The sequence below is a fragment of the Benincasa hispida genome, chromosome 3, assembly GCF_009727055.1.
Source record: "Benincasa hispida cultivar B227 chromosome 3, ASM972705v1, whole genome shotgun sequence".
In the NCBI taxonomy this organism is placed as follows: Eukaryota; Viridiplantae; Streptophyta; class Magnoliopsida; order Cucurbitales; family Cucurbitaceae; genus Benincasa; species Benincasa hispida.
Window position 1 is genome coordinate 1517067 of NC_052351.1, and position 71357 is coordinate 1588423.

The window sequence follows — 71357 nt, forward strand, 5'->3', positions numbered from 1 at the left end:
TTGCATTAAAAGTCAAATTTGTTGACTAGGTAAAAAATGCAATGAAAGTCAAATTGTTGACTTTTGACTTTGAAAGTCAAAAAGTCAAATTGTTGACTTTTTACTTTGAAAGTCAAAAAGTCAAATTTATTGACTTTGGACTTTGAGCGTCAAACTTTGATCTTTGACCAAGTTAGTGGAAAGATCCAACATTTGTGACTAGGAAATGCAACTTTTGCATTGCTAAGTGTTGTCTTCATTTGAAGACACCTGCCACACAAAATCCCACTTTGAGTTAGTGGATTTTTTAGTGTCAAATTCATATCAAACTCAAAGTTTTATGTTTTGCATGTAATGGCCTTTAAAAAGAAGAGATTTATGTTGTTTAGAACTCTTGGCCAAGTGGAAATTTATGAGATTATGTGATAATCTCATAACTTTTTCTCTCAAATACTTAACCTTTTCCTCTCCAAATTAGTCACTCATTGGATCCCACCATCCCGTTCTAAGGCCAGAGAATAGTTGGGAAGACTTTCATGGTGGTCTACGAACTGTTCGTGAGGAGATTGGAGCTAATTTAAAGAAGGTTCAAGTCTACAAATGTTTTATTTCTTCTTCCTCTTTTATTTATTTTTAATTGCATGTTTATCCTTTGTAATTAACCTAATTAGAGTACTTTAGATCCATTTTTCTTCCGTTGTGCATGTGTTCGTTCCATTAATTTAAACATGTATGTAGAGCATACAGGCGGATCATGTTTAAATGATAACCTAAACGGTCTGTAGTAGATGGATAAGACTGGCTATCTTATCCTTGTGACACTACGAATACAACCCACTTTGTAGATGTTACGAGTGTTGTAAAGTGTTACAATGATCTAATCTTGATCATTCGTGTGGAGAAATGTGAGTAAGAGTATCCTATACAAAGAGTTTGTATAAGACCAGACCACGAAATGACTAGTCTCGTTATATAATGTCGTTAATAGTAGAGACTTATATTTCACCAGGATGACCATAGGTGATATGACCTAAATCTTGAGTGAGTTGTGAACTCCTGCCTATGAAGGTAGTCCTTTTATTTGCATGGGTGAGAGTGGTTAGATCGCTGACTCAATATGCCTACCATTTTGGAGATTCGTCTGATTGGGGAGTTGGGATTATACAAGACATACAAGACAAAATTCACTCATTCCCTAATGTCGGGGTAAGTAGATAAATTGTTCCCTTAAGAACTAATTCCGGGGCTTGAATAATGTGGCGTCACACCCTCTCCTGGCCCGAGAGGGGTTTGGTCATAGTTAGGTTATGATTAATTGTTCATTAGAGGGATCAATGGTACTTAAGGAGTTAGATGTAACTAAAGGGGCAACATGGTAATTTTGGCTTAGTTGTACTTATGAGAAAGGTGAAGGGTCATCGCACTATTGACTGTTTATATCCAATGAACACAGAAATATACATGTAGTGCGAAGAATGAAACTTTCGATCTTTGGTGGAGTGTCTAACAGTTAATAGATGTTGAATAATTTAATTAAAGAAGTTTAACTAATTATTCAAGTACCATTAGAGCTTCAATCTACAAGTCTATGAGGTCCCCTCTTGTAGCTCAATAAATGAGAATCAATTTTGGATTCATTTGAATTTTTCGAATTATTTGAGGGAATTAATTATATGTGATATAATTAATTCAATTTAATTATATATGATATAATTACTATAATGTATTTGATACATTATAATATAAATATTATTTGAGTGGAAATAAATATTTGAATATGATTCAAATACTGATTATGTGAATTATATTCATATAATTAAATTTAGTATAAATGGAATTTATATTAAATATCATACATTAATGAGAGAATGAAAACCATAGGTTATATTTTATTTGATTCAATATTAAACTATAGGTTATATGTTATATTTTATGTAGCATAAAGTTTAATATATATTATATGATAACGTGGTTATCATATAAATATATATTGATGTTTTTAAAATAAAATTTATTTTAATAAATTATCCTCCCCTTTTTCTCTCTATTGTGTGTCTGTGGGAAAAGTGTGAAGAGGGTTACAATCTTTTTCTTTCCTTGAGTTTAAGGATGAAGAAGACATAGAAAAATCTATGAGAAAAGTTCTCAAGATCTCACCCTCTCCTTCCTTTCAATCATTTTTCCTAAAATTCCAAAATACCAAGAGCCCGCAACTCCTTAGATTCTCATCCTAGAGAGTACAGATGAATCCTTCGTGGTAGTGGCTAACTAGGGTTTCGAGTTCGTTGTAATTTTGGAGAAGAGGATTAGATCGTCAAGGGTTAGTATTCTCCATCTTCTTTTTTCTCATTTTTAATATGCGTGCTGTAAATTTTGAATTGTTGATTAATGCATAATCTTTCTGTATTATTCTATAAAATTTAAGGTTCTGTAAAAATTGGGATTTGGGACCGATCCCCGCTTCCGCTTAAGGATCTTCACCGGTTCCCTTCATAGTCCTAGTTGGACTATGACTAATTGTTCATTGGAGAGATCAGATGGTACTTAAAGAGTTAGATGTAGTTACAGGGGTAAAACGATAATTTTGGCCCAACTGTATCAAATTGTGAAGGGTCTACGCATCGTTGATTGGTTATATCCAAAGGACACAAAAATATATCTATAGTGCGAAGAGTGTCTTTAGTTGAGTGATCGACAGTTAATGAAGATTGATTAAGTTAATTGAAGAGTTTAATTAGTTAATCAAGTATCATTGAAGCTTCATTCTACAGGTCCATAAGGTCCCATCGTTAGCTCAATAAGAACTAATGAGAATTAATTTTTTTCGTGTAATTTGAATTGTGAAATTAATTAAGGAAAATTAATTATACAAGATACAATTAAATAAGGTATATTTATATATTATAAAGTATAATGTATGGTGATACATGATATAATTTAATGAAAGAAATAAACATTTGAATGTGAATGCTTGTTATATGAATGTGATTCATATAAAAACTATATGTTAAAATTAACGTGAATGTGATTCATATTAAATATAGGTAGTTTTATGAGAGAAATAATTATTTAAATATGATTCAAATATTAATAATATGAATGTGATTCATATAAAAATCATAAGTTAAAATTAATATGAATATGATTCATATTAATACTATAGGTCTATATGAGAATATTATGAACTATAGGTCATATTATATGTGATATAATATAAACTATAGTATAGGTTATATACCAATGGTTTAATATTAATATATACTAAATTAGTTAATATATATTATTATATTAGTTTCTTTAGCCATGAATTGTTTCTGTAATTCTAAATAGCCTAACATGCTGTAGCAATAAACACACATTTCACTACTATATTTCATTTTTCATTTCATACTCTATATTAGTCTCTTTTTTCTTTTGAGGTTTTTGCAACTTTATTATTTAAGAAAATAATACTAAAAATATTGAAAAACCAAAAAAAACCTATAAACTAACATAAATGTATGCAATTAATGACGTCGATTTTTTTTTAAACCCATGTATGCAATGGATGGTTTCAAAACAAAATCTAAAAGTGAAGATATTGTAACAACAATAAATCAATAAAAAAAATTCTATGCCTTTTTTTTTTTTTTTTTTTTTGAAAAATGAAGGAAAAAAACATGTATGCCGAAGTTTTTATTTGTTTTAAAATAAAAAAATATTTAACAAAAAAATTGATGGTTTTGTAATTTTCCTATCAAAGGATAAAATATGAAAAGGAAATAATGTGTGGAAATTTTCAGATACTTTTTAAAAATATATATATATTATGGTATGATACTTCTCAAACCTACCAGATTCAAAATAAATTATGTAATAAAAACATTCAAAATTTTCAAATTAAAAATAATAAAAATCAATAATAACTAATTGTGATAAGGTTGGAAAGAAAACTACAAAAATTGATGAATAAAAAATAAAGTTGTTTGAGATATTTTTGAAAATATACCTTAAAAGTTAATTCATTTAACATCGAGTAAGTGCGAAAATTTATAGGAGGATAAAATAAGTTATTCAAGTCGTTGATATTATTCCAACTTTTTAGTACAATATTATTTTAATCTAGATTTAAAAAGGTTTGAAAATTGTTATTAGAGTAATAAACTTGAAAATTGTTTGTTTTAACACAAGGTCAACTTAATTCAAATTAATAAGGAGAATGGAACAATTATAGTTGGTTAATTAAGCATTAAGGACAAGTATTAAAATAGAAGTATGACGAAGAGAGAGGCAACCATCTTAGTAATTACGCCTACACGCAGCGAAAATAGAATTTTCTTGTCCCACCGATCCACAGCCGTCATCTCACACGAAATGGATAGGCCCTACAAATACTATTCTACTCAAACATTAGACCGCCACTTTTTTCTTTTTCTTAATATTACTTTAATTTTTATACTTTTTGTTTTGGCTCTCGTTTTTAAATGGTTCATTTTATTTCTTATATTTTTAATTTTAGATTATTTTAGTTTCTATATTTTAAAAATATTCATTTTAGTTCTTATACTTTTAATTTTTATTCATTTTGACTCTTATATTTTTAAGAAATTGGCATTTTGATCCCTTCATTTTCATTTTAAAATATAAAAATGGTCGTTTTTTTAAGTTCAAGGATCAAAGTAAACATTTTTAAACTATAGGGACCAAAATGAATTAAAGTTGAAAAGTTGAAAGTATAAGAACCAAAATGAACCTTTCGAAAGTAGAGTGACCAAAATGAACAAAAATCAAAAGTACAAGGACCAAAGTAGTATTTAAATATTTTTTTTTCTATGAGTTTCAAATATTAAATGCATTTTCTCATTTAGTTTTAAATTTTATTTTTTTAGTTTAAATTTTTAATAATAGTTGCATTTGGTGTCAAAGTAAGTTTAGCTCGATAGTATTTGCATGATTTTCATCTTAAGAGATCGGATGTTCACTTTTTGACCCCATAGTTATGTTGTACTAAAGAAAAATATATTTGAATCTTTCAAATTTTAAAATATATCTTAAGTATCTAAATTTGTGAGAATGGGTTTAAAAAGTCAAATAGAATATTTTTTTAATTTTATTAATTATATGACATTTTAAATTAGAAAATAAATTTTTTAAAAAATACATATTCTCACTGCCCTCTTTCACTCCTTTTTCCTCTTCACTTCTTTCTTCTTCTTCACTTGCTTTAGAAAAGAGATGAAAAAGTAATTAATTTTAGAACACTAATTATGCTTTCAATATGTTCAAAGATTGTTACTTTATTATATTTCTGTCAACTCTTTTTGCAAATCATGTCATTTAAAATTCAAATATCCTATTGAAATAGAGAAGTTATGATTTATTTTTTTTCATATTATTCTTCTTTTACTAACCCAACTAGGGAATGAGAATGGAGGGAGGAGAGAGATGAGAAAATGGATGTAGTTTTTTTAAGAAATTGTTTTTAATTTAAACTATAGTATCATTATCTAAGATAATAAAAAAAAAATACTTTACAGAAATTTTAATATAATTTCAAAAAAGTTATATTTAAAAAAAAAAACGAATACAACTACTCTTAAAATCGTATATAGATAATTCAAAGACCAAACATATCTAATTCTTCAAAATTCATGGACTAAAAGATAATTTTTCTTTATTGTTATTATTAAGTTCGACCATATTGTGTTCATGTTGGTTTGTATAAGCTCTGATTAAGATTACATAAGTGAGAGAAAATATCTCAATTAGTATGAATTTTTTTGATAAAGTCCATAGCAAAATAAAAAATGTTGATGCATAAAGTAGATAATATCAGAATATGTGTGGAGATATGTGGAGAGTGCTAGTTTTGTTTCTTATAGAATATTATCCATCGCCTATTGTGCAAGCAAGTATTATTTATTAAAAAAAACGAGAGCTCTACGAATCAAATTAAAGACAAAAATCTAACATAATAACTGATGTGTAAAAATCAAAAGACATTTTTACCATTGATTTGAACAAAGAAAGTAAATCATTTACCCAACAATTTAAAGGTTTAAATATTCTTTTGGTCCTTAAAGTCTGAATAATATTCTATTTTGGTTTCTACATTTTTAAAATGTTTGTTTTAGTCCCTTTGAATATTATTTTATTTTGGTCTCTAAACTTTTACAAATGACCGTATTAGTCCCTAAATTTTTAAAAAGTACTTATTTTGGTTCATGATATATTAAGATTTTGTTAATTTTTAACAAAATTTCGAGGTGACTTGTATTTTTGGTTGATTAGGCTACTAAATAAGTTAGGTATACTAAAAAATCTAAAGTTTCAATTTTGAATAAGATGGCAAAGCAGGAGAATTTAAAAGACACTTTTAATTCAAAATTTTGGTCGTTCAATGTTTTAGAGTGTTGGTTGTTGACATCTTACTTCACCTTCATATTGCTCAATACATGTAGAACCTAGTCATCCAAAAATACAAATTCCCTCCTATTTCTATTGAAAAGTTAACATTTTAATCGTATTAACCAAAATAAATAAATACTTTCAAAAAAGTTTAGAGACTAACATGAAAGTTCTTGAAAATTTATAGATCAAAATAGAACCCGATTCAAAATCTATGACCTATTTAATTTAAACCTAATTTAAACTTGATTGTTTTTAAATTCACCACAGAATTGTCTTTGTACAGTTTAACCAAACTTTATAACACCACTTCTACTTGAGAACCGAACGAGTGGAAGGAGTAAAACTTCTTGAGGGTGGAAATAACAATTTCTACACGTTTGACCAATCAAAACCGCGGAGACTAAAACGCAATAACGACTCGTCCAAACACGAAATTACTAAAATACCCTCGACAAATATCAGAAACCCTTCCAAATCTTCGCTCACCCAGTTATTTAGGCTTTTTTTTTTCCTTGAGAAAATAATTTAGGCGTCTTCCTTACCATTTTCCTTTTTCTTTTATATTGAACAACGCTTGAAATATTTAACTTGACTCGTAAGCCTCAAGCAAATGGCCGAACTCGCCCTTCCCTCCTCTGTATAAATAAACAACCGTATTCAAACCGAGTCGATACCGAGTCGAAGAAAGAGAAAAAAGAAAGGTTTTAGAGAGAGAAACAGAGCACTGATGGATGATGCAATTGACAGGAAGAAGACGAAGAAGAGGAGAGCATTCAGCTTCCAGAGGCTAAGAGATTCGTGGAAGTGGAAATTCCTTAGAGATTTCAAGTGGAAGAGATTGAATCTCCAGATCGGTTTCTTTGATGCTATAATCTTCCGAATCGTTTCTCTGTTTGAGGCCATTGCTTTGGTAGGCATCGCCGGTTTCTTCTTCCTTTGTTGTGGCGGTTGCCGCTTCTGATCGATTCTCGATCAATTTGTATGTGCTTCCCAATTAACCGAATTCTGTATGTATTTGTTAATTGTTATAAAACTTTTCTTCCTCTTCAGTATTCTTTTCAAGGATTCTTAATTCGTTCGTTAATTCCGACTCTGCAACCGAAAATAATGTCGATCGGCTTTCGAATTACGCTTCTCTGTGGTTTAGAATGAACTCGTTAATCGAGCAAAACTCTGGAGTTCGAGTTGAATTCAATTCATTATAAAATCGTATTGAAGATGTCTTTGTTGGTTTGGATATGAATTTGGAAAGAATTTAGGTCATATTGAATATAATTTTCACGAGAGTGGAGAGATGAATAAATTAGGTCAGAATATTGTTAGTGAGAACGAAGATGTCATCGACGGCGGCGAAGAAGGAAGAGTGATTATGATGGAAGGATTGAATAATCCTTTTTCCAACTGTCTTCAATTATTCGAATATTAGAGCCTTTCACGTTTGTGTCTTCTCTGGCAATATTCACTTCTCTTTTATCTTTTAATAGAATTTTACTTAAAGCTTTGGGAATTAGGATTCGGGCAGCCGATATTGACATAATGTCAAACAAAAATAGTAGTACATGTTGAGCATTTTCATAAATAATTACAAGGGATAAAATAAGAAATGAGAAAATTCTCAAATTTCTCTACTTTCTCCTATTTGTGTGGAATTTGTTCCATGTGTATTTTTAAGATGTGGCAATTAGGATGTGGATTTACATGGATATTAAACTTAAAAATTTACAAAGTACATGGACAACATAAAAAGTGACACATGGCTTTTGGAACACTAAGTAATGAGCATCTATTTATTATTATAATATTTATAATACTCCCTCTTAAATGCTCATATATATATATATATAATATGTCTCTTAAAACCTTACTAGGAAAAACTCAATGGGAAAAAACTTTAGTGAAGAAAAAAGAATACATATTTCATATAATATATACTCCTAAAAAAATATAATATATTTACTCCCCTTCATGAATACATCACTTTAAGATCTCTGAGTCGCTGCACTCTAATGTTGTGCACCATTTTTTCAAAAATTGTGGTTGGTAATGCCTTTGTAAATAAGTCTACCAGATTATCTTTCGAACAAATTTTTGTTGTAGAGTGATATTGTCATTTTCTTCAAGATCATGAGTGTGGAAAAGTTTCTATGAAATATATTTTGTTATATCTCCTTTAATATATCCTCATTTGATTTGGGCTATGTGAGTTGTATTGTCTTCGTATAAAATTGTTGGAAGATTTTTATTAGAAGACAGGTCATACGTTTCACGAATGTGTTGAGTCATTGAACTTAGTCATACACATTCTCGATTAGTCTCGTGAATTGCAAGAATTTCAGCATGATTTGAGGAAGTGACCGTTATAGTCTACTTCACCGATCATCATGATATAGCAGTTCCTCCACATGTGAACAAATAACCTGTTTGAGATCTAGCTTTGTATGGATCGGATAAATATCCAGAATCTGTATAACTAACTAGATCAAAATTTAATTTATTTGAATAAAACAAACCTATATCGATTGTTCATCGGAGATAACGAAGTATATGCTTACTTCTGGTCCAATGTCTTTTTATAGGAGAAGAATTATATCTAGCTAATAAATTTACTGAAAATGCAATATATGGTCTTGTATTATTAGCAAGATACATAAGTGCACTAATTGCACTAAGATATGGTACTTTAGGACCAAGAAATTCTTCGTTATCTTCTCAAGGTTGAAATACATATTTCTTTATATCCAATGAACGGATTTCCATTGAAATATTTAATGGATGTGCTTTGTCTATATAAAATCTTTTCAAAATATTTCCTGTATAAGTTGACTGATAGATAAATATTTCATCTGCTAAATTGCAAACCAATGCAAAAAAAAAAATTTTTTCAAGATCTTCCATCTCAAATTTTTTCTTAAGATATTCTATTGTCTTTGAAAACTCTTCGGGAGTTCCAATTATATTCAAGTCATTAAAATATGCAGTTATAATAACAAATCTTGATTGTGATTTCTTTATAAAAACACATGAATAAATTAGATTATTTTGATATCATTCTTTCAATAAATATCCACTCAGACGATTGTACCACATCCGTCCTGATTGTTTCAATCCATATAATGGTCTTTGTAACTTTTATAAATATCATTATCGGGAATTTGATGTATATGTTTTAGGTACCTTAAATCCTTATGGGATTCTCATATAAATATCATTATCAAGATATCCATATAAATATGTTGTGACTACATCCATAAGATGCATATCCAGACTTTTATACACAGTCAAGCCAATTGAATATCTTAATTGCATCAACAACCGGAGAGTACGTTTCCTCAAAATCAATATCAGGTATTTATGAAAAACCTTGTGCAACTAGTCTTACTTTATATCTTGTGACCTCATTATTTTCATTTCTTTTTCTCACAAATACCCATTGGTATCCCACAGGTTTAACATCTTCTGGTGTTCGGACTACTAATCCAAAAACCTAACATTTTAAAAGTGAGTTTAATTCTGCCTGGATTGCTTCTTTCCGCTGAAACCAATCTTTCGATATTCTTCAACAGATTTTGGTTTAGATCCTCATTTTCAGATATAATATCAAGAGCAATATTATACGCAAAAATGTTATCAATAATTACATTAGTTCGATTCCGTCTTTTTCCTATCATGAAATAGTTTATTGAAATCCCATTATTATCTTTAGGTATTTCACCTTCCTCACTAGTCACGTCGAGGATTTCTTCATGGATATTTACATCCCCAACCACGTCTTTTTCACTATTAATTATTTTTCATTTTCGAGGATTTTTATCTTTGGAACCTACTGGTCTACCACGCTTCTGGCATATTCCAGACTCATTACTGACAACTTGTTGTGTTGAGATATCAATTTTTGATGCAGCATTTGCATTTGGTATACGCAACTTAGTTATTTTCTTTGCATCTATAAATGCATCTAGTAATTGATTTGCTATATTTTGCAAATGAATTATTTTCTGAACTTCAAGTTCATAATGATCTATATGGGGATCTAAATGAGACGATAACAATGCATTGCATGTAATTTTTTTTTCCAACTTCTTAATTCCTCCTCCTAATATTGGAAAAATTGTCTCATTAAAATGATAATCAGCAAATCGTGCAGTAAAAAATCACCCATCAAAGGTTCAAGATATTTAATAATTGATGGGGAATCATATCCAACATGCATTCCTAACCTCCTTTGAGGACCCATCTTAGTGCGTTGGAGTGCAATTGGAACATATACTGCACACCCAAAAATTCTCAGATGGGAAATATTTGGCTCATGACCATGTCCATAAGCTAATTGTAATGGCGAGTACTTATGATAAGTTATTGGCCTAATGCGTACAAGTGATGCTGCATGCGAAATAACATGTCCCCATACAGATGAAGAAAGCTTAGCTCTCATAAGTAATGGTCTTGCAATTAATTGCAAATGTTTTATAAATGATTCTACTAAACCATGTTGTGTATAAACATGAGCTATAGGATGTTCAACACTTATCCCAATTGACATACGATAATTATCAAAAGCTGGAGATGTAAATTCACCATCATTATCAAGACGAATGGTCTTAGTTGTATAATCTGGAAATTGTGCACTTAACTTAATTATTTGAGCAAGTAATCTTATAAATGCAAGATTTCGACTTGATAATAAGCATTTGTGTGACCATCTACTTGATGCATCTATTAATACCATAAAATATCTAAATGGTCCACTTGGTGGGTTAATAGATCTACATATATCACCATGAATTCATTCTAAAAATGCAGGTTATTCGGTTCTCACTTTAGCTAGTGATGGTCTAATTATCAATTTTCCTTGAGAGCAAGCATCACATGATAATTCATTAAATTGAAGAATCTTCTGGCTTTTTAATGGATGCCCATTTGAATTCTCAATAATTCTTCTCATCATTATAGATCCTGGATGACCCAAACGGTCATGCCAAATTGTAAATATGTTTGGATTCATAAACTTTAGGCTCATTGTTGCATATGTTTCAATTACTCGTATATGAGTATAATATAATCCAGAAGATAAAACAGACAACTCTTTCAATATACGTTTTTCATTTGAGACAGTGGATATGATATATAAATATTCCACATTATTCTTACTATCAATGTCAATATGATAACCATTGCAATGTATATCTTTGAAATTTAGAAGAATTATCTTTGATTGACTTGTTGGGAATGGTGTCCTAAATCTTCTGGTAGTCCCGTAGTTTGTAAACTATGTAATCATATTGTTATTAATAAAATAAATGTTATTTTTATAAGCATTTACTCAATCCAATAAACTAAGATCTGAGGTTATTTTATGTAACTTAAGCATGTATGTGGAGACATATAAGTGGGTCGTGCCTTTAGTGATAACCTAAATGGTTTGTAGTATATGGATAAAGAAGAGATACTTTATCCTTGTAACACTACAAATACGACCCGCTTTGTAGATGTTACAAGTGTTGTAAAGTGCTACAAATGATATGATCCTGATCATTCATGTGGAGACATACAAGTGAGGGTATCCTATACAAAGAGTGTATAAGACCGGACCATGAAATGATTAGTCTCTTTATATAACGCGTTGATAATTGAAACTTACATTTCACTAGGATGACCATAGGTGACATGACTTGAATCCTGAGTGAGTCGGGAACTCCTGCCTATGAGAACGGTCATTTGATTTGTATGGGTGAGAGTGGCCAGATTGCCAATTTAACAAGCCTACCATTTTGGGGATTCATCTGATTGGGGAGTTAAGAACTCAACTATACAAGACAGAATTCACCCTTCCCTGAAGCATGAGTAAGTAGATAAATTGCTCCCTTAAGGGCTAATTCTGGGTTTTGAACATAGTGGTCACACCCTCTCTTGGGAAGAGAGGACTCAATCATAGTGGGACTATGAATTATTGTTCATTAGAGAAATCAGTGGTACTTAAGGAGTTAAATGTAACTATAGGGGCAAAATGGTAATTTGGCTCAGATGTATTTACGAGTGATTTGTGAAAGGTCATCGCACTGTTGATTGGTTATATCCAATGGACACACAAATATATCTGTAGTGCGAATAGTGCAACTGTCAGTCTTTAGTAGAGTGCCCGGATGGTGGATATCGTGATTAAAGAGTTTAATCAGTTATTCACATACCGTCGGAGCTTCAAGCTAAAGGTTCATAAGGTCCCCTCGGTAGCTCAATGGGTTCAAGTTGAGAATAAGATTTTAGGTTAATTTGAAGTGTTCAAATTAACAAGAAGAAATTTGATTATATATAATATAATTAAATTGATTCAATTATATATGATATAATTGATATGATGTATGTGATAAATTATTTAAGTGGAAGAATTAATATAAATATGATTTATATTAAATACCATAAAATAAAAAAGAACTATGGTTTATATGTTGCATATGATGCAATATTAAAACTATAGGTTATAAATATAATATGATAAGTTAGTTATTGTATTTATTTATAATTTATTAATTATATGATAATTAATCATTCTTTTTCTTAATAACCGACTTGAGTGGGAGGTTATTTGCGGTTTTATGGTAACTGTAAGCTAAAAGGAAAAATTGTTTTTCAAATCAGTCATTCGAATCATTCTCACAAAAACACTATCGAGTAAAAGGTGTTTTTACTAAACGATAGCTTTAGATCCTAAACGATCAAGTATCGAGTTTACTATACGATAGTCACTCGTTGCTACACGATCGAGTATCAAGTCTATACAATGAGCTTCTTCTTCTTCACGATCGTTTGATCGCATACTCGATCGTTTACCTTCTTCATTCCTCTATCCAAAATCATACAGAGCCTACAACTCCTAGATTCTCACACCGAGAATACCGAGGTAACCTTGTGGTGGTGTCGAGTTCTGTTCGAGGATCGAGGATCGAGTTCTACTCGTTGGTGATCGAGGATCTTCCAGTTATTCGTTGAGATCGAGTTCTGGTTGCGTTTGAGTTCTTGTTTGGACGTGTTAGTGACTGACCGAGGGAAATACGTGAAGAAAGAGTTCTTCAAAGGTATTATACCTGATCCCTTTATATTTACTTAAGAAGCATGTTGTAATTTATTCTTTATGCATAACTGTTTCTGTATGACTGTAAATGTATATGTTCTTTCTCAATGGAGTTTGGAACTATTCGCTTCCACTCACTGGTTCTATAGCTATAGAGTTCCTTCAATTGGTATCAGAGCCAGGTTGTTCTGATATTCCAAATTCCATTGTTGTATTGAATTTCATTTACAGTCTTGGTGGGTTTTAAGTATTCTACAATACATTTAAGTATTAAGTGTAGTTGTGGATGTTGTTGATGGATGTTTTCAGGATAATTGCCTCTGCTTAAAGCTTTCTTTACATTTTCAAAGTTAATTTGTAAGGACCTCAGTGTTTTTGGGCATAATTAACAAGCAATCAAGTTTGTATTCAAGTTTTTGTTTTGTTTGAGTCGTTCGTGATGAAGCTTCAGATGTATAGAGATGCTGTTTACTTCGAGAAAGAAGACCAAAGGTTGGTCGCATCGTGTAGCCCAGGCTAAATGATCATTTAGATTTAACTATGTGGTCGTGTAGAAAAGTTTAACTCGATCATGTAGTATTTGCTAAACGATCGCATGACTGATGCTACGTGATCGAGTAAAGAGTTTACTTGATCGTGTTGTGTTGGCTACTCGTTCGCGTAGACGTTCGGGGTAAATGATCACATAAAGTATATGATACTCGACGCATGGTGCGCGCACTAAATGATCGTGTAGGCCAGGACTAAATCATAAATTTTAAAAGCTCATATAACCAAATAATACAACTTTGAAAGCTAAGTTTATGGGGCAAAATAAAGATTTGAGTAGAAAATTAGTGAATATTGTTTTGATATAACTTTAGTAAACGATTCAATCATATAATGATAGAGACAATAAAATAGTTTTTGAATGTTGAATGAAACCATAAGATGTAAAATCAAATGCACAAAATTAAACATCTAAACATTTGGTTAGTGTCACTTCGACTTTTCCTAGGTTAGGTATACATTTAATGACATACCATTGCATTGAATGTCAAAACTTTCTCTATATTATTTTAAAAATTAGAATGTCACTGTTGATTTTATTTGTCACTAGTCGGTAAAGGTGTGTTTGGGGCAATAACTATCTTAAGACTATAATAACCATCTCTTACTGTAGTAAATATTATTTTATATTTCTCGATTAACTATAGTCAACACTATCTTAAAACTTTTATTTACTAACGTTTTTACTATTTTACATTCATTATTTTTTTTATTTTTTGCTACAGTGTTTACTATTTCCTTATCAAACTAAAATAGTTTATACTTCAGACATATATTATTATAACTCAAATTAAAATAATATACACCTCAAATACAAATTATTATAACACAATCATAATAACCTACGACTATAATAACTAATTCCTTGTCCCAAATACCCTTAAGTTTTTACAGATTATTTATAACAGTTTGAAGAAAGGTTAAATAAAATTTAATTGTACTAAAAAATATATAATATGATATAAATCTTGATCAAATGTGCGAAAAAAAAAATCTTCTTGATATAAGATATTCTTCAACAGTCAACATCTTGTAGTTTAATTTAGATATGTTACATATTTGAAACTTTTTCAGGTTTTTATTTTCTTGATAATGATAATTATTAAAATATTGAAGTGAAATTATATATATACAGATGTATATTGTTGTGTAGATGACGTTGACAAATAAATTAGTAGTGTATATTAGGAACAAAATGATATGTTTAGCTGAACTATAACAAATAAAAAAAAAGGTCCGATTTATTCAAAGTCAAACTCTTATTTGGTCTAAACTAATTATTGAAATATCTCAGAAATAAAGGATAACTTGCATTACAAGTTATTGTCAATTTGCAATGTATAATAAGTTTTTTTATTCAAGTTTGATGGCATATAGTTTTAAATTTCGAAGTACTAACTAGAGCTATATATTTAGGTGTGTAGTTTTGACAAATTTATGCAAATTAACTATCTTCATTAACGTATACGTTGCACAAATGTCACATTCTTTTTCCTTTTCTTTTTTAAAGTCACATTCTAATTGTTATTTAATGTAAAAAAAATTTATTGAAGCTTTAACAATATCACAAATCCAAAAGTCCACCTTTTCAATGATTATGGTAGGTTGGTACTATGGTACTACATATAAATCACTTGTAAAATTATTACAAGTTTAGTTTAATTTTTTATCCAAATATTTATTATTATCTTAAATGTTGATAGTTTGATTCCTCTTTCTTCAAAATGATTCAACTAAAAAAAATCATTTCAAGAATTTTTTTTAAGAAAAATAAAAGATAAATAAAACTATCAAATAATATAGAATATTACGATCAAGTAACTATTAATTTCAACACAAAATATATCATAAACATCTTGTACGACATTATTCACAAAATTAAATACTTATCAATATTTAAATTTTTATCACTCATTCACGAAAAAACCTATTCTAAATTTTGTTGGAACATATTGTTAGCTCAAAAATTGAGAATAAAAAGTTTCAAAATTAAAAGAATACAAGCCAAGAGTGACCATAATAATTAAAATATCATTATCTAATTTAACTGACATAAAATTTGTATTATCAACTTGATCTAATATATAAAATTCGCCTTCATTTTTATTTTTCTTTTGATTGAGTATTTTAAAAAATATTCACATTTTGACCGTCCAAGCTAATTTACAAACTACTCGACTTTTGTTTTGTTGGATTATTGTGATACTTATTCTCAAGATTGATAATTATCCCAATTAAGTTTCTATTGACTTCAATATCTCATATATATTCTTGTCTCTTTTTAGTTATGATAATTAGGAGATTTATACAAATTATCTTGTTAATTGTAATTCATCAATTACCTGATTTACGAACCATTTATAATCTTTTACTCGAAGAAAAGAGAACAACTAGCATATATTCTATTAAGTTAAATTGAGTTTAACTTAATGATGGTTGAGATGTTTTTTATCTTCTTGTTAAATATATATATATATATATATATTAAAAAAAAGTCGCGTGAGCATTTGGTTAAAATCGTCGAACTTCGATGCATAAATATCTTCTTCAGAGGAGGCTCTGTAGCAGAAGGATAACTGCCGGAGGCACCGTTTTCTTATCCATTCCCGCCCGCTTCTTCTTCTTCTTTAACCTCGCCTCTGAAACCCCATCTACAGAAAAGGATGCAGACCTCATTCTGCTCCGCATCTTCTTCTTCTTCCCTTGCCATTTTGAAGCTCAACCAAAACCCTCTTCTGGGCCATCTTGTTTCTACACCGCGTTTCTCCCTCAAAAGAAGACCCGCTTTGACCACTCGAGCACTTCTATCAGCTCATAGAGAATCAGTTCTGAAGGATTTTCATGAGCGACGAGCTCTCAAGGTAAACCTATTTTCAGGTTTCTTCTACTGATAATCTCTGTTTAGCCGAAGGAAGGAACACGTTCCCATTTGAGGATACCGCAATTGAGTTTGGAATTTGAGAAAGATTAGGTTTAATTTGGCTATTTTTAGTTTGTTTCTGTCACTTAACTACACACCATTGCAACCCATTAATAATAATCAAAATAATAAAAAAAACTCTCAAGTAAGATAGTGTTCGTGAGTAACCAAGAAAGGGGTGATTATAGCGAACATCTAGCTCTATTTTGAGTTTGATTACCTCTTTATCTATCTAAGTCTGTAATGCAATTGCATTGTGTGGATTTCAGATTATTTCAGGTCTGCAGAACTTGGACAGGGAAAATGTGGCTTCTGTAGTCACTGCAGCAGACAAGGTGAGTTATTTGGTGTAATTTATCAAACCATTTAGTTTTTTGTTTTTGGAATTAAACTTATAAACAGTAATCTACTTATGATTTTCTTTGTTTGTAAACATCTGTTTTCAAAATTCAAGCAATTTTTTTTTAACTTATTTTTGTTTCTATTATTGTCTAGAAACGATGAAAAATCAAGCACGATTTACAGAAACAAAGAAAACAAACAATTATCAAACCAGCCATATAGTCTTCATGGTTCATGGGTTGAATGTCAATAATTGAATTTATAGTTAAACTCACATGTAAAATGGTATATTAGGAATAAATGTAGTGATATCCACCCTATGAAGCACAGACATAGATACAAATACGATAGAATACGGCGATACGCCAATTTTAAAAAAAAAACTAGGATACCGATACGTTGTAGATACGTTTTATTTTTCTTAAAAAAAATCTAGAATATAGATCAATTTAGTATCATACAAGTTAATGACAATAATACAAAATACAATACAAACACTGAAATAAAACACAAAAAACAACCTCTAAGATATTGAAATAAAATAGACAATAAAAGGCAATAGAAAAGTAATTCATATTGATCAGAGAAGAAGAAGAAGATTAGAGAGAGAAGTATGAAGATAAACAAAAAACTTCTTTATTGAATTATTGAAGATATTCAAGTGAGTTATATTTTGGTGGATTGGGACTCAAATATGAAGATGAAGATTAGATGATTCTAGAGTTTAGTCTTTTTTTTTTTCCTTCTAATTTTAGATTCGAGTAGTGAGCTTTTTGAATAGGCTGCCTAGTTTTAGATTTGGAAAGATTAGATGAGTTGCTTATCTTTTTTCTTTAAAAAAAAAGTAAGCATAAAAATAGATACGTCAAATCGCGTGTCAGATATGTATCTGATACGGATTCTTTGTCTCACATGAAGTATCTGTGTTTCATATATAATCCACCTTAAAAGGTAACAATTTTAAGTTCTGGGGTACTGGTAATTTAACATACATCATTTATAAACCATCTATAAGCAATGAACTCAGGGTTGGAAAGGGAAGGAAAGTTGTCTTTGAAATGTATTGTTGTAGAACTGTCTCACTAAACCAAAGGCTATATCCAAAGTTACCATGTATAAACAAAATAGAAATCAAGAACTGCCCATGAAACCTATGATTATACAAGCCCTATGGTCGTTTTTTTTCCTTTCTTATCTCCATGATTGTCTTCTTGATTCTTCATTCTAGTGCTAAGCTATTATAGTTTTACAGTGAGTTCAACTATAATACTTTTCTCATCAGATATGGAAGTTCTTACTTCTATTTCAAGGTTTCTTCAACATGTTACTGTCGTTCATTTTCAGGGGGGAGCTACTCATGTCGATATAGCTTGCGATGCAGAGTTAGTGAAGCTTGCAATTAGCTTAACTTCTCTTCCAGTAAGTTAATGAACTTTAAATTCTAAAGAGTCTACGTCACACTCTTCTGAAAACGATTCATCCATCCTATCTCTGCATGTTACAGGTTTGTGTTTCATCTGTGGATCCAGCAGAATTCTTACCTGCTGTTGAAGCTGGAGCATTAATGGTTTGTCCCCAATTAATTGCTTTCAATTTTCTCTGAGTTATGCATACTTCACTTTAAAGAAGAATTTTCTCAAGCAGTAACAACCCTATCGAGAGTACATTCCTAACAATGAAACTAATTGAAAATTGCAGGTAGAAATTGGAAACTATGATTCATTTTACGAGGCGGGAATAGTTTTCTCTGCAGATCAGGTACAAGGCATTACGATAGCATTATGAACATGTTTATGTTTGAAGCATCTAAAAACTAATATTGCATTTCGTTGAAACAATTTCCAAGCAAGAAAAACTTAAATAATATGATGGCTAAGAGGCTAAAAGCTCAAATAGATTATAATCAAATTCAATTGATGTTTCGTTCGTGAATAAAACTACTCGATCCATACATTCTAATATTTGAATGATGTTTCTGTGATGTAGATATTAAATTTAACAAAAGAGACTAGGAGGTTACTACCGTCTGTGGCCTTATCAGTCACCGTGCCCCACACACTTGGACTTCCTGATCAGGTTAGAGCAGGGGCTGAATGCAAGTTAAGGAATTTTTCACCATTCTCATTGTAGTTGTACTAACTGAAACTTTGAGATATAAACAGGTCAAGCTGGCAGAGTTGCTGGAACAGGAAGGTGTTGACATTATACAAACTGAAGGAGGAAAATGTTCTCATCCTTCAAAATCTGGCATTCTCGGCTTGATCGAGAAGGTAGGATGCAGAATCTACTGGTCAAGAACTATACGATATTTATTTTACAGAGCCTAAATTAACACCATGTTTCAAGATGAGTGTGTGGCAATCTTTTCCCAAAACCAAAATAAAAGCTGAAGTTCAGAAAATCAATACAAGTTGGAGAAATGACTCTTTAATTGAAATATCTACCCTCTGCCAGGGCATATCAACATTAATTTGATAGGAAACTAGATGTTTAATGAAATGTAAACGACAAAAACTTACAAAATAGCCAGGTAATTCGAGGAACTTGGACCCTCTCTTGAGATCTCTCTCAAGTCCTAATTTACTAACCAAAATATTGACTAACTACTCCCTTCCTCTGCCTCTCTATTTATAACCAAATACCACAACAACTTCTCTAACTAATTACCTAATAACATGCTAATACCACTGTAATACCATTCCTATCAGAATTCTCTGCTTAATACGGCTCAAGTTTTCCCCTTAACAAAGGTCTTTTCTGATTTTTGATATTCAGACTCTTCTCTGCTAAACTATGAAAAAGCAAGGGTGAAGAGTCTCTCTTAGTCTTATATAACTTCATTAAATATGTCCTCTAGCAAAAGCCTAGTGAAGTACATATACCAGTCTTATATGACTGCAACTCTACCGTTTGAATTTCTCGTTGATGTAAATATTGTAACTTGCCTCTTTGGTTTTGATAATTACAGGCAGCGCCCACACTAGCAGCTGCATATTCAATCTCGAGGGCTGTTAAGATTCCCGTCATGTGTTCGTCTGGATTAAGTGCTGTCACAGCACCAATGGCTATCACTGCTGGAGCTGCAGGCGTGGTATGTTATTCTTTCCTGACCTCTCTCTCTATATAGTCTGCTCAGATTGCAATTCTGGGTTTGTGAGTTAATGTTTATAATAGAGAGAAATGATGTTGATATCTTTCTATAACACAGGGTGTGGGATCGGCAGTTAACAAGCTCAATGATGTCGTAGCGATGATTGCAGAGGTTAGGAGCATTGCTGATTCGATAGCGCCATCAGCTGCCCAGATTAGCAGGCCCAATAGCGTGATTTTCAATTTGTAGATTTGTTTCTCTTGTGCATTTGGGAATATTAGTTTCCCTTTGCCAGGGCACAATAGGAAACATTTGCCCTCTAAGTTGAGAGCCCCCCTTTATTTGGCTTTCCCCATGATATGCCTTTTTGTTAAGGCTTCAACTACTGATTCCTATTGCTTCCTCCTCCTATGTTATTACACAATAATTGCATACAACATTTTAGTTTCTGGAAGGACGAAGGATCGAACCGGAATTTATCACGTGTTTCAAAGATGATGATGATATTTCAGAGCAGTCAGCATTTTCGGGATAAGAATTGGATAAGAATTCAAATCTGCAAGTCACTCACATTGCAATATTCTGGTTGAGAAGCACTCAATCTACACCACACCACATGTTTCAAAGATGACTTTTCTGTAGCAGTAAGTATTTTCCTGCATAGAAGCATATTTTTCTGTAGCAGGCCGCATAGAAGCATATTTAGGAGTAAAATAGTTAAGATCAATTTTGTCATTTTCAACATTGAATTGATTTTGAGTGATTAAATGTGTATTTTGGAATAATTTTAAATATGATAAAAGTGATTTTAACTATTTTAAAATCACGTCAAAATGGGTATAGATAAAATGGTAGTGTCTACACTATTAACTTTGAAATCATATTTATATTTGATTCCCCCACCGTACATATTGTCAAACAAAAGAATAATAAAAGAGTCAGAAAGTAAAAATAAAAAATCATTCTCAAACATACACTCAAATCACATTGGCTAAAAAGCATTGTTGAAGGGATCCAAAAAAAATACTGTCAAAGAGAAACCTTGTATAATAAGACATTAAATCTAGAGTAGGGTACATAATATAGGCTTAGATTGGAATTACGCTAACTTAAACTCCATCCCGTTTAATAACCATTTTGTTTTTTATTTTTGGTTTTTAAAAATTAAGCTTATTTTGATCTCATTTCTTGCAATGATTTGCATTTTTATTAAGTACAGTGGTTAAATTTTTAGTCAAATTCTACAACTAAAAATAAAATTATAGAAGTTACTTTTTTAATTTTCAAATTTTAATTTGATTTTTTAAACCATTGATAAAGAATAGAAAATAAAGAAAGAAATTTGGATATAGGAGTAGAGTATATAAGCTTAATTAAAAAAAATAAAAATAAAAAAAATTAAATAATTATCAAACGAAACCTTAATAATTACGTTTTTAAAATAATTAGTTATACATGATTTTTTTTTATTTTTTTATTTTTTAAATAATAGCATTCGGATCGGTTTCAATTTTAAACCTAAAAATGTAGTACACAAATATTGGTTATTATTAGGGTAATCAAAAGTGGATCCGTGGCGCAATGGTAGCGCGTCTGACTCCAGATCAGAAGGTTGCGTGTTCGATTCACGTCGGGTTCAAATTTACCTTTTTATTTTTTATTTTTTATTTTTTATTTTTTATTTTTTATTTATTTTATTTTTTTTATAGTACATTTAATTTGAATTCGAAATGCGATTTTATATAAATTTACCAAGTTTTGATTCTCCAACAATAGCTTTTTCCTCTAACAGTAACAAACGCCATCCCGATCGGGGCATAGTCTTTTGGAGTTGGCATAAAGCAATTACAAACATTTGGTTAACAAATGAAGCGAGTTCTAACTTAAAAATAAACATTGAACTCTTTGATGGATATTGTAAGGCCCGATCTAAATCTAACTAATTATCTATAAATAAAAAAAGGCCATTTGCAGCAGAAATTAATACAGAAAATAAATTAGTTCTAAAAAGACACGAAAAGAAAAGGGGAAAATATTGTTGCCCTTGAACGAGCTCTTCCCCAGCTCTATTCATCAATCTCCCAATCTTCCTCAGATTCTTGATCTAATCCACTTTCCTGCATTGGGTTGTGTAAAAGCTCATTCTCTGTTTTTATCTTACAAAACATTGAATTAGTTTGCTGTTCAATGAGAAAATTAGCAAACCAAGACAGAGCTTACCTTCCTCTTCTTGTATTCTGCCATGGCTTTATCAAACTCTGCACGTTTCTGTGTGGCAATATCATAATATTGTACTTTTTCCTGGTATAAGAAACCAACCAAATACATGGAACGTTTAAGATATTGCTCTCTTTTGGAGGGAAAAAAAATTAACTTAACTTCTACGATGCCATCGACTTCCATAATGAAGATTTCAAGTCTTAATTAGAACTAATAACCTAAAAGACAAAGCCAGATTGAACGTAGCATACATTTAGTATTGTAATTAATATGTTAACAGATATACCATCATAGCGTCTAATTTTGATGAAGTGTTATCCAGCTGCATGATATATATTTTTTTTTCTTTTGACAGAGAAACAATAATCAGCTGCGTTATCCTTGCGACTTTTCAATACCCCCCAAGCAACAATAACAATGTAAAAACCCCATACTTATGCATATGTCATTGTCATCTGAAGAAAGCTTGAAGGTAGTTCAATACAAAGCAAATTGCTAAGATTCATAAAGATCTAAGTTTTGGGTAGGAAACCAAATTGAAGTATTCTATCAATCACTAAATTTGAGACAAAGTTAAGCATTGATAGAACATGAACCTCATACGTCATTGTTTTCCATTTCTCCCCACAAGCCTTGCCAACCTGATGTATGGAATCACAAAAAAGCATCAAGGTAACAATTGACTAAGTGTGAAAGGATAAACAGATGGGAGGAAACCCCACAAATCCTGAGGGACTAGCATTGAACTTTCCCAAACTTACATCACGCATTGTCTTGACATCTGGATTCTGTTCTTGAAATTCCTTGCGGAAGTCATCCCTTGAGAATGATAATACAATTTAGTTCTGTAAGCTATAAGTCCTAAATGGTGCCAGGTTTCATCAAATATAGTATTAAAACATGCGTGCTAAGAAGACTAATGGAAAGTTTCCCTAGCTATCCCATGCTGAATATGAACGTAAAAGTGAAAATCAACCTTGCAAGATTTAGAAATCAAGAGTCTGCTAAAGATGTCTGCTATCAACTCTAAAAAGAATGAAACTTTAGCTCAATATGCTACTTCATATACCTATCATTGAAACTTACAGCAGTTGCTGACGCAGTTCTTTATCTGTTCTTCCACTCAAGATACTACCAACATTTCAATTAGATTCTCAAAATTACGAGTTCCAAATCAGCATGAGTTCACCAAAGCATGTAAGTATCATTTCGTAGGTGTATACTTGAGCAGGATATCTTTAAAGATCTCAAAAGCTTTCGATGTAGTTGCAATATCAAACCATGTCTAAACTAATATATACATATGAGGCATGAAAAATACAGGCTACATCAAAATCAACAGCATTTAACGCACGTACCACTTAACCCCATTCAGTTTAAAGTTAAAGAAACACCGCTTCTTTTTTTTTTTTTTAAAGAAGCATTTGGCAAACATATTTAAGATGACAATCATGATGGTCAGAATAACAAAAAGATGAACGAGATGCATTATATATAAGCAGATGGGCGTTACGTTTGCAGATTGCAAGTACTTCATATTGAAGCCACTTACAAACCAAACAATCAACAACCAAACCAAGATTTTCATGATGTTTTACATCCCCACGTTAATATGTGTGCATAGGAACCATGAAACTTCCTACGTCTTTTAATATGTGCGCATTAGAACCATGAAAATGCCTACCACTTACACACTTCAAGTGCTAAACAAAATAAATTCATAAATGAGATGACAGTAAGAGAAGGGATCGTACAGAAAGTAAAAGAAAGCAGTAGGTGGTTTCTTTGGCTTATTGACGTCAAATTTATCATTTTTTTTCTTCTGCTTTGATTTTGGCTTCTTAATTGTCTTCGTTCTCTTATTATCCGTGTTAAATCTGCTAGCTTTTGCTGCCCTTTTCATCTCTTCGCTTCTTTTTACACATAATCCCGTGTCCCTGAATGTTTCCACAAAATTTGTAATGAGCAGGGGGAATTATGGATCCTTGGCAATCATTTTAAATATACATTTGCATTAACAGAATAAACTACAAAAGCCCAAATGGGTAGAAATTCATTAACTGCTTCCTGTTGGGAAAACACGAAATTCAACCTAACTGCTAGGAAAAGAACCTCCACAACAGGAAGAATGATTAGAAAATAATTGACAGATTAAAATAAAATGATGGAACTAGGAAGCGCATGAATTTACCTAGAGAATTCTAAAACTGGAAAAAAAAAAAATCATGGCACACCACAAAGAAATCTGCAAGAGCACTCTCTCCAATCCCGATCACAGAAGCATTCTCTCAAAAAGAATTAATTAGCACAATCAAGTTTAAAGTGTTTCTAACAGAGACTTAAAACTAATGTTATGGGCTCCTATGGTGCTTTCAGTCCATCACTCGCTTGAATCTTGCGGACAACTACTATTTTAATGTTTGGACACAACCCACACTTCCCCATTAATATTTTTACCTAAAATTGGAAGGGATAGTTGAAAAGCAGCAACTCAGAGTTCAAGTCACTATAACTTTAAGACAGAAACGAAGCACTTGAAAAGAACTAAAGTAGCTATACAGCTTTAGATAAGAAGTTCCATGTACTCGTTATGCGTAATTACTTTGTTTCACGGTCTTTTCTGGTTCTTGTAAACCAATGGAAACTTCAGAAGCATAGCTCGAAAAATGATGACTGAATTTAAACAAGAGACGTATCAGAGGAATAGTATTTACTCTGGAGACGCTTCTTCAAAAGCTTCGGAAGAATCATGCGCAGAAGCTGAAGGTGATTTTTGGGGCTTTTTCGCTTTCGCCATTGTTCTGCGCCGTTGTGCTCTCCCTTAGTCTTCAATTGGCAAAGCTCGGCCCGGACTCGCTCTTGCCGAGTGCGAGTTTGGACCGGCTAGGAGTGCCCTTTTGTTTGTTTCACGACGGACATAATTAGACTGTTTTTTGTTTTTTTTCCCCTTTTTCCATAATATTTTTAAAGGAAAAAAAATGAAAATGTTTAAAAGTTCTTAATAGAGTTGGCAAACCGAAACAGGGCGGGTATGATTCTTCGTCCCATCTCGAGATTTTGCCCCCATCCCCGTTCACCTCCCCACCATTTGAAGTGCGAGGACGGAGGTGAGAATTCTTCATCGGGGAAACGGGTCCTATCCTTTTCCCTTTTGTTTTCTATTGGGACCTTTTTTAAAAAATACCTTTTTCCTTAAAATTCTATTTGGTTTGGCTCACTTCAATTGAGCTAGATTAAAAATTAGGCTAAAGGTAAAAAGTTAAATATCTAATATACATTTTTAAAAACCTAATCGGGACGGGGTCGGGGCAGGATACCCTCCTCATCCTTGTCCCAATTTGACCCATACCTGATCAAACTCGGGATTCCCCATTCCGATCAAGGCGGGGCGTTGCAAGGAATTTTACCTATTCTATATTGAAAAGTAAATCTTTTTTTTTTTAAATGACCACTTTTTCTTAAAATATTTAAATTTTTACACGCAATCAATCTTTTCCTTATATGTAAATTTTCCCTCAGTTATTTTTAGTACATAAACATCGTAGAATATAAAATATGTGAAGTTTCTTTATTGTGTTTATCAAAAAAAAAAAAAAAAAAAGACCATTAGTTATCTATAACTTTTTAAAAATGTTTGAATGAGTTGATATACTTACATTGTTACATCTTTAAATATAGTTATTCACGATGTTTCACAACGTGTTATGACTTATTAACATTTTTTTAATTTCAGAAATCTTTAATATGACCCGATTATTAACCTATTACATTGATCATACTTTCAAATTTTATGAATTGATTTTTCTCTTTCTTTTTTACGTCGTTGTAATATATTTCTTACGTCTTTCGCAAGCTGTTTAGAAAAGATCCATACATTTCCTCACTCTATAAAAACGTAACTTCCATTAAATTTTCAATAATTAACAATTATTTAATTTTGAATATTTAGGCGGCCCACGAGTTTGGGCCTATGGGCCGGCGTCAATTATCAGCCCATTGAATTGAACTTGCCTATATGGGCCGCGTAGGAAACTTCCCGCCTAAAGTAAACAATTTTCGCGCCAAATCTGAACCCATTATTCGCAGTGGCCAATCGCAAAACCTTTTTCGTCTCTCGATTCAAGGTTCTCTCTCACTCGCTCTCTCTCCGCCGGTTCGTCGACGAAGCAAAAAGTTAGGGCCAGGGAAATGGACGTCGGCGAAGAAATTAGGGCAGCTCACAAGCGAGACTTTCTGGAATTCCTTGAACAGGATGTGCGTTTCCTTTTCCTAAACCCTCACGCACTTCTTCTTCTGTTACTACCTTTCCTTACTATATCTGCTTGTTTTACTGGTTTGAATCAGGTTGGGAAAGGAATTTACATGGACGAGATCAAAGCCATGATCAATCATAAACGACATCGCCTCATAATCAACATTTCTGATCTTCATTCTTTCAGGGATCTTGGTCCCAGGTTTTTCTGCATTCTTTCTTCATCATTTTATCGTATATTTTACTTTATCTGCAAGGTTAGTTCCAATTTATAGCTCAGTGGAGAGTAATTAGGAGAGTAGTTAATTGGGTTTAAGTTGTCAAATTGAAGTAGGCTACTTGCCACAGCGAAATAGTTTTCTTATTTGGGAATTTGAGGAAGAACGTAATCTTTATACTATGATTGTCGCATACTGTGTGGTAAGTGGTAAGCAAAGAAAATATTTCTCGTCCGTTTTTTCTCCGGTAGTTCTGTTGGAGATTTCGTGACTGGTTGCATCTTGCATCATAGTTTTCATCAACGAGGATTTGAAGTAATGGATTTTATAGTTTGTTTACTTTCATTTGTCTCTAGGGTGCTCAGGAATCCCAGTGAGTACATTCAGCCATTCTGCGATGCAGTCACAGAAACTGCTCGCAGTATTGACCCAAAATATCTCAAGGAAGGAGAGCAAGTTTTGGTGGGGTTTGAGGGCCCTTTTGTTTCGCGCCGTGTTACTCCCAGGGAACTTCTCTCTCAGTTCATTGGCTCTATGGTCTGCGTTGAGGGCATTGTTACCAAATGTAAAATTACTTTTGCTCACTAACTTACACACGTCTTTAATTATACCGATCTAGTTGTTTCTCAAAATTTTGATGCATAATCTTGGTCATGACACGGGCAAATGGATATTAATATGCAAGAACAAGCCTGGACCTTGTATCAAATAATTCTGTACTTGGGACAGGGAAGTTATATGCTTTGTTTTATTTCTATCTCTTACTTTCCAGGATGAAATGCTGAAACTTCACTGTAGGACATTGGAAGTACATACAAACACATATTTATTACATAGCTGCGAAGTGATCTTATCTCAACTATGTTATTGTTCAATTGAAAATTCACAGTATATGGCTTCTATATTAATGCTCAAACTAGTGAGGTCTTGTTTTCATGCACAATGTGCTATTGTGATTGCAAAATTTTTATAAACTCAGATATTAAACTATTTTATTTTAGTGAAAATTCTGTCAAGTTGTCTTAAAATTGAAAACTACAACCACACTGTAAATTTTGGAATTGTTTTCGGTCATATACATGGTGTAGGTTGGTTTAAAATTTTGAAGTATCGAATGAAAGAAAATTTTGATTGTATCTCACAATAATTTTGATGTCTTCTTAATTATAGAGGTTGTACCTTTGTTTCAATAATCCCATTTGATACACGAGTTTAATGGTATGGTCACTGAATATAGGTTCCCTTGTTAGACCAAAAGTTGTTAAAAGTGTCCACTTCTGCCCCACAACTGGAGGTTTTACCAGCCGTGAATACCGTGACATTACATCCAACATGGGCTTGCCCACAGGATCTGTATATCCCACAAGGGTAACATCAAATTAACTGTTGTCCAAGTAGTTATGTTTTCAACACTCAAGAAGTTGTGCTGAAATAAGTTATTTTCTCAGGATGACAATGGCAACTTGTTGGTTACTGAGTATGGCCTGTGTAGATATAAAGATCATCAGACCTTATCAATGCAAGAAATGCCTGAGAATTCAGCACCTGGTCAGCTTCCACGAACAGTGGATGTCATAGTTGAGGATGACTTAGTTGACTGTTGCAAGCCAGGTGATCGTGTTGCTATTGTAGGAATATATAAAGCTCTTCCAGGAAAAAGCAAGGGCAGCTTGAATGGAGTGTTCAGGTAGCTTGCAGGATTGTTGTCTATGAACATTACTATATATTTCGTGGCTGCTTTGTACATCCTTTCATTTGCTCTGTGGAAGTATGCTTCCCATTAAAAATTAAGGTTCTTAGATATCGTGCTCATTTAACCCTTTCACGACTTCTGGTTGGAAATTAAACTTTGCAATCTTTTCTTGTAGGACTGTTCTGGTTGCTAACAATGTTTCTCTACTAAACAAAGAGGCTAATGCACCAATATATAGTCCTGAGGACTTGAAGAATATTAAAAAGATAGCGGAAAGAGATGACACATTTGACCTTCTTGGAAATTCTCTTGCACCTTCCATATATGGACATTCATGGATAAAAAAAGCAGTGATACTATTGATGCTTAGTGGCGTGGAGAAGAACTTGAAGAATGGCACCCACTTAAGAGGGTTAGTACCTTGAATTTTTCTCATTTTCTATCTTTTATAGATCCATGTTGTAGGTTGGACCATAAAGTGTCCAACATCACACATTCAACAAACAGGTCGGGTGCTTGTGTGCATAATACTACTACTACTACTACTAATAATAATATTAATAATAACAACAACAATAATAATGAAAGTCTATTTTCTATTACGTCGTTTTGAGCATTGCCCATTGCCCACACTTCCTAAAAACAGTATTACCTTCTTCTTCTAGTGATATCAACATGATGATGGTTGGTGATCCTTCTGTTGCCAAGTCTCAACTTTTAAGGGCAATCATGAATATTGCACCCTTAGCAATATCCACGACAGGTCGTGGTTCATCTGGCGTTGGGTTAACTGCCGCTGTTACAACAGATCAGGAAACAGGTGACTCTTTTTGGTGGCTCTACTTCTAGCATGTCTGACATCATTTGATAATATTGAAAAGGATGACTATATCCTACTTTCTATCAGGTGAAAGAAGGCTGGAAGCTGGTGCAATGGTTCTTGCTGATCGAGGTGTTGTCTGTATTGATGAGTTTGACAAGATGAACGATCAAGATAGGGTTGCAATACATGAAGTCATGGAGCAGCAGACTGTGACTATTGCCAAAGCTGGCATTCATGCTTCACTGAATGCTCGGTGCAGTGTGGTAGCAGCTGCAAATCCCATATATGGATCTGTAAGTGATATGCGGCCTACTATCCCAGTTATTTCATTAAAACATATAGTTGTTTATGCAAATATGGTGATTATTATATGTTAAACACTTTTTCCTTTTTGTTTGCACTTCAAATTTGCAGTACGATCGTTCATTGACACCAACAAAGAACATAGGTCTTCCAGACTCTCTACTCTCTCGATTTGATCTACTGTTTATTGTATTGGATCAAATGGATCCCGATATTGATCGTCATATTTCGGAACATGTGTTGCGTATGCACCGGTATCGTTCAGTACTTGATGGAGGTAAGGAAATTGCATTCACTTGCTCATTCTTTTTAGTTCTAGACACTATTTAATTACCCTAAAACAATTAGGTGAGGCTGGGGGCTCAGTGTATGGAAAAGAGGATGAAGCTGAAGCTGACACTTCTGTCTTTGTCAAGTATAATAGAATGCTTCATGGGAAAAAAACCGAACGTGGTCGGAAGCGTGATACTCTCACCATCAAGTTTCTTAAGAAGTACATTCATTATGCTAAGCATAGGATACAACCCGATCTAACTGATGAGGTGACCTTTATTTGCTGGCTATATACTGCTTTTATTTCACTTCTAATGCTGGAACGCGATAGTGCACTTGAATGGCAACTACTTTAACAAATAAGAAGTCCTGGTCCTCAAACTCCTCTCTGCTTATCCATGATCTTCTTTTTTGTTCTGTTCCACTATTTTGATCAAGTCATATGTTTTAGCGCAGGCATCTGAGCAAATTGCAACAGCATATGCAGAACTTAGAAATTCAACTTCAAATGCGAAGGCAAGTTTGACCTAGATATGCGCTTCTATTTGCCTTGTGAAAAAGGGATTTGATTTGGTCCCCTGTGGTTTTTTTATGGACTAATTATAAATTTATTTGTTGATGCAAAAAAAAAAAAAAAAAAGCAAAGGCAAGTTAGATTTATCTCAAAAGTACAACCAGTGCAGTTATGATTTCCAATTTATCATCTGATACAATATGCATACTCTGCAGACTGGAGGAACTCTTCCAATTACTGCGAGAACCCTGGAAACCATTATACGACTCTCAACTGCCCATGCAAAATTAAAGTTGAGTAGAAAGGTATATTGGTGTTATTATGATCCTAATACTATATTTTACGTGAATGAATTTTTTTTACTTGAATGTGTTTTGAACAATCGTCTTCTTCAATGACAATTTATCTGAAAATGTAAGGTTTCCAAATCTGATGTCGAAGCTGCCTTGAAAGTTCTTAATTTTGCCATATATCATAAAGAGTTGACTGACATGGAAGAGCGTGAGCAAGAAAGAGAGAAAGAACTGGAAAGAAAACGCAGAGCTGAACATCAAACAGTGGAAAATGATAGACCAGAACGTAGTACCAAAAGAAGAGTGGAGGGGTAAGTAGTATACATAAGGCTCCTATGTCTTGCAGCATTATTTTGTCTAGATGTTTCTATATTTGAGTTCACTGCCTAAAGCATAATCTCAACCAAGCATCGAATATAAATTGATTCTTCCATATATCTTATTTTCTATCAGTAATAAGCTGACCCTCTTTATTGACAGACAAATAAATAAATAAACGATGTGCTGACTGTAGCTTTTAATTTTCCTGTATAAGTTGCCATTCAATGATTTTACTCGTTTTTGTCATTAGCTCAAGGACAGACACCATGGAAATCGATGATCCTCCTTCCGAACCTGTACCTGATCTGTCTGCAGAAAGGTTTGTCAAGCTGCTAGCAATCACGTGGCCTTTTCCACATCTTATTCTCATTTTTTTAAAGGATTATAGCCATTTTCATTCAAATGCTTTGACTGTTGTCTTGCAGAATAGAAGCATTCAATTCTTTGTTTGGTCAGCACATGCGTGCAAACCACCTGGATGTTATATCTATTGCAGACATTGAGAATGCTGTTAATGCTGCAGCAGATACTCATTACACTGCAGCAGAAATAATGCTGCTCTTGCAGGTAAATGAAACAACTTTAAATAACTGGGACACTTTTCTTTGAAGTAATTTGATCTATGCCAGCATCTGTTACGAAGCTTTCTTAATTGTAAGTTATGTTGTTTGAGATCTAATCTTACAGTTTCAAAATTTGCAGAGACTGCAAGATGATAACAGGATAATGATAGCTGATACCATGGTGCATATGATATCATGATTCGTGAGGACTATTTTAAGCAGGAACTTAACATAGGTAAAGCTTTAGTTTAGTTTGTTTTCCCCCTCCCGCCATGACAACAGCCTTGGTTAACTTTCCAAAAAGTCTTGCTCTTGTAAATGCTAGTTTTTATTTTTCTAGGGTACTTGTAAATGCCTGTTTTTGGATGACTTGAGTTTCACTTTTTCCATAATTTCTTTTCATTTGAAGTGGCTTGGATCTATGTTATTGTTTCTCTAAAGATATCAGGACAAACTCATTCTACAATTGCTAGCTGGCTTTAATTGGTCAATTTATGTCTCAACTCATAGCTTGGATCGAGCAATAACCTTTTTCATATGTTCCTCAATTGGTAACAGAAGTAGCACACTTCCAGGGTAGACTGACTTGGCGGAAGATTATTTCCCTGGAAAAACATGCACGGAGTACTTTGGCGAACCAAGCTAAAAAATTGGTCGGAATCAGCATTTTATGCTCAGGAAAACCATCTCCCGTGTTTGTATTTTATTGATTATGAACTGTTCCCGTTACTGAGCAACCTTTCTAAAACTTGCTTGATTGATCAGTTGGTATATATTTTCTTCAAAAATTGTGCGATAGCCCTCATCTTGGTGCTTGATAGAATGAAACTTATTCATAGAGAAGAATTGTTTTTGTTTTTGTTTTTGTTTTTGTTTTTTGTCAACAGGTCCAGAGCGTATTGCTGAAGAATCCTTCTAGCCTAAGAAGAGAGAACAAATGACCAATCTTAATGGGTTATATATGGGCTTCAGTCCTAGTTTTTGTCCTAGTTGGTTACAGAAGACTGAAAATTGCAAATCATGAACACTTGACATTTTAGTCAATTAAATGTTTAAATAGCATGTCAAGCAGAACCATTTAGTGGATGAATAGTGCTGGTGGCACATTATGTCTTTGAGTTTAGACTTGAGGGCAAACACGCCTTCACTTGGTTGCCAGCCTTTCTTTATTGATCAGATTTTTTAAATCTTATTCTCCAGTTTACTCTTCCCTTGTACTAATGAATGTGAAAGGTACAAATTTGAACCTCCATCTGTTATTGGCCATGCTACTCTAACATAAAATAAAAATATAATATGGTAAGTTAATTTTCTATGTTTATTAAATGGGAATAAATATTAAATTGGTCTATGCAATAAAGTTGTAATTTGGAGCCAAAGTGAATTTAGGCCAACATTCTTCATCCCACAGTTGCTATACTAACAGGAAGGTATGATTTGCAATGTGTTTCATTTGATATGAATGATATCATGTATTTCGTGAGTTGATGCTCTTTACTGTTAAAATTGACCAAACATTCATCCTTGATGTGAGCACCTAATATATGGAATCATTCATCATATATATACACATAATCCTCCGATAGCATTCATTGTACCAATATTGTAATATTGGTAATATTTGTATTTTTAAGAATACAAGTTCCTTTTTTTTTTTTTTTTTTTCCAATTTGGTTAAGCTTCAAAACATGTTCTATAGTTAGGTCAAAATTTGAATCTTCTATTTTTAATTTTTACAAATTTCAGAGTTAATTACTTAGAGTCTATTTGGTAGAGAATTTAGATTTTATTTTATGTTTTCAGATTCACCAACCTAAACACATACAGTCCATTTGAATTTTGTTTCTGAATACTATTTTCGGATTCGGTGGGGTGTTTGTGGGTTAGAATTGGATTGGTTTAAGGATCTTTTAGACCCAACCCAATTATCTAGGTTGTAAATTTGTTCAACCTAGATAACACTTGTTAAAAAATGAATCCAATCCAACCATGAAATATTTGAGTTAGATTGGTTCAATTTACCTGGGACATTTATTTAAAATTTTGTTCTAAAAAAAAAAAGTAAAATGTAAAAACATAAAAATCTGATTTAATTATTTTCATATACTTAATTAAATTAAAAACTCAATTTTAATTTATATAATGAAAAATTTATTTCTAAAGTGTTAAAAAACTATTTTTAAGAGTTGTTAGATAATAAATTGTTTAAAAAAATCATGAAATTAAATAAAACTAAAATTATATATGTATATATAATCGTATTATAAGTAACAAGAAATATATATTTTGAATTTAATAATAAGTTTGGATTGGTTTGGGTTGGTTTAGGTTATATTAAGCAAACACATTAATCAATCTAATCCATAGATTTTTCATTTATTTGAATCGAACCCAACCCAAACCGCATGGATTGGGTTGGGTGGATCGATTTTTTTCGAGTCATCGAGTTTTTTGAACATCCCTAAATTCTGTGATCCAAACAATGTAAATTCTGAAAACAACACTTTTTTTGTTTTCATTGTATCAAGATTTTGAATTTTGAATTTAAAGTACAAAATTATATTCAATAAAGATAAAAACACTTAAAAGTTTAGAACTATATTATGTCATGTTATAAATTCAATTCATTTTTTAAAAGTAAAATATGTATTAGGTAATGTATTATAAATTATATAATATTACAAAATAATAATTATAAAAAAAATTGACATAAAAATATGTTTATAAATAAATCAGTAATAATTTATTGTTAATTAATATTTTGTGAACAACAACCCAAATTTTATGATTTATAAATATACTTTCAATAACATTTATTTAAATTATAGTCCAATTACTACGTCTATTATTAATTAAATATTTGAAAACATGAAATAAAAACAGAATCCCTTGTTTTCAAATTTTTATTTTTATATTTTCTGAAATGACCAGAAGAGTCCAAAATTTAAAAATTAACGAATAAATAAAGATTTTAAGTTATAGGTTGAGGTTTGGAAGAAGACGAAAAGAAAAAGAGAAATAGGAAAGAAAGAAAATAGGAAAAGTAAAAATGAGATTACATGGCGGCAGTAGAACCAAGGGAGAGACATCCGTGGCTCCGCAATGGCCTTTCTTTCCCTTCCCAACGCCATCACTTCTTCCTTCTCTCAACGTCTCCATTTTTGTCCTCTCTGCAAATCCTTTCTCCCCGTCTCCTTCTCCTCCAACAGATTTCCCTCCATTTCCATTCTCAGTTCCACCAAGGTAATTCTAATCCCTATTCTACGCTCGATTTCCATTACTTACGAGCACACTAACACCACTCTTAGACATGGTTTTCCTTTCCACTGATCGCGTACATGATGTTGCGGAAAGGATTGGAAGTCACTGGAGTTTTTTTTTTATTGATTTCTAGGTTTGCGTATGAATTCTAGTGAATTATTCTAAGTTCTGTTGTCTGTTGGTAGATGGAAGGAAATGAAATTACGGAAGAAGTTGCAGAGAAACAGATCGAGGACAATCTAAATATGAAGAGAAAGATTTTTGTGGCCGGTGCAACCGGAAGTACTGGAAAGAGGATTGTGGAGCAGTTGCTAGCTAGAGGCTTTGCAGTCAAGGCCGGGGTTCGAGATGTAAGCAAGGCTAAAACTACTCTTTCCCCAGGCAATTCTGCTCTTCAAATTGTAAGTTTGTCCATTAAAATTTTTTTTCGGAGTTCCATTGATTATGTGTGACGTTGAAATTATGTTAATCTTATAACAGGTAAAAGCGGATGTGACTGAAGGCTCTGCAAAGTTGGCAGAGGCCATAGGTTCTGATTCTGAAGCAGTAATTTGTGCGACGGGCTTTCGCCCAGGATGGGATTTATTTGCGCCATGGAAGGTTTGCTTCCGATGCTATTCAAATTTCTCCAATATTTTAATTTCACTTAATGACCTCTGAACTGCCACGAAAGTTGTGTTGAAAAGTAGAAGCTGTAGCTTAAATTATCTTAATTTTCTATAAGATGTGAAAAACTGGTCAAATATCATTTGCTTCACCTTTCCACCAGTACTAAATAAACTCTTGTTAGGCTAAATTTTTAATTTTTTTTTTAAAAAAAACATTTTGCCATTTATTTAAAAAATACTCATATTCTTCCCAAAGTAATATTATCCTTATCTATTCATAAACGTTTCAAAATTAACATTCAATTAGATATCCATTAAAACCAAGGATGGAAGTGGAAATAAGTGTGATGGTATTTGCCATTCGGATCCTAAATTTCCTCTTAGGTCTCCGCCGCATTGATGTCTAATATTTTAATAAATTTTCATGGCAAATGTAGATTTGTAATGAAAGGTAATATTGTAACTTAAAGAAAAAAGGTATTTTTTAAACAAATGGTGAGTTACATGCATTTTTTTTTATAAATATTTTAGCCAAAAATTAATGATATTTTGCTTGATCCTATTGGAGGCCTTAAAATAATGAACGAATGTTATCTGATTTTTCATATCAGCATGTTAATGCTAAGGACTAAACATGAAGATCAGAATGTGTGTTTTCATAGTGCAGTACTATTCATTCATGAGTGTAAACAATTCATTCGTGCAGTACTATTCATTCATGAGTGTAAACAATTCATTCATGCAGTACTATTCATTCATGAGTGTTAACAATTTTTTAACCACCGGAATTGGTCTAAAACAGAAGAGATCTCGATAATCCAGATGCTTTTGAAGTCATAAGTTGAGTATGGCAACCACCTAAATATTTAAGATCATACAAAATTTTCAAAGTGAATAAGTTTAGGTGGTTAGTCCTGTAAATTATTTGAGGTGTTTAAGCTATGGATTGAACGCCCTTGCTTATCAGAGATGTAGACATACATACATATACATATATACATATATATATATATTAATATAGAAGAAAGTAGACTAATTTTTTCAGTGAACCACAGTATCCACAGATCTCAAATACTGGGAGCTTATATATCATATGTTTCAAAGGTACAATCTCAAAATGATTACATTACTGCAGGTTGACAATTTTGGCACTGTAAACCTAGTTGAAGCATGTCGTGAGCTGGGCATAAACAGATTTATTCTGATCAGTTCTATTTTAGTCAATGGAGCTGCGATGGGACAGATTCTCAACCCAGCTTATATCTTCTTAAATGTCTTGGGACTCACCTTGATTGCAAAGCTTCAAGCAGAGCAGCACATTAGGAAATCGGGTATTAACTACACAATAATAAGGCCTGGAGGTTTGAAAAATGAGCCTCCCACTGGAAATTTAGTCATGACACCAGAAGTAATCACAAATTTTCTTCTCTTGTTTACCTTGATTATTACTTCTCTATGACATTCAGACGGCTAACTGAATCTGGGTTATTTTTAGGACACTCTTTATGAAGGAAGCATATCAAGAGATTTAGTTGGAGAAGTAGCTGTTGAGGCATTGGTTCATTCCCAAGCCTCTTACAAGGTTGTCGAAATAGTTTCCCGAGCTGATGCACCAAAGCGTTCGTATGATGATCTTTTTGGCTCCATAAAGCAGCGTTAGTTGAAGATGTCTTATCCTCGGAATTGAAGTGCATGATATCTTGCTTCCTGGTACCAATGCCTCATTTTCCAAGCCCCATTGGGATATTCCTGCTATATTTCATTGGAACCTTTAATATTAATATTGTTGTTTTCAAAATTTATTAGAGAAATATTGTTGTTTTGAAACTTATTAGAGAAATATTGTTGTTTTGGGAGTTCGAGGCTAGAAGTCGAGAATTGAAGATTCGACTAATCGACAAACAAACAAAAACTTGGAAACAATACGTAAATTAGGGTTGTCGAGGGTTGAAGTTTCAACATACATGGAAATCTCGCTAATTTTGTGATGAGGATCTCGCTCTAGAAGAGAATCTCGCTAATTTTGTATAGTCTTGATATACATAAGTCGAAACTTCAACCCTCAACAAGGAAGATAAGTGGGTGAAGCAGATTGTAAGAAAGGGCGAGATTGTAGGAGAAAGCGAGATTGTAGGAGAGAGCGAGATTGAAAGCGAGATTGTAGGAGAGAGCGAGATTGAAGGAGAGAGCGGCCATGACTAGGAAGATAATTTTGTATAGTTTTGACATACATAAGTCGAAACTTCAACCCTCGACAAGGAAGATAAGTGGGTGAAGCAGATTGTAAGAGAAAGCGAGATTGAGAGAGCGAGATTGTAGGAGAAAGCGAGATTGAAGGAGAGAGCGGCCATGACTAATGCTCTTTACACAATCAGGATAAGCTTAGTCTAATTAATCCTATGCAATCATCCCATATCCTCAACATTTCTCATACATACGTTATTAAAAGGTTTTAATTAATTTAACCATAAGAACTATCATTAATGGATGTTATGTTATCATTAATTAGTACACTTTGAATTAACTCAAGATGTTACATATCTGTAAGATAAAATATTCAAACTTCCATCTTTTATATAATTAAACTAAAAACAAAGGTTTAGTTATGCAAGTTACCACGCTCGAGAATGGACTTTCATCTAATATGATTTACATACAAACAAAATAACCAAAATTCTGAGAAAATAATGATAAATTCTCTCAGTAGGCAACGGCTGAGATAAATTCAATGATCGAATAAAATGACGAAAGATTGATTCTCAGAGATGGGTTTGTATATTACTTCCATTGGAGGGGAGAGCGAGATCGAGAGAGCGAGATTGTAGGAGAGGGCGAGATTGAAGAAGAGAGTGAGATTGAGAGTATCTCGCTGAACATCTCGCTCTCTCCTATAATCTTGCTGAACATCTCGCTCTCTCCTATTGTATATTCAATTTTTTTATATTATAAAGTTGTACATTATTCTTTTAATTAAATTGTACATTATTATTTTAATTAACTTGTACATAACTTTTAATTAACTTGTCTTGTACATTATTCTTCTAATTAAGTTGTACATTATTCTTCTAATTGAGAAACAAATATTTTTTTAATTGAGAAATAAATATTCTTTTTTCAGATCATGGCTTTAAACCCAGGACCTGTTGATCCTGATGTTTTGTACGACTAGTCCATTCATTGATCATCTGTTGTATGGCGAGATCGTACTATTGGAGAAATATCTTACAGGCGTCGAGAGGCAGTTCTCCAACGCACTATCCCGCTTCACCCACGAATACTACCACTACTGCGCACATCTGGATTCTATGGGGTTGCTAGATTAATATTTATTCAGTTGGACTGACATCTGATCACAGCCTTGGTCGAGAGATGGAGGCCCGAGACACATACATTCCATATGTCTGTTGGAGAGTACACTATTACTCTACAAGACATAGAAGTGTTGTTGGGGTTACTTGTTAACGGTGAGCCGGTCACGGGAGTGATGTACGATGACTGGTTAGAAGTTTGTCAACTGTATCTCGGTGCGACCCCACCTGCCGACAAGATTAAAGGATCGAGGTTAAGTTTAATATGGTTAGGAACACAATTTCGTCAGCTCACAGATGATGCAGACGAGGAAACCTTCGTAAGATATGCGCGAGCATATATACTACAAACGATGGGTGGAAGTCTGTTTTCAGATAAATGAAGTCATTTTGTTCACTTGATGTTCCTGGCACTGTTAGCTACCCTAATGATCGGGCGGTATTATCGTGGGGTGGAGCATGCTTGGCATGGTTGTATAGACAACTATGCAAAAGCACAGACCTGGAGGTTCGAGAGATTAGTTGGGCCTCTCATTACTTTTGCAACTATGGGCTTGGGAGCGATTTCAACAATGGCTCAACAACTACATGTTAATGTCGCTAAGTTAGTTTGGACGAGCCTACGATCTTCGGTATGTTGTTTTTAATTCAATTTAATTTTTATAATCACTGATCTAATTAATTTAAATTCTAAATTATCAATTTAAAAATTTAGGTGGAGAGACAAATTTTATGTGACTAGGACAGCCACACATGTAGTCAACCAGTATAGATACATGTTTGATCTGTTTCAACCTAAACAGGTACATTACACTGAACCTAATTGATTATTTTACACACATTTTTATTGTATTTGTCTTTAATATTCTCTAATATAATATTTTGTGTTTCAAGTTATTTGGAAGTCGTACAAAATTATTATGCATAATTTGCTTAATTTTTGTAGGAATGGTCAAAACATATGGCGGACGATGAGTCATCTCATATGTTTTCACATTGGTGAGTGGCATCTTCCTGACAGGGTGATGAGACAATTCGGTTTTCAGTAGGATGTCCCATCGCTTTATAATACTGAACCCGTACTGCATGATATTGACCTAAGGACTGGAGATTGGTCCGAAAAAGTTGCACATTTGGTAGTGCGATGGCACTATCGTGCAAGGTTTATTGCAGTGGGGGTTTCTCTTGAACAGTTTGACACATATGTCACTCCAGAATATATTCATTGGTATAATAATATCACAAGGCACTACGTCACTCGTCCAGGAGCAGCTGTGGGTCATTTGATAAATGAATATTATCTAATTATTTTTAATTTAAATTTATTTTAAATATTGTCTAATTGTTTTATAATTCACAGAGATCGAACAACCATAGACTCCGTGAGGTTACGAATGATCCGAACCAGGTTCTTGCTATATGTAGTGACAACCAAAGCTATATGGAGAAAATTCATTATATGTACGATATACCTATTGTTCCTCCACCAGCTTCTAGACGTAAAGGACCAGTTCGGGAAGAGGATGAGTTTGATGAGGTTGCACATAATGTGGAAGAGTTGCCCCCTATGATGCAGACGCGGAGTCAAACTTATTATGTTAATCCGATGATGATGATGCCAACATTTGGTTCAAGACATTATGACTCAGAGGCTGGTCCTTCGTCTTCATACGTGCATGGACATGGCCGGAGTCGTGGAGAGCATAATGAATATTTATATTATGAAGCGCCTACAGAGGTACCAGAGCAACATCAAGAAGAACCCGAGCAACCTCAAGTTCGAAGTCGACGACGACAACCAGCTCGAAATCGCGATGCCGCCTTGTGGGACACACTTGATTTTTGTAATTATTTTTTTATATACATGAGATATTTAATTTACATTTTTTTTAATTTTTATGAGATAATTTTTTTAATTTATTCTTTTTATATATTATGAATAGTAATATTTGATATGAACTTTTAAATGTCACTGACATAAATAATAACATCAGATAGTCTAAATCTAAAAAATTAGGTAAAAAAAACTTCAATATTCAAATTTACATATTTTAGATAATAATTTGGGGACATAATAATAATCAAATCAACACTCAAAACCTTCACATGCAAGTCTATAATAAGACTAATTGATATAAAGAACAGAAATTTTTAATCACAGTAGTGAGATAATAATTTAAAAGATTTACAATAATGATCTTGGATTCCTTTTGTACATTGGTACCAAGATTTTGATGGAGTTTTTTTCTTTTTTAAAAAAAGTTATAAATAATAAAATATATTTTTAGAATTTGTTTTTATAAAATGGAAAAGTTAAAAAAAAAAAAAAAAAAGAAGAAGAAGAAAGAAAGAAGAAGGTGGAATGGGGAATTAAATAAAGAAAAAAAGGGAAATTTGTACGGATATCTCGCTCTCGTTCTCTGGATCTCGCTCTCTCTCATAATCTCGTTCTCTCTTACTCTTCCCTCTTTCGCTCTCTCCCAATAAAAAATTATTTATAACACATTAAATAATTATGAGTGTTATGAGGAAGGTCTTTTGTTCTCTCCACATCAAATCACTTGAGATGAAAAAACTACCCTTCATAAAGTTTCCAAAAAAAAATCAGACCAAAAAAGAAAAAAACTGGAAACTCCCATTCGTGCTAGATATGCACCAATGAATGGGTTAGAAAGAATAACATATCAAAGCTGAAAACTCCCAAGTTAAAAAGCTCTCTCAGCTCTCTCAATCTCTCGCTCTCTCTCTCTTACTCTTCCCTCTTTTGTTCTCTCCCAATACAAAATTATTTTTAACACATCAAATAATTACAAGTGTTATGAGGAAGATCTCCGAAATGAGGAAAGTCTTTCGTTCTCTCCACATCAAAAAATTATGAGGAAGGTTTCCAGAATGATAATTAAACAGACTCGATAATAATGTTAGGACAAGATCGAAGGTTCAAAATTCGATGTACAAAAAATACGAAAGGGGAAGGTCGAGGGTTCAAAATTCGACCTATGTAGGTCGAATTTTCAACCCTCGACTTATTTAAAAAAAATAAAAAACGACGATATTTTCCTAAATAATTTCTAAAAGGACAATATCCTTTTAATTTTTCCTATTTCATTTGCTAATGATGATATGTAGTTTACATGCTTCCTCTTGATGAGAATATAAAGAAAGAATTACAAGAACTGAGGAAGGAAGAAGAGATGCCCTCTCAAACTTAAATTTTGATTTTTCAGCAAAACCAGAGGGTTTTTTCCCCCTCTTTCCAACGTTAATTTTATAATACAGTGGGGCACAAATTTATCTAGTTCCCTGACATTCAATTTATAATACAAGGTGAAAATTAAGATGGGTTAGGAAATAGAAAGACTTGATGGAGAAAAGAAAACAAACAAAATCCATCATTATCCTGACGAAGGTATGTGTATTTGCTGTCAATGGAGGCAGTGTCCTGCTTCAGTGGTAAACTGTACTAAAACACTAAATTTCTCTTCCTCTGTTACGTTTGTCCTGAATTTGATGAAGCCTTCAACTTCTCTACTTGTTTGCGGAGATATGCTTGTTTCAGTTTTTCTCGACGTGCTGCTGCCTGCTCTTGTCTACGCATTTTCAGCTCGGATGCCTTCTCTCTTGCTTGATTTACTTCTTCGTGAACTTCCCTGAAGATAACAAATATCAACATAATAATCGAGTGAGCCTCATTTCATAACAAAATTATAATGGAGGCTGTAGCTAAGGGCTCTACGTCTATTAAAAGTCATTCTTTCAGGTTTTCTTTTAATAGGTTCAATATTGCAATGCATTCAATAGATGAAGCTACCACACATGACATGGCATAATTCCAAAACAGGAGAAAGAGAAGTTTTACCTCACAAAACGCTTGTGCTCATTGTTGTCCATTGCTCCAGACGTCCTTCCAAGTCCCACTGTTTTTGAGTTAAACAAGAATGATGGCTCAGTCTCATCTTCTGGAGTGTCTGTTTCTCCAGGCGCAGAAGCATCATGATCTGGTAGTTGCGATTCATCTTGCTCAAGATTCTTGCGGAAAAAATCCACACAATACTTCTCCTGATCTTCCTCATCTGAGAGTTCCCCTTTCACTAGCTTGTCATATAGCGCAGCCTTCTTCTCTAGTGCAGCATAGCTCACCGATCCATCATTGATAGCTTTCAGCTCAAGCTTGTCCCTGGATTTTGACAGGAAATAAATTGGACAACTAGTTAGCCAAATTGTTTTAAAGTCTTCTTAACAAGGAGAATAAAAAGAAATATTGACGATACACCAAATACATGTGGAAAAAACAAAAACCATCACTCACCAAACATGACATAACTTAGCGATATTTGACATACACTCAAGTTCCCTTGAGGTCGGGGGTTCAAATCTATATACCTCACATTTGGGGAAAAAGATCTCAGTGATCTCAATACCATTACTAATAAGATGTTGGACAGGAACCACGATAGATTCAAAACACCTAAACATGAGTCTGTCAGAATATAATCAATAAGGGGTGAAATCTAAAAAACATCTTGCCTTCATTCAAAATATTATCCCTATACCAGTCAAACTAGCAGGAAGACCCGCAAACCACCAAGTCTTTGAACACAAGTTGTGCCCAGAGCCTTCTGGCTGAGGGCACGTCTGCCTAGCCATCATGCATCACTCCCCCCCACCCCACCCCACACACACACAATTCGTCGTGCAGGCGAGGGCACATGCTGGCCTCTTGTGCGCACCATCGCGCGAATGGCTTAAATTTGAGTCCTCAGCGCACGTCGTCGCGACACTACGTAACTAGCAGGAAGAGGGGATGGAATCTAATCTAGAAAGTAGTAGTCACACCACACTGCAGAATAACAGAAAGGATAAATGACCTCTTTGTCAACAAAAGAAATAATTCACATTTACTTTTCCTTTTCTCCTTCTCCCTTCTCTCTCCATCTTTTCTATGTAAAAAGCCTATGGAGGGAACCTCACAAAAAATCCTTTGGAGAGAACCTCACAAACTCTTGAATTCTATCTTTTTCCCATTCCAACTTTAGGTTAGAATTTGAACTTGTCTTGGCTTTAGAAAATAGGTTGTGATTGTAATTTAACTTGCATTCAAATATAGTCATCACATTGACGGCAAATGTCCCACTTCCAAATAACCAGTTTAACCTTGTGTTGCTCTTCCTAAAACTGAACTTGGACTTGGAAAAAGAACACCCCAACCTGCCTGCCATAAAATTTCCTTTGGGAAATAAGAAATAGCTATTTCACTGATAATATGAGATGTTGCAAAATGGAGGGAAGAGCCAAACCCCTGATCCAAAGAACATTACTAGGTCTTCCAATTGAAAGAAAGAAAAACATTGAGACTACTCAGTAACATTTACATCAATATAGAGCAATAATAAAAACAGTTTCTAGAAAAATATAAAAAATGTTCCATTGTCCTGTTGAAAGCTCTATTAATATTTTAGCCAAAGATTCCCATTTTGTTCATACAAGGATTGTGAATGTCAAGTCAAAAAAGAGCACCACAAGCCAATCTGAGGCTGTTAAGCAAAGGAACAGTGAGAAATAAATGACCTTGTGTCTCGGTATCATTCAAAATACACCACCTGGAGTGACGTCACGTTGGATATCTCTTCTGGATCATACTGCGTATGAACTTTCAAGGTTGAAGAACTTCTACAGAAAAGTTTTCAAAATATTGGGAAATTTACCATTCCATGCCAAAGTCCAATACAGAGAGAATGGGAAACGCTCTAATTTTGTATCAACTTATTGAAAAGGGATAAAACATAGAAAGAGCTGGAAGGCTTGAAGGGTCATCCGGTGATATCTTCCTCAATTAAGGGTCTTCTGATTTTGACATCCAACCATGAGAGGTGGTTTTCCTAAACTAAACCACATTTCCTCACTTATAACCACAGTTAATAATTTGGCAAAATCAGATCAATAAACATCAAATGGGGTTACCAATTATGGTATATGGAAAGATGAGTATATCAATCCAGCATCCATGTTGCAGTCTAGAAAAAGGACTTGGTTCACATCTTCTAAACATCTGGCTCATAAAATGACAAGCAATTAAAGCCGTACATCGATTAAACATTCAGACACTTTCCCTCGTCAGATGAAATTAGGTTACTTACTTTTAGCCCTTCATTCTGCAAACAGCCAGGAGCAGGTCCATTTTTAATTGGGGAGACAGAGTAACTCCAGTTAAACTTTCTTAAACTTTTCCATTAGCAACAAAATTCGGAGTAATGTTTATAGAACTCATAGCAGAGAGATAAGCTTCAATCTTTTGAACTTTCACTTGATACACAGGATTAAGGTGTTTGTTATAAATTAGCTGAGCTTGTAGATGCTTATGAATTACTGGATCTCTCTCTATACTAATGGCAATTGTAATTACTACAAAAGAACAGATCCATTTGATTCAGGTATGTTTTTTCAGACTCACATGATTCAATTCCCTTCTCACTTTCTACCTAAATAGAGATGCAATTCGTCTTCGATGCTCGAAGGCCCCAAACTCCCAATGACCAAAACCAATCAGCCACTCACAAATTCAGTCTAAAAATTTTAAATAGAGAGCTTATAAAAGAAGAAATCGTAAACATACTTGAGAGCGCGGGCCTCGACGCCGGAATTGCGGGAGGAGAGAATGTCTTTGGGAGTAATCTTGTTCTTTGCACGGTGGAACTCGACGCCAGGGCCAGCCAATTCCTTGGACTTCTTGGACTCCTCTTGAGACTTGTAGAGGTGAGCCTTGAGCTCCATGATCGAAGATGCGCCGACCCCAGCTATGGCCTTGTGCTTCTTCGGCATGATGGAAGACTCCGTCAGCCATCCCAGCGATTCCACAACCACCCTCTTCTTCTTGCCCTCCTCTCCCATATTCTTCAATAATGGTGAAGAAGCAATCGAAGAGAGAAAATAAGAGAGATTCAGAAGCCCTAATTGTTCAGATTCTTCTTCTTCTCTAAGAACTACGGAGATGAAACCGGTGTTTGCCCTTTCAATCTGTACCTTCCGTATGGGCTATATGGTTGCCGATGATTCGGCCTGGGGTCGAGCTCAACCCAACCGAACCCGGTTCGATCCACCCGATTTTTTTTTTAAAGAATCCACCCGATATTGTTATAATTAAGAAACTGCCGGTTTTTTTTATAAATAAATAAAAATAAAAATAAATGTTATGAGTAGGGTTGATGTTCCAAATCATATACTTCTTAGTCACTTGCTCTCATTCTTTTTCTTATTTATGATTAAAAGAAGGGAAAAAAACTCCTTTTTTTTACCTTGAACTTTACATGTATCAATTTTAACTCTAAACTTGCAATTTCAATAATTGATGAAATTGAAAGTTTAAGTCTCATTAAGTTCCATTAGGATTTAGATTGTATTAATTTTACACCCTTCATTAAGTCTCTTTATGATTGAATTTGATACAAACTATCAAATTTGAAGTTCAATTTGATGAAATTGAAAGTTTAAGGCTAAAATTAATACGATTTGCCAACTTTGAATTTTAAATTAATGAAATAGAAAGTTTAAGGTTTACATTGATACAACTTGCCAAATTTATGGTCAAAATGATTTTTTTTCCTTTTAGAAAATATGTTTTCCAATTTGAAGATTGACAAAATATACTTTTGATCTTTAAAGTTTTGAGTTGATATATATTTGGTCTTTGGAGTTTCAAAAATGACCTCATGTTTGGACATTGAAAAATGATCTAAATAATATTTGACCTAATGAAGTGGAGGCTAATGTGGAGATTAATATGCTCAATTGACACTTATGACTAAGTGGTATTTTGTTGATTTGAGGTTTGACATAGCCACCATCTTCCTCCCTTTTCCTTTATATACCTTATTGTTATCAACAGTTCATTGTCATCGTCTACTCACTACGAGTCTACTACCTCGATGTAATTGGAGATGAATGATTTGTAAAATTAGAGATTGAAGAGTCACATAAAGAGAAAAGAGACAACCTTTACCCTCAATAAGGACGTTTGGCAAACTAAGTGAAGTTAGATGCAGTTCCTCAAAATAGATTAAGAGTGGAAGATGAAATTATTCGAAAAATGTGAAAATAGAGATAAAGAGAAAGATAGAAGTTTTTTGATAAATGTAAAAAATAGAAAGAGATGAAAATCTTGAGTTATAAAAATGTGTAGCTGCCCCTTAATTTGAATGAAATTATAAATATTTGACCTCTTCCTCGAAAACATCTTAGCCAATGGAGCTATAATCAAATCTATGATATCAAAATTGAGAGAGTATTCACTTTGTACTAAACTTTCATTTTCTTTCCTTAAATATAGCATCACGCAGAGGAGTCTATAGTTTATGGAAAGACATTTTTTTTAAATGATGTTTATATAACTGGGATAAAATAGTTCTTCCTCCTTGAAAGCTCAATTTCTAATTTTTTTTTAAAAATCCGGCATGGTTATAAGACATTGGAAAACCACCGTTAGAATGCAACATTTCAAGAATCCAGTATTTGTCGTATTTCTATCACCGGACAGCCATCGGGAGGCAACAAAAGTATGGAGAACAATATGGATATTCATATTAGACTTCATAAGGCGCTGATGATATACTTCCATAAGAAACCAAAAGACATGGCAATAAACCCAAAAAATCAAAGTCTGGTCCCAAATATAAAATAAAAATAAACGTTGAAGAACCGCTGATAGGAAGGTCTCTACCGAAGCTTTCAAAATAAGACAACTCTGATGATAACTTTTTCTCATTCCTTAAACAAGCAACAAATTACATAAACAAATTGGGCCTTGAAGCCTTGTAAGTGGTCTTCAGCTTTCTGGTGGGTGGCCTAACAGTCCTGAACACCAAGGGGAATTTGATTTTGGAGTCATGGAATTGCTTGGTGCTTTCCCTCTTGCAAAGCTTGGCAGGGACGGTTGCTGTCTTGATGATTTGGATACAAGGATGCCTGACCCTATGGCGAGAAGCCATTTCATTGTACATTGCTTCCACTGCTCCGTTTAAGGTGGTGTCCCGGTACTCCTTGTACATGTTGTGATATCCTGTGCGACTTTGGTAGCGCAACCAAATACCGTAGTTCTTGATTTTTGTTGGATTCTTCTCAAAGATCTGAAGACAGTGACAAGTCCATGTGAACAATCCAAATGGAAAACATAGCCAATGATTTAATGTATACGTTGGAACTTAGCAACCCAAACCAGAAAACAGATTAGAAAGCCAAATGTTAAGCAAATAATCCATTGCAATCACAGAAGAATCTTCCACCGTATAAACACATCAGAATGATTCATAAACATGACTCAAATTTTTCTCTTATATTAAAAACATTCCCATTTCACAAATCATCCCAAATTGATGGAATAGGGTGATTGTGTATTGAATCAATAGTACAAAGCAAAGAAAACCCAATTCCTCATCCACCATTAGTTTATTACGCTCACAATATATTCACAGTGACAGTTATTCAAAACATTCTAGAGGAGTAAAGACATTTGAACAAGCACAGGAAAAGCATCAAAATCCCATCCTAATCTCTCTACCACATTCAAAAAAGATAAAACGCTGAACAAGAAGTTAATCATGTCACAAGCTACAAAGAAGCAAAAGTTCAGCTCAAGGCCTGATAATCTTTTTCATGCAAAGTGATCGAGCATTTACTATGTGAGCCAACATAAGGCCACCTACATCAATGATCAGACAAATATCCTCGGGCATGACGATTTTAGATCCTCCTGACTGGAAGAAGGGGCATGAGACAAAATCAAATTACCTCGTTGATAGCGAGCACCTGACCGTTGCTCTTCTTCACTTTCTTCAACTTCCGCAGAAAATACCTAAGACAAAGCAGGAAAAGGAAAAACAGAGATGGATAGAGTTCAGCTAACACTTCAGAACCAGGCAACGAATCTCTATTTTATTAATCGATTAGCGAAAGAACGTAATGACACTCTTCAAACAATGCCATCAAGGAAAGGGATGAAAAAACCCACCAAAACTTGGATTTAGCGCGAACTTCATTAGTCGCCCACAGCTTCATTCGGTAAATCTTGGGATGCTCATCTGCTTCGGATGGGAGAGCCCTTCCCACAACCTGATATTGGTGGAACTGCAAAAAACAGCCACCCCAAATTGAACCACATCAACAAGAAATTACACAATCCATATCATTTCGTTGCTTACAAATGGCTCCATGAAAACACAGAGAAAGAGATAGGTCTCAGTTCCATTCAGTTATTTCGCAAATGTTATGAGTAAGACAGTTGAGACTCCAGAGAATTAGAGTTGAAAGAGGGAAGCTTTACCCTGAAAGTAACCATTTGCGACGAGTTTAGAGCTCTGGACGCTCCGTCTGGTGTTTTCTCGGAGATGGAAGGGCTTCTGCGGCTAAGACAGAACGAAAACCCTAGTTCCCCTCTTCTTTATATACGTTCTAATTTTTGGTGCAACTGGCCCAAAGCCCTAATGGACTTTTCAATTGTTCTTTATTTATTCTTTTATATATTTTTTTCTCGAATTATTATTTTACATTAGTTGAAGGAAGCCACGAAGGGGAAAAATGAAAGGGTTTTTTCTTTTTTCTTTTTTCAGACATGAAAAAAAATTGAAAGTTAAATTACTCCTACTTTGACTATTCCATTTTTCTTATTTTACTCGACTTTATTTTATTTTATTTTTATAAATCTTAAATAGTTTTTCTCAACCTAGTTTTTAATTAGTTTACTCTTGATAGTTAATTTGTATAGGAATTGTACTTTTTTTTTTAATTTTAATATGGAACTTGGAAAGACGGTTAATATTAAACCTCTAACATTGAAGTTAATAGTACATTTTGTATATCAATAAGTTATGCTCATTTTGACCCTCGAATTAAACTTCATAATTGGTTAAATGTTGCAACTTCTACCATCTATTTAATTTATGTTAATTCACTTATTAATTTTAGTGAACAAAATGTAAAAATCTTCATAAACTCATTAGTTTGTTATAACTTTTAAAATCTATTCCATTTATGCTAACTCATTTATTAATTTTAATGAGAAACAATGTAAAAATCTAAATTTTATTTTAAAATAATGTTAATTTAATAATTATTAACAAAAATAGGATCTGACTAAAAGTATTGATAAAAATGGGGTAGTGGAATTGTGGAGCCGGTACACGATTACCCCTAGATCGTGGATGGGATCCACGACTTCCTTCGTAGCACGTTGATCTACCACACCTAGCAGTGACCTGTCACATGCAGATTGTCACATATATAGACATGCAAAGTGGACCAAATAATCGTGGACGGGGTCCACAACTATCCTAAATCGTGTACGGTGTACACAACTTAGTGGTCCTAAAAGCAACCCCACGACCTTCTCCCTTTACTTTCTTCCTCATCTCAAACTTTCTCCACTTTTTGCCTCTCTCTCACAGTCGTCGTCCGCCGCTCCATCTTCGTCTCTTGTCCGCCGTCGACGATTATCCACCGTCCACCATCGTCACCACTCTCTCTGTCACCACCGACCGTAGGTAACATTTTGTCTTTTTTTCCCCTAATATATGATATTGTACTCCATAGATCTACTATTTTATTTAAATGTATGCATAAAAAAACTAGAGTTTTGATATGTTTTAATTGATCTATTTGTGTAAGATTTGAATTGTTTTATTTTTATTTTTATTTTTTGTAGTTTATTATTATAAGTTAGATTGAAAATTTGGGTTGTGGTTGATCTTTTTATTTTAATATTATAAGTTTGTACTGATAAAAAAAATAATATTTGGACTATTTGGAGTTTTGATCTATTTGGATGGTTTAGATTGTTTAAAATAATGTTTGGATTGTTTGAAAGAAAAAAATAAATTTTATAGACTCATCATAAAATAGAGTTTGGATTATCTTTTGGACTAATATTGGATTGGGCTATTAGTATTAACGTATTTTTTGTAAACTATAACAGTTGTAAGGATTTGAGTAAATATGTTGATGTGTCCTAAAGATTTAGTCATTATTGAACCTGAGAATGATGGGAACAGTGATATTGACGTAGAACTTGAATTATTTGGAAACAATAGAAGTGCAGAACATGATCTTGAGTTGGTATCATCAGAAATATTCACCCCAAATAGATTGGGACATTACTAATTCAACTTGTGAACGAGGGTCGACATTGGAGGAGAGTAGTAGATATGTAGATAATGCTAGTCTAATATAAAATAGAATGTTATTTGACATTAAAGAATATCTACAACTGGTCGTTAAAAAATATTGCGTGACGGAACACTATGAGATTATTGTAGTAGAATCGAGCCAAGATATTTGGTATGTGAGATGCAAACAGTGGAATGATGGTTGTGATTAAAGGTTACAGGCATGTGGCGTAAAACTCATGGGATGTTTGAAATTACTAGACTTGAAGGGGACCACCCATGTCTGTACTCAAAATTTTCAGAGGATCATTCATAATTTGGTTCAAATTTTGTGAGTATTGAAATCCAAAATATGGTTAAAGTTGATTCTGGGGTTCTTGTGGCCATACTTCAAGAAGCAATTAAAAAATAATATGGGTATAATATTAATTATAGACGGGTATGGCAAGCCAAGAGAAAAACATTTATTGTTGTATTTGATAATTGGGACAAATCATATTTAGAGCTTCCGTATTGGTTGAGTTTTGTTGTGCATTACAATCCTGAAACATGATTGGTATTTTCTTCCGTCTGATATGTCAGATACGACTATTTTTTGTCGAGTTTTATGATCCTTCAGTCCTGCAAGAGAAGGGTTCAAATATTATAGACCATGATTCATATTGATGGAACTCATCTGTATGGAAAGTATAAAGAGAAATTATTGACTGCCTTATCTATTGATGCAAATGAGCATATATTTTCCCTTTCTTTTACTATTGTTGGAGGAGAGAACCCGTCCAGTTGATCATGGTTTCTTTGGGCATTCGTTAATATGTTATCCAACGAGATGGTATTTGCTTGATTTCTAATAGACATAAGGGCATTCTCGCTGCAATTAACAATGAGTAAATAGGTTGGAGTGAACCTAGAGTGTACCATCAATATTGTCTTCATCATGTCGCCAGTAATTTCAATACGAAATACAAATTGAAGCAACTGAAAGATTTGGTGTTTAAAGCAAAAAATCGATACCAAATGTGCAAGTTCATTAGGTGCATGAAAGAGTTGAAGCAATTAACCCCTAAGTGCCTTGAATATATATATATATATATATTTTTGATATTGACTTGGAAAAATAGATACAATCACACGACACTACTACAAAAATTGGATTACTTGACGTTTTTTCAATTTCGAGTAGAGGGTATACTTGACACTAATAAAAGCGTTGAGTATTCAACTATCAAGTATAACGTAATAACTTGATACTAGAAAAACGTTAAGAGAAATATTTCTTGACAAAATTTTCATGTCAAGTAATATAATATACTTGACACTGATGACATGTCAAGTGTATTAATTCTTGACACTTATTATGTATCATATGTGATTACTCTCGACATTTTTTATTTGTCAAATATATTTTTATCTTGACACGAAATAATGGTCAAGTAATCTAATTCTTGACACATTTCCAATGTCATCTATGTTTTTTTTTTCAGATTAAACATTCAAATTTAATTTCCATTTCTCATTTCATGTATTACATGTGTTCCAATAAGACAATTTCATCAACTAAAATAAACAGTTGCACATATTTCAGGTCTACATATCAGCCCAATATATCCAATGTAACAATTTAGAATACTAAAATATACAATTCCATTCTTCTATTACCTTCCATGTATATGAACGATTCCAAAATTTACAAGACAAATCGTACAATAATATATACTCTATCAACCTACCCCAATATATGATAATCCTAAAACTGTAAGACCAATCTATATGTGCTTTGTATTCTAAAAATCACAAGATTAAAATTCTATCCTCCACCACACATTTCTTTAAAGTATATGACCTATAATGGTTGAACAAAACATTAACACAAAAAATGTTTTGGGCATTCCCATGTAGCCACATACACAAAATTTATAGGAAGTCCATCAGATATAGCGACCTAAATATTCCGCTCATTCCACGCGTACTTCATCCAATTCAAGTTGCGAGTACGAGCTCCTCGTATCAATCTATAAAACATAGAAAGTCAAATATAAACATTATTTACTATTTACTATATAATGTTTAAAGATATATCATATCTGTGATAATATTCTTCTCTTTAGTCACAATTTCTCGCGTATATCTCATAACATAATACCTTCATTCGACAGTTCCTACTTGTAAAGGACACTACAATACGAAACCAATAATTAATACATATCATACAAATGCACTAAATAAACATCATTCTATTGATTTTTTCAATGCTCTTATAATTTATTGTTTTCTAGAATGTGATTTTTTTTAGTCTTTTGCAAATTCTTTTGAGACTGAAAAATGGTCATTGTCCTAAATTTGCAAAGAATATAGTATAATATTCAGAATGAAATAAACTTTACACAAAAAAAAAAAAAAATCAAGCAAAGTTAGCTTACATATTTGTTACGTATTTGATATCTTATTGCGAACTTGTTCTCAATGAGTCAAAATAGTACACCATGTCAACATACGCATTAATAACAATTAACGACCAATGATCACTAAATAAAATACACGACTAATTAGTATGGAACATGAAGGTAGCTCGTTACATTAAGGTAAAACATGAGTATAAGGAGTTTTCAAGTACAATGATCCCAACACAATTCTACATTGGAAAAAAAACAGGAAAAGGTAGAACATGAATATAAGGAGCTTTCAAGTACAATGATCCCAACACAATTCTACATTGGAAAAAAACAAGAAAATGTAAAACATGAGTATAAAGAGCTTTCAAGTACAATGATCCAAATACAATTCTACATTGGAAAAAAAAAAAACAGGAAAAGGTAGAACATGAGTATAAGGAGTTTTCAAGTACAATGATCCAAACACAATTCTACATTGGAAAAAAACAGTTATAGTTCAGTTATATTTTGTTTCTTCTAACTTTCCTCTTTCTATTTCACATGCAAATTTTAGAGAAGAAAAGAAATTGAAGTTGTGATGATTCTTCTCCTATCAAAGAAAATTCTAGTAATTTTGATGCAACAAGTGAAGAGAAAGAGACTTAAGGAAGAAGAAGAAGATGGAGAAAACGAGGAGGTTTATAGTGGTTGGGTGAAGAACACCTACATCCACTCTTCAAGACACTCAGAAATTTCTTTATTCAATCAAAGTTGAAGAATCAATATAAGATCCCTCTCTCTTATAGAAAACTCTCTCTGATTTCTGCTCCCCCTCTTCTCTCTATTGTTATCCTTTTATATGCAAGAGTTTTACAATAACGAAAATTAGTTAAAGGTAACTGACTTTCTCTTTTAATTTTCTATTACAGATGAGTTAAGAAATGAAAGGTTTTTAAATTGTTTCAAATTCCATAACACCTCTAGTTTCATATTAATCTCACTATTCTCAAGTCTTCTCCAATGTGTACAGAAGTCTCTCTAAAAAAAAGGTTAACGAAAGCACCCCAAATTCACCATAATGCTTCTCACATCTTCTCTATGTCATTATATGGATCACAACCACATACTTCCATTTCAATATTCCTTACCACAGCCATATACAGAGGTCTATATTTCCACTGTATCCAACTTTGCTGTTGATTTCGTGGAATCGTACTTTGGTCATTTTCTATCACTAATTGCTCTCAAGCCCCAACCTAATTATAAAATTAAAACCCAGGAGCTGTAACAACAAAAAAAAACCTAAAATGAAGTAAAACCCACTAATCAAACTCCAAAACTGTTGGGAATGTCCTAGAACTTGCAGTTCGTATTAAACATTCTATTTATCAATAATAATAAATTGTTGATTTGCATTCTATTATGAAAATTCAATAAACATATCCATGATTATAGTCTAACTACTGTAACTTTATGTAGTGGCATAAATAGTATATAGCCTAAATGGTCTAATAAGTATATGGATGAAATTAGGTATCTCATCTTGGTAACACTATTGGATGCGGCCCACTTTGTAGTTGTTACAAAGAGTTGTAAAGTACTACAAACGATGTGATCCACAGATCGTTCATGTTGAGACATGTGAGTGGGGGCATCCTATGCAATGAGTTTGTATATAGACTGAACCACAAAAATAGTCACTTTTCTTTATAACGACCGTTTACTGTTAAACTTGACTATTTCATTTATTAAATAGCCTAGGTTAACTCGATCTTAATCCTATATTAAATAGCTAGCATCCTATATTAAATAGCTAGCTATGAACTTCTGTTTGTTCGAGATTATCCTTTGATCTGCAAATGGTGAGAGTAATCCAACAACACTGCTCAATAAGCCTCCAATTTTGGGGATAAGACCGGATGAATAGCTGGGGACATAGCCCTGCAAGATGAAATTCACTCCTACCCGATTTAGGGTTAGCAGATAGGTTGTTCTCTTAAGTACTGATTCCAGGTCTTGAACAATCGAGGCCTCGCCTTCTCATGACAGAGAAAGGACTTGATTCATAGGGATTATGAATCAAAATTGTTCATTAGAGGGTCAGTGGAAACTTAAGGAACAAGACGTATTCATAGGGGTAAAATGGTCATCTTGACCTAGTTGTGATTACGAACAACCTATGAAGGATCGACTTAATGATTATGGTTATATAAAGTGGACATAATATATCTAGAGTTCAACTATGGGCTATAGTGGAGTGGCCCATTATTTAACGAATAGGGATTAATTCGGTCTAATGAGTTTAGTTGATTAATCTCGAATCGTTGGAACCCATGATCTATAGTTCCGCGAGGTCCCCCTACTAGCTTGTAAATGGATAAGCTTTAGAGTAGCTTGATAAGTTAATTTGAAACGTTCAAATTAGAATTAAACGGAATAGGAGAATTTATATTTAAATATGATTTAAATATATGAAGATGGATTTATGCAAAAAATAATTTAATATTTGATATTAAATTAGTTAGTATTATTTAAAAATTAATTTTATAAAATTAATAAAATTTTCAGTTTTAAAATCAAAATTGATTTTGAAATCGGTCTTGATGGAAATTGAAAAGTTGGAAACATGCACTAATGGAAAAACATTACCCATCTTCTACTTGCTCATACAAACACCATTTCCTTCTCTTCATTTACTCTAAGCATGAGTTGACTCATGCAGTGTTCTTCTTTGCATGTTCACCTACAATAAATAAAGAAGATTGGAGTGATTTTGAGGCATGCATTCAATAGAAATTTTATAGAAAATTTCGTGTTGAAGAAAGAGTTCTTCAAACAAGTGGTGCAGTGAGCTTTTCTCTGGTTTTCCATTGCTTCAAGTTGTTCTTGAGTCCTATAACTCGTTCTAAAGCTCCAAGAGAATAGTAAGAAAGATCTTGAGGTGGTTCACGATGTTCTTTGGAGAAGACAACTTCTGTTGATCAAGATCTTGAAGAGTTCTACAAAGGTATGACTAAAAACCCTCTTATATTAGATGGGCATGCTTTAGTTTCTGCCAAAATTAGTGAATTTGAATGCTTATTAATCTTTGTTGCTTCTGCTTCATGTTGATACACTCTTACAATTAGTATCAGAGCATCCTAAAGCATTCAATTCGGTTTAATTTTGGTGTGGTGGGTGTTTTTCATGAGATATATGAAATTAATGCACTGATATGGTTTTCTGAGTTTTGACATTTTATTTCTCTTTAATTTCTTAATTAAATTTGCAATTGACTTTCGATTCATGAGTTTATATGTGTTATTAAGAGTAAGTAATTTATTTGGAGTTATTAAAGTTGAAATTAAGATGTAATTGTAGAAACAAGCGAAAAAGGTCGAGCTGTTGTTTCTAGTTTTTCAACTTCTGCTCAAAATCGCCATTGAGGCTTTAATGCTAAACGGTTGTCTAGCTCCAGGCGTTACATGATGTGAAGAAAAGCTAGATGATTGTGTAGCTATGAGCGTTGTTCGTTGTGATGGTGGATGCTAGACAATCGTGTATCTATGGGAGTTAAACGATGCATTGAAATGTTATACGATAACACTACGTGATCGTGTAGCTTTGTGTGGGAACTAAACGATGCGTTGGAAGTGCTATACGATGGCACTACACGATCGTGTAGCTGCGACATGAGCTAAACGATGCGATTAAACTAAGCGATCGTGTAGCTACAACGCTCAACGATGAATTAAAGTTCTATGTGATGGAACTAAGTGATCGTGTAGCTGCGGCGGACACTAAACGATGACAATAAGCATTAGGCGATGGTGTTAAGCGATCGTGTAGTTCTACCCAAGAGCTAAACAATCACACTATGCGATAGACAGAAGACACTAAGCGATCGTGTAGCTCTACCCAACACCTGTCTCTTATACACATCTAGATGTGTATAAGAGACAGGTGTTAGACGATTGCCTTCAGTGCTACACGATCGGCCTTAGCGAGATTTTGAGGTTGGACTGAGAACAGTCGGTTCGACCGCTTTTCTCGAGGTCCAATCCGGTTCAGCCTCAAAAGGGTTTTTGGCTGGTCTAGTTCAGACTTTGTTGGTCCGATTCAAAATTCTTGGGTTCGGTTTGGAGCGGTTCGAGCAGTTCAAAGACGGTTTTAAAACTGTTTGTAATAGTTAGGCATCTGTTTGCTTGTTTGTGCCAAAACTAAAACCATATCAGTTAGTATTTAATTGTTTATGCATGTGATGTATGTAATAATCAAATAAATCACGTATATGCATACAGTATGCCATGTAGATTTAAAAGCCCACCATAGGAAGCATGTTACATGCATTGAAATTATGTTATAATTGTTATAATATATAGTATGCATATTAGGGTTATATTTAATATAATGGTTATATTAGATATCGAGTGCCTTTGTTGAATGTTGTGGATGTTTAATATGTCTAAAATTTTGTAAGCTGTTATAAAATTGGGTTAGACATTTAAAATCCATAACAAAGAACAATTGCATGCTCTTTAGGTTAACAACTAGTTTTAATCATTAAAATAGATTGTTACCTTATAAAATTTAGTTACAAACTCATATAGGTTCGTAAACCTATCTAAGGTTGGGGTACTTAAGTTGACAGTTTACAGAACACCTCTTACCTGGGAATTATGATCGAAAGATTGAGCGTTGTTAACTGATTTTATGACCTTGTGTGAGCGATGTGAGGTAATAAAATGGTTTATCACCTAGACATTGTGGGTTAAATCCAATTATAAGCATTACACTTGGATAAACCTCTTAGACTTAGGTTGTTTATATTTAGTCGTTACACCTAAGTAAATTACACAAACACATAGAACACTTCAGTGGGAGATTAACAATATAGTTGATATATAGTTATTAGCTCTCACGTTCTCAAGAGTTCACACCGTGAGATCCATGCTCGGCTTCGTGTCTTTTTACCGCGACTGCTCCATTCAGAAAGTGTTTGCATAGGTCAATAACAAGGTGAATGAGGGAGGTAGTTCATAGTAAGTGGGTGAAGGAAATGTGTCAACATTATCCTACGGTCTCCTCCATTAGTTTAAACCGTGAGATTCCTATATTGCACCTGCTGTCGTTTTTAGACGGCACTAGCTAGTCATTAACCGTGACAATCCCCTCGGAGGGTTGTAACATAGGATTTAGAACAACCCAGGCTTCAGTAGAATGAATAGGGTCTTGTAGTACCATCTTGGGTATTGTCTTCTATTTCGGAGGCATATTCATACCATTCTATAAGATCTGAAAATGGCGGGTCACATTTATAATAATTACTAATTGTAAGTAAAGATCTTGACCGAAAACGATAACCAAAATAACTATTGGAATATAAGTTATTCTTGAGATAGTATTTGGTCAAGAATTGTCTTGCTTCTGTGAAGGAATTAATGGTTGCCCCTCGGTAGCAATTGTTCTAAATCACTAAAATATCGTTACAAATAAATAAATATTTATTGGATACTTTATTATTTTTTGCTAAAAATGGATCTAGATGCATATTTAATAGAGTTTGTTTAAAAATATTTCAGCAATGTCGAACTCAATCATACAATTACTTGCTTCCGATAAATTTAATGGTGAGGGATATTCGAACTGGAAGTCAAACATCAATACGATATTAGTTGTAGATGATCTGAGATTTTTGTTGACTGAGGAATGTCCTCCAGTTTCCATTTCAACAACCAGCCGAAATGTTCGAGACATCTATGATAGGTGGGTAAGGGAAAATGAGAAAGCTCGGGCCTATATTAATAACGAGTAGAAATGTACATTATTACATTGCTAAGTTATTAAACAATGAGGGTTTGCATTGATAAAATATGTTAAATTGCGTCCAAAAGCATTAAGTTTATAATATTGCGGTCGCATTCGTTCATCGCATAGAAACAGTTAATTTTTGTATTTTTATGTAGAATATGCGTTGACGCAAGACGAAAAGAGCGATCACAAAAAATCAATGGACGAGCGCAGCATTACTGCAAAGCTTTGCGGTGATTTGTGTTCGCAAACATCTGCTCAAGAAAGATTTCCGAATAGAGGTGGTGTAACTTGGTGGGCGCATCTGGGTGAAAGGCATAATTAATCATGATAGGACAGACAGTTGATGACGGTCGAATTTGAATTAAGTTGACAACCGCTAACGATAACAAGTACATTTAGCTTTTCGGTGACAAATATTCGGCGCATCAGTCAGGGAATTAAAGCCATCTCATTTGTGAAATCATAAGAGAGAAGCCGCCCTTCACCCTGAAGCTCTATAAATACCAAAGGCATCCTTCAGAAAAGGGGTTCACCTATTCACTGATTTGGAGCTTTAGCCCTGTTCATAGTTTTCTTTATTTTTAAGGTGGAGCAAGGGAAGAGTAGAGACGCCGGAAGATCGCTCAGGGAAACTCGAGAGAGAACCTGGAGGCGTAGAAAGCAAAGAGCAGGCCGACTCTCGCGAGAGCGAGATTATCTTTTGAACAAGAGTAGAAAGACAGTGTAAAAGTTTGGGAAGCAAGAGATTGCTACCAGGCTCTTTATTCTCTTCTTGCATTGTTATTTTCTACTTCATCTTTATATTTATACAATGAAAGTTCTTATTCTACATCTGTTCACTCTCTTAGCACGCATGAGTAGCTAAACTTGTCGAATGGGTTGAGAAGAACTAAGCTAACATGACCTAGGATTTTCATTGCTTGCAATTATCTTATTTTATGATGTGCCAAACATCCCTTTAGAGCTACTCGAGAAAGAGTCTAAAGAAAGAACCTAAGACTTGAGAGAGCTAGGTTAGAGTCTAGACTCGAGAGAGCAAGATTTGAAATGCATAAACAAGAGATAGGGACTTAGAGATAAGCTCTGTTTGTCAACCTGCATCGCATGCATCCTAGAGATAGGTATGATATTATGTGGTCGCCTTATTTGTGTGTGTGTCATTTTTTCATTGCATAAATAAGAATAGAGGCTTATGTGTTGGTCCTATAGACTTATCACATATATCGCATGCATTCTAGCTTTAGAAGCCGTAGCATTCGCATCGAGAGATGGTTTACTATTGTATGTGTGTTGTATGATCGCATAGCATGAACGCATCTTAGGAAGTGTTAGTCGAAACCTTTCTCAACCCGTTCACCGCATAACCATCGCATTTTTCGTTTTATCAACTCTTTTCAAACTCTGCCGCATTTATTTATTTCATTATCGCAATAAATAAAGCCAACAACTATTTGAGTTACTGGTTACCGCAAAGTTTTCCTGAAAATTACCACCTCAACCTGTTTTCCCAAGTCCCTGAGTTCGACCTTGGACTTACTAGGAAACTCCGTGGGGTTTACACTTGGATTCCACTGAGAAAACTTGAGTGCTCAATGCATTTTTATCATCGCATTTCATCCATAATTCCACATCATAAAATAACGTATCAAGTTTTTGGCGCCATTGCCGGAGACTTCGGCAAAACAGTGTGCTAACGAAAATTTTTCTAATTTCTTTGCAGACTCTCAATCTCTGGCGAATTACGACCTGGAGATTGAGAGGACGTTCAGATGAAGATTAAGAGACCGCCAACAGCAACAATCAGATAAAGAAGATATGACGGAGTAGCTTGGAAACGGAGTATCAAACAAAAATAACGTCATGGCAAATCTAATCCTGCCGGCAAACGATCGCAATAGGCCCATTAGGGACTATGCATCGCCAAACCTCTATGATTTCTCTCTAGGAATCATGAGGTCTGCCCTCGATGGAAAAGCATATTTGAAATGAAACCGGTGATGCTGTAGATGATCCAGACTGCAGGACAATTCAGAGGATGGCATGGCGAGGACCCACACGCCCACCTCCGTAGCTTTATAGAAATTTGCAATACTTTTGTGTTCTTGAACATCTTTGTCGAAGAAGTTTGACTAACTCTGTTTCCATTTTCTCTTTGTGATCAGGCAAGAAAATGGGCGTATTCCCTCGAGCCTAGAGAGATCACTTAATGGGAACAGGTCGTAGAGAAATTTGTGAAGAAATATTTTCCACCTACTGAGAATGCTAGATGAAGGAAACTCATAACCAATTTTGAACAAGACATGGACGAATCGCTCAGCAATGCCTGGGCGAGGTTTAAGAAGTTGGTCCAGGACTTTCCATACAATGGATTACCAGACTGCCTTTAGATGGAAATCTTTTATCATGGTTTAAATCTCGCTTCGCAGACCGCTGCCAACATGGCAGCCATTGGTGGTCTGCTAGACAAAACGTATAAGGCTAAGAACATCTTGGATCGCATCTCTAAAAACCATGAGGATTGGAGAGAGAGTGATCAGAGATTGAGAATCAAGGATAAGACGCAAGTAATGGTGCTATTACTTCACTATAGAATCAAATAACCGCAATGATGAACTTAATTCAGGGAATTGCGATCAACAATCCAACATTGCAAAATGGGCAAGTCAACGCAATTAGTAAAAAAGGTGTGCGACTTGCGGTGATGGACACGCAATGGAAGAATGCCCACAAAATCCACAGTCTATTTACTTTGTGAAAAATAATCCATTTTCTAATACCTACAACCCCGGGTGGAGAAACCACCCCAATTTTGCATGGAAGAATCAATAGCAGAATATCCAATCTGTGGCGTAAAAAGAAGGGCCACCTGGATTCTTCCCACGGAATAACGATCAGACAAGCAATCAAGCCAGTAGCTCGCAACCGCCGTAATCTTCCTCATTGGAAAGCTTGTTGAAGCAATATATAGAGAAAAACGAAACTGTGCTTCAAAGTCAGACTACGTCCATCCACAATCTAGAATTACAGATGGGCCAGATTGCAAGCGAGCTAAAGAACAGATCGCAAGGGGCTTTATCGAGTTCAATAGAACTTCCACGTAACCCGGGGGGATCAGGTAAAGAGCAATGCCAGGTTGTGACATTGCGGTGTGGAAAAACTGTGGAGGGAGAAAGAAAAGAGCCTAGCCGGACTGCTCCCATTGTATTGGAACCTGAAATTGTGGTGGCCCAAGAAGAAGGAAGGGAAAAAGAAGTGATAGAGCCAGAAGTTTCGTCCACCTCTAAGCCAACAGAAAAGGGGACCGTGAGAGTGCAGTTACTATCTTTCCCGCAGAGACTCAATTCGAATCGACTAATCCCGTATATTTTCCACATTGATAGGAGTACGTTTATGTTTCTGCTTTACGAATATGATATTTTCTGGGTATTTTTCTTAGTTACCATATCCTTCAGAAACTTCGCGTAAGCAGGCATTTTCTCAATCGCTTCACTGAATGGAATATTAATATAAAATTGTTTTAACATAGACAGGAAGCGTTGGTAATTTGCCATGGTGGCTTTAACGCAAAGCTCAAAATCAATAATTCCACCGAAGATGAGTGATCCTGGGAGTTTTACTATACCGTGCTCAATCGGAGGATTGTACATCGGGCAAGCCTTGTGTGACCTTGGAGCCAACATCAACTTGATGCCTTTGTCGATCTTTAAGCAGTTGAATGTGGGGCAACTTGTGCCCACGACCGCGACTATCCAAGTTTCAGATAGATCTCTGGTGCATCCAGAGAGAAAGGTGAAGGACGTGCTGATCACCATCGACAAATTTATTCTACCAGTCAGCTTCATCATCTTGGATTACGAAGCTGATAAAGATATGCCCATCATCCTGGGGCGACCATTTTTATCAACAGGTCGTGCCCAGATTGATGTGCATAAAGGGGAGATCACTTTGAGCATAAATGGATAGAAGCTCAAGTTCAACATTATTCGTGCCATGAAGTTTCCTGACGAAGAAGACCTGCATGACTCTGACGGCGACCAGAATTTGACTGAAGAAGAAAAGCTTGACAAAGAGAATGAAGAAGAGGATGCAAGCCCATCCATTGCTGCATGTAATGCGATCTCAAAAAAAACAAACAAGGAAGTTGAGATGATTGCAACCCAAGCAGAAGAGCCAATAGTAAAAGAAGAAAGAAAAATAACGCAACCATCCCTAGTAGAACCACCAACAATGGAATTAAAGACCTAGTCGAACCACTTAAAGTACGCATTTTTGGGGCAGAATGAGAAGCTGCCAGTAATAATTTCCTTGGAACATAATGAAGACCAAGAGAATGTGTTGATGAGCATTCTGAGGAAACATGTGCGAGCAATCAGCTGTACGTTCGCCGACATTCGAGGAATTAGCCAACCTACTGTATGCATCGAATTCGCCTCGAAGAAGACCATAAGGCAGCGATCGAACATCAGCGCAGACTCAACCCTGCGATGAAAGAGGTCGTTAAAAAGGAGATCATTAAATGGTTAGATGCGGGTATTATTTATCCGATAGCAGATAGCATGTGGGTGAGCCTCGTGCAGTGTGTGCCAAAAAAATGTGGCAAGACGGTAGTCCCAAACGAAAATAATGAGCTGATACCGCAAAGAACCGTCACCGGGTGGCGTATTTGCATGGACTAGTGCAAGCTGAATACGGCAACAAAGAAAGATCATTTCCCTCTACCGTTCATTGACTAGATGCTAGATCGTCTAGCCGGAAATGACTTTTACTTCTTTCTGGATGTCTATGTCGGGTATAACCAGATTATGATTGCTCTAGAGGACCAGGACAATACCACATTCACCTACCCATATGGGACCTTTGCTTTTCACCGCATGTCGTTCGGCCTCTGCAATGCGCTAAGCACGTTCTAAAGGTGCATGATGGCCATCTTTTCAGAATATCTTAAAGACTCCATCGAAATATTTATGGATGACTTCTTTGTCTATGGATACACCTATGAAGTCTGTCTGGCCAACCTGAAGAAGATACTGAAAAGATGCAAGGAGACGATTATCGTTCTTAACTGGGAAAAATGTCATTTTATAGTAAAGGAGGGCATCGTGTTGGGACACAAAGTTTCTTGGGACGGGTTGGAGGTGGATAAAGCAAAAATAGAAGCAATTGAAAAACTTCCACCTCCAACAAACGTGAAGGCTGTATGAAGTTTCTTGGGGCATACCGGATTTTACAGACGCATTGTCAAAGACTTTTCGAAAATAGCACGACGAATGAGTGTATTGATGGAGGCTGACAGAAAATTTGATTTTGACAATAATTGCCTCAATGCATTCAGAATTTTGAAGAATGCACTGACTTCTGCACCTGTGTTAATTGTACTTGATTGGACGCTTCCTTTTGAATTAATGTGCGATGCAAGCGGATATGCGATGGGAGCAACTCTGGCACAGAAGAAAAAAAAAATCTTACATCCCATCGCATATGCTAGTAAAATGTTAAATCCTGCTCAGACCAACTACACCACCCTAGAGAAAGAGCTACTTGCAGTAATTTTTGCATTGGAAAAATTTAGAGCATATCTGTTGGGAACAAAAGTACTCATCCATACTGATCATTCGACGATAAAGTATTCAATGACAAAAAAGGATGCGAAGCCAAGGTTGATCAGATGGGTTCTCCTCCTCCAAGAATTGACATAGAAATAATTGATCGAAAGGGGACGGAGAACCAAGTTGCGGATCACTTGTCTAGATTGGAAAACCCTAAGGTTGATCGCAACGAATCAGAGGTGAGTGCGATGTTCCCAGATGAGCAGTTGTTCCATGTTGAAGAATTGTCATGGTATGCTGACATAGTCAACTATCTGGTTTGTGAGCAATTTTTGGAGGAATATACTGACCACCAGAAGAGGAGGCTCAAGCAAGAATGTAGATCATATTTCTAGGATGAGTCGAATCTATACAAAAGGGAGCATACCAGATTCTGCGACTATGCGTACCAAATGCTGCTCAACAACGCATATTATCACAATATCTTGACTCACCATATGGTGGGTATTTTGGAGAACAACGCACCACAGCTAAGGTTTTACAGAGTGGATTCTTTTGGCCAACATTGTTTAAGGATGTAGCTGACTACGTAATGAAGTGTGATTGGTGCCAACGCCAGGTAACATTTCATGGAAACATGAAATGCCAATGAACATCATCTTAGAGCTTGAGTTGTTCGGCGTATAGGGTATCGACTTCATGGGACTATTCCCTCCATCGAATGGTAAAAATTATATTTTGTTAGCCGTCAATTATTTATCCAAGTGGGTAGAGGCAGTGCCATACGCGTAAGCGATGTGGCGGTAGTCTCTCAATTCCTGAAGAAAAATATTTTCACTCATTTTAGCACTCCATGTGCCATAATAAGTGATGAAGGGTTTCACTTTGTCGATTATACCGTCAAGAAGCTGCTGTGCAAATATAACATTCTCCACAAAGTGCCACCGCATACCATCTGTAGACGAATGCTTAGGCCGATGTGTCCAATCGGGAGATTAAGCTGATACTTGAGAAGGTGGTAAGGCCTTTGCAAAAAGATTGGGCAGCAAAGCTCGACGATGCGTTGTGGGCATACCAGACTGCATTTAAAACACCCATATGTATGTCCCCATATGCGTTGGTATTTGGTAAGGCGTGTCATTTGCATATGGAGCTGGAATACAAGGCACTGTGGATGGTAAAGAAGCTAAACTTTGACTTGAGAAAAGCAGGAGAAGCAAGAAAACTTCAACTGGTCGAGCTGGAGGAATGGAGAAGCTACGCATATGAGAACGCAAAGATTTACAAGGAGCGCACAAAGCGCTGGCACGACAAAAATATATGCGTCAAGAACCTCCAAGTCGGGCAGAGGGTCTTACTATTCAACTCACGATTACGACTTTTCCCTGGAAAATTAAAATCACGTTGGTTTGGACCATTCATAATTAGAGAAGTATTTCCGCATGGCGCGGTCGAATTATCGAATGATGACGGAACCAACAGATTCAAAGTTAATGAGCAGCGAGTAAAAGCGTATCATGGAGAAGGCTAGCATCGCCAAGTCCACTCCGTGGAGTCGAGATACTTTGAATAAAGAAAGAAGTATGGTCCTTGTGTTATCAGACGATCGAAATTCATCAGGGACGCAAGTTTTGGAATCATGTAATCTGCAACTCTTCTCTACTACTCAGAATTTTCACTTCACTATATCTTTTCAGTTCTTTATCTATCTTATTCTAAAACAGGGGGAGAGGGGGCAATCGTGCTGAACGATTGCGGTAAAAATTTGATTTTGTTTAATATTATTTGACCATCTCTCTATTTTTCTTGCAACGATCGAGATGAATGATTGCGGAGGCGCTACGCGAAGAAGCAACTTATCTTATTTTGTCATCGCAATCTAAAGATAGAAGATTGCCGCAAAGCAGGATGCATTAACAAACAATGCGGGCGACAACGCAAATTTGAGGGTTGTATTCTTCCTTAACTTTATTTCAAATTTTGCACTATCGCATCGCATTTTAATTTTGAAAGTTTTATCACCACATCCTCTTTGATTACTGCAATCATTTAACATTGATAAATTCAGTAAGTCACCACATGAGTTCTTTGCCAATTATAATTTCAATGATGAAACACATGCTTCTATTTTTTTTTTCATATATACTAGAACCAATTTAATCTTAGAAAAGTCACCTCATGAAACATTTCTAGAAGTTAGAAGTCTGCTAGCTTTTTTTTCAAACTCTCTTTACGTAGCTTTCTAAGAACATCGTATGAATTCTTTCAATCTTTTGGCAATGGGGACATTGCCGCATTTTAAATTTTGGGGTGAGGTATTTATTTTCGACCTTGCTATTTTTAGCTTTATAAAAAAAAATTGAGAATAACAACTCCACTGTCAACGCAATGGGAAATCCCATGTTGATAAGACTTAAGTTGTGTAGGGCACTTACCCGTAGTTGGATGTCCGCATGACACATGTGAGGGCAAGCCAAAACGAAAGTAAGTCGCCAGGATCAATGCATAAATACAATGACCACAACTTCGCTGCCAAGAAGGTATGAGTTTAGTCTTAGAAAGAGCGCATTGCTCATTGTTGGATGTCTGCATGACACACGTGGGGGCAAGCCAAAACGAAGGCAAGACACTTGGATCAGCACAAGGTCAGAAAAAAATAATAATGTCAAGAAATATGCCAGGATAAAAATCATTTGACACCCTGGTGGAAAAGTTTTCTTTTTGAAATAAATCATGCGATGTCCCGAAATTTAGTAAAGTCTTTTTTAAGGTTAAACTTGCAGTCCCTAGGTCTTAGAAATATTTTTAGAGGAGACTTGAATAAGACTTAAGGAAATTTTAGTGTATAGGATTTGAATGAAGTATCCTTGAGAAATCTAAGAAAAGAGAATTTAGGTCGACTTGCTAAAAGAAATCTTTAGCTTATGCTTGAGGACAAGCATTGTTTAAATTTGGGGGTGTGATAACGGGTAGAAATGCACGTTATTACATTGCTAAGTTATTAAACAATGAGGGTTTGTGTTGATAAAATATGTTAGATTGCGTCCAAAAGCATTAAGTTTATAATATTGTGGTCACATGTGTTCATCGTATAGAAACAGCTTATTTTTGTATTTTTATGCAGAATATGGGTGACGCAAGGCGAAAAGAGCGATCATAAGAAATCAACGGACGAGCGCAGCATTACCGCAAGGCTTTGCGGTGATTTTTGTTCGCAAACATCTGCTCAAGAAGGATTGCCGTATAGAGCCGGCGCAACCTGGTGGGCGCATCTGGGTGAAAGACATAATTAATCACGATGGGACAGAAAGTTGATGACGGTCGAATCCAAATTAAGTTGACAGCCGCTAACGATAACAAATACATTCACCTTTTTGGTGACAAATATTCGGCGCATCAATCAGGGAATTAAAGCCATCCCATCTGTGCAATCATAAGAGAGAAGTCGCCCTTCACCCTGAAGCTTTATAAATACCAAAGGCATCCTTCAGAAAAAGGGTTCACCTATTCACCGATTTAGGAGCTTTAGCCGTGTTCATAGTTTTCTTTATTTTTAAGGCAGAGTAAGGGAAGAGTAGAGACGCCGGAAGATTGCTCAGGCAACTCGAGAGAGAATCATGAGGCGTAGAAAGCAGAGAGCGAGATTATCTTTTGAACAAGAGTAGAAAGACAGTGTAAAAGTCTGGGAAGCAAGAGATTGCTACCAGGCTCTTTATTCTCTTCATGCATTGTTATTTTGTACTTCATCTTTATATTTATACAATGGAAGTTCTTATTTTACATCTATTCACTCTCTTAGCATGCATGAGTAGCTAAACTTGTCGAATGGGTTGAGAAGAACTAAGCTAACATGACCTAGGATTTTCATTGCTTGTAATTATCTTGTTTTATGATGTGCCAAACATCCCTTTAGAGCTACTCGAGAGAGAGTCTAAAGTAAGAACCTAGGACTTGAGAGAGCTAGGTTAGAATCTAGACTCGAGAGAGCAAGATTTAAAATGCATAAACAAGAGATAGGGACTTAGAGATAAGCTCTGTTTGTCAACCTGCATCGCATGCATCCTAGAGATAGGTATGATATTATGTGGTTGCCTTATTTGTGTGTGTGTCATTTTGTCATCGCATAAATAAGAATAGAGGCTTATGTGTAGGTCTTATAGACTTATCGCATATATCGCATGCATTCTAGCTTTAGAAGCCGTAGCATTCGCATCGAGAGATGGTTTACTATTGTATGTGTGTTGCATGATCGCATAGTATGAACGCATCCTAGGAAGTGTTAGCCGACACCTTTCTTAACCCGTTCACCGAATACTCATCGCATCTTCTATTTTATCAACTCTTTTCAAACTTCGCCGTATTTATTTATTTCATTACCGCAACAAACAAAACCAACAACTATTTGAGTTACCGGTTACCGCAAAGTTTTCCTGAAAATTACCACCGCAACATGTTTTCCTAAGTCCCTGAGTTCGACCCTGACTTACCAGGAAACTCAGTGGGGTTTACACTTGGATTCCACTAAGAAAACTTGAGTGCTCAACGCATTTTCATCATCGCATTTCATCCATAATTTCACATCATAAAATAACGCATCATATATCTTAGCGAGTATATCTGATGTACACAATAAAAAGCATGAGGTCATGCCCACCGCCCGTGAGATAATGGCGTCATTATAGGAGATGTTCGGGCAGCCGTCATCCTTTGTTAGACATGAAGCCATTAAGCATGTCTATGTTACGCACATGAAAGATGGAATTAACGTAAGAGAACATGTTCTCGATATGATGATTCATTTTAATGTTGTGGAGGCTCACGGGGCGATGATAGATGAGACGCATCAAGTAAGCATGATATGGAATCTCTCCCGGAGAGTTATCTACAGTTCAGAATAAACGCTGTTATGAACAAAATCACTTATAATTTGACGACGCTGTTGAATGAGTTACAGACTTATTAATTAATGATGAGACTCAAGGAAAAAGAAATAAATGTTGTTTCGAAACCTAAGAATTTTTATAAGGGGTTTACGTCTGGAATGAAACCCACTGATGATAAGAAGTCTAGTCCTTATTCTTCAAAGGACAAAACTGTACAAATGAAGAAGAAAGAAAAAGGGAAAAAGAAAGCCACTACTAAGAAAAACAAAAATAAAACTAAAATGTTTCCATTGCAGAGAAGTTGGGTATTGGAAATGTAACTGCCTAAAATATTAGCTAAAAAGAAAGTAAAAAAAGGCAAAACAAGGTAAATTTTATTTACTAATTGTTGAAACATGTCTAGTGGAGAATTCTCACCTTACCTGGATATTGGATTCAGGCGCCGCTAATCATGTTTGCACTTTTCTACAGGAAAATAGTTATTAGAAGAAACTTTCTGAACAAGAAATGACTTTCAAGGTGGGTACGGGTGAAGTCATTTTAGCTAAAGCAGTGAGAGATGTCAAATTGTTTTTCTGAGATTCTTTTATCTTACTTAAGAATGTATTCTATGTACCTAAGATGAAAAGAAACTTGATCTCCATTTCCTGTCTGCTAGAAAATATGTACAGTATATCTTTTGAATGTAATGAAGTGTTTGTTTATTCAAGAGGTGTTCATATTTGTTCTGCAAGACTTTAAAATAACTTGTATATATTAAAACCATTTGAAGCAAGAGCCATTTTAAAAATAGAGATGTTTAAAATGGCTGAGACTCATAATAAGAAATGAAAAATTTCTCCTAACGCCTATCTTTGGCACCTCAGACTTGGTTACATTAATCTCAACAGGATTGAGAGATTGGTAAGATACGGTAATCTAAATCAGTTAGAAGATAGTTTTTTACCTCCATGTGAATCATGTCTTGAAGAAAAAATGACTAAAAGATCTTTTTGTGACAAAGGTCTTCATGCCAAAGAGCCTCTCAAACTTATACATTCAGACCTATGTGGTCCGATGAATGTTAAAATTCGAGGAGGTTATCAGTTATTCGTCAGTTTTATTGATGATTGCTCTAGATATGGCTACATTTACTTAATTAGTCATAAGTTTGAAACTCTTGAAAAGTTCAAAGAATTTAAGGATGAGACTGAAAATTTGTTAAGTAAGAGAATCAAAACACTTCGATCTGATCATGGTGGTGAGTATATGGATTTACAATTCCAGAACTATCTAGTAGATCATGGAATTCAATCCAGACTCACAGCACCTGAAGCACACAACAAAATGGTGTTGTAGAAAGGAGAAATCGAACCTTGTTGGACATGGTTCGGTCTATGATGACTTATGCTCATTTACCTCAATCCTTTTGGGGGTATTCAGTATTTATTCAAAAACGTTGTTCCATCAAAAAGTGTTTCGAAAACACTGTATGAATTATGGAAAACGGGTTTACGTCATTTCTGTATATGGGGATGTCCAGCATACTGGTTGGTACAGAATCCTAAAAAATTAGAAACACGTTCGAAATTATGCCTATTTGTAGGATACCCCAAATAGACAAAATAATGATTGTTTTATGATCCCT

General features: G+C 34.3%; 6 protein-coding genes and 1 non-coding gene across 8 annotated transcripts; 4 read left to right on the top strand and 3 right to left on the bottom strand.

Moving 5' to 3' along the window:
* Positions 1 to 16494: 16494 nt before the first annotated feature.
* On the top strand, positions 16495 to 20872 carry LOC120072690 (uncharacterized protein ycf23-like). Its single transcript, XM_039025141.1, has 9 exons — positions 16495 to 16845; positions 17174 to 17239; positions 18591 to 18665; positions 18751 to 18813; positions 18945 to 19004; positions 19233 to 19322; positions 19409 to 19516; positions 20215 to 20337; positions 20455 to 20872. Exons 1-9 carry the CDS (start codon positions 16648 to 16650, stop codon positions 20584 to 20586), a joined length of 915 nt encoding a protein of 304 aa, XP_038881069.1. The 5' UTR covers positions 16495 to 16647; the 3' UTR covers positions 20587 to 20872.
* A 1032-nt stretch (positions 20873 to 21904) lies between these two features.
* Positions 21905 to 21976, top strand: TRNAW-CCA. Its single transcript has one exon. It is a non-coding gene; the product is annotated as a tRNA-Trp (tRNA).
* A 117-nt stretch (positions 21977 to 22093) lies between these two features.
* On the bottom strand, positions 22094 to 25580 carry LOC120072680 (high mobility group B protein 14). 2 transcript variants are annotated; one of them, XM_039025122.1, is made up of 6 exons: positions 25272 to 25580; positions 24312 to 24494; positions 23319 to 23376; positions 23161 to 23198; positions 22558 to 22638; positions 22094 to 22454 (listed from the first exon to the last, which is right to left on the bottom strand). In XM_039025122.1, exons 1-6 carry the CDS (start codon positions 25352 to 25354, stop codon positions 22442 to 22444), a joined length of 456 nt encoding a protein of 151 aa, XP_038881050.1. In that variant the 5' UTR covers positions 25355 to 25580; the 3' UTR covers positions 22094 to 22441. The 2 variants fall into 2 exon arrangements, with proteins under 2 accessions (XP_038881050.1, XP_038881049.1); XM_039025121.1 differs by having other exon boundaries at positions 23154 to 23198; positions 25272 to 25557.
* Positions 25581 to 26636: 1056 nt separating this feature from the next.
* Positions 26637 to 32608, top strand: LOC120072749 (DNA replication licensing factor MCM3 homolog 1). Its single transcript, XM_039025228.1, has 17 exons — positions 26637 to 26811; positions 26902 to 27011; positions 27384 to 27592; positions 28265 to 28395; positions 28476 to 28714; positions 28896 to 29132; positions 29386 to 29540; positions 29628 to 29836; positions 29958 to 30123; positions 30195 to 30388; positions 30576 to 30635; positions 30849 to 30938; positions 31053 to 31237; positions 31498 to 31566; positions 31673 to 31814; positions 31950 to 32045; positions 32369 to 32608. Exons 1-16 carry the CDS (start codon positions 26746 to 26748, stop codon positions 32007 to 32009), a joined length of 2322 nt encoding a protein of 773 aa, XP_038881156.1. The 5' UTR covers positions 26637 to 26745; the 3' UTR covers positions 32010 to 32045; positions 32369 to 32608.
* Positions 32609 to 34871: 2263 nt separating this feature from the next.
* On the top strand, positions 34872 to 37546 carry LOC120072826 (uncharacterized protein At2g34460, chloroplastic). Its single transcript, XM_039025337.1, has 5 exons — positions 34872 to 35053; positions 35257 to 35472; positions 35552 to 35671; positions 36815 to 37087; positions 37175 to 37546. The coding sequence occupies exons 1-5, from the start codon at positions 34913 to 34915 to the stop codon at positions 37337 to 37339; spliced, it is 915 nt and encodes a 304-aa protein (XP_038881265.1). The 5' UTR covers positions 34872 to 34912; the 3' UTR covers positions 37340 to 37546.
* A 4618-nt stretch (positions 37547 to 42164) lies between these two features.
* LOC120072710 (uncharacterized protein At4g18257-like) lies at positions 42165 to 45988 on the bottom strand. Its single transcript, XM_039025173.1, has 3 exons — positions 45601 to 45988; positions 42847 to 43164; positions 42165 to 42637 (listed from the first exon to the last, which is right to left on the bottom strand). The coding sequence occupies exons 1-3, from the start codon at positions 45873 to 45875 to the stop codon at positions 42478 to 42480; spliced, it is 753 nt and encodes a 250-aa protein (XP_038881101.1). The 5' UTR covers positions 45876 to 45988; the 3' UTR covers positions 42165 to 42477.
* Positions 45989 to 47563: 1575 nt separating this feature from the next.
* LOC120072637 (60S ribosomal protein L18a) lies at positions 47564 to 49460 on the bottom strand. The gene is made up of 4 exons (XM_039025057.1): positions 49300 to 49460; positions 48988 to 49103; positions 48768 to 48831; positions 47564 to 48106 (listed from the first exon to the last, which is right to left on the bottom strand). The coding sequence occupies exons 1-4, from the start codon at positions 49312 to 49314 to the stop codon at positions 47765 to 47767; spliced, it is 537 nt and encodes a 178-aa protein (XP_038880985.1). The 5' UTR covers positions 49315 to 49460; the 3' UTR covers positions 47564 to 47764.
* Between the last annotated feature and the right edge of the window lie 21897 nt (positions 49461 to 71357).

Bases quoted from the DNA above. Each gene is read 5' to 3' on its own strand.
- LOC120072690 (XM_039025141.1), top strand. From the start codon at position 16,648: ATGCAGACCTCATTCTGCTCCGCATCTTCTTCTTCTTCCCTTGCCATT. The intron at 18,666-18,750 runs GTAAGTTAATGA...TGCATGTTACAG, and splicing joins TTAGCTTAACTTCTCTTCCA to GTTTGTGTTTCATCTGTGGA. The intron at 19,517-20,214 runs GTAGGATGCAGA...TGATAATTACAG, and splicing joins TTCTCGGCTTGATCGAGAAG to GCAGCGCCCACACTAGCAGC.
- LOC120072680 (XM_039025121.1), bottom strand. From the start codon at position 25,354: ATGGCGAAAGCGAAAAAGCCCCAAAAATCACCTTCAGCTTCTGCGCAT. The intron at 24,495-25,271 runs GTAAATACTATT...GGAAACATTCAG, and splicing joins TTTGAAGAAGCGTCTCCAGA to GGACACGGGATTATGTGTAA. The intron at 22,639-23,153 runs GTTCATGTTCTA...TTCTTATACCAG, and splicing joins GGAAAACAATGACGTATGAG to GAAAAAGTACAATATTATGA.
- LOC120072749 (XM_039025228.1), top strand. From the start codon at position 26,746: ATGGACGTCGGCGAAGAAATTAGGGCAGCTCACAAGCGAGACTTTCTG. The intron at 31,567-31,672 runs GTTTGTCAAGCT...GTTGTCTTGCAG, and splicing joins CCTGATCTGTCTGCAGAAAG to AATAGAAGCATTCAATTCTT. The intron at 31,815-31,949 runs GTAAATGAAACA...CAAAATTTGCAG, and splicing joins AAATAATGCTGCTCTTGCAG to AGACTGCAAGATGATAACAG.
- LOC120072826 (XM_039025337.1), top strand. From the start codon at position 34,913: ATGGCCTTTCTTTCCCTTCCCAACGCCATCACTTCTTCCTTCTCTCAA. The intron at 35,054-35,256 runs GTAATTCTAATC...GTCTGTTGGTAG, and splicing joins CCATTCTCAGTTCCACCAAG to ATGGAAGGAAATGAAATTAC. The intron at 37,088-37,174 runs GTAATCACAAAT...GGTTATTTTTAG, and splicing joins ATTTAGTCATGACACCAGAA to GACACTCTTTATGAAGGAAG.
- LOC120072710 (XM_039025173.1), bottom strand. From the start codon at position 45,875: ATGGGAGAGGAGGGCAAGAAGAAGAGGGTGGTTGTGGAATCGCTGGGA. The intron at 43,165-45,600 runs GTATGTTTACGA...GTCAAAATCCAG, and splicing joins GTCGAGGCCCGCGCTCTCAA to GGACAAGCTTGAGCTGAAAG. The intron at 42,638-42,846 runs GTAAAACTTCTC...TGTTATCTTCAG, and splicing joins GAGCACAAGCGTTTTGTGAG to GGAAGTTCACGAAGAAGTAA.
- LOC120072637 (XM_039025057.1), bottom strand. The intron at 48,832-48,987 runs GTGGGTTTTTTC...GCTTTGTCTTAG, and splicing joins CGCGCTAAATCCAAGTTTTG to GTATTTTCTGCGGAAGTTGA. The intron at 48,107-48,767 runs GTAATTTGATTT...CACTGTCTTCAG, and splicing joins AGGTGCTCGCTATCAACGAG to ATCTTTGAGAAGAATCCAAC.